Source organism: Apus apus, chromosome 2 (assembly GCF_020740795.1).
Source record: "Apus apus isolate bApuApu2 chromosome 2, bApuApu2.pri.cur, whole genome shotgun sequence".
Taxonomy (NCBI): Eukaryota; Metazoa; Chordata; class Aves; order Apodiformes; family Apodidae; genus Apus; species Apus apus.
The window spans coordinates 12,309,471-12,381,559 of NC_067283.1; the positions used below are offsets into that span (position 1 = coordinate 12,309,471).

The following is a 72,089-nucleotide window of genomic DNA, read 5'->3' on the forward strand; positions in this document are numbered from 1 at the left end:
TGGGTAGAAAGAAGGGATGGGTAGAAAGGTGTTTTCAGTTTTGTTTTTGTTTCTCTTTACCCAACTCTATTTTTAATTGGCAACAAATTAAATTAGTCTTCCTAAGTCAAGTAACTGTGTTTTGCCTGCCATGGTAATTGGTGAGTGATCTCCATCCTTATCTCGATCTTATTTTTTCTGCTGTCCTGCTGAGGAGAGGAAGTGAGTGAGGAGCTTGGTGGATGCCTGGTCACCAACCCAAGTCAATCCACCACACAGAGTTAAAAAAGAGGAACTTTTTTCCTATGAGGAATTTTTCAATCTCATCTCTTTCTTAAGAGCTGGAGACTGCTATGTAACATTTAGAAATAAAAGCTGATTTTCAGTGTAATCAGAAGAAACATAAGAGGGAGAAACAATCCTAGCTTTATTTTATTTCTTGAGAATGACCTGTCCATGGGAGAGATTCACTTAGAAGGCTTCCTAGCTCCTTAACAGGAAACAGGACCCAAACACTGGCATCAGAGGTTGGAATCATTAGCACTCCAGAGCTACTCAAACTGATCTCCCATTCAACAGCACTTTAAAAGTTTTAAAAGCTATCCTTCCAAATAGATAAAGAACTTTGCAGGTTTTTTTACCAAAGCAAGACAGTTCCTTTCCCCAGAGTATCTAACATCCTACTAGCTGGACAACTATTTCAAATACCAGTTATACGTATGCTGTTAAATGAAACAGAGATTCTCTTCTGACACTGAGACCAGATGTTACAGTACAGCTCACCTTCACACAAATAAACTCACATAATTCCCAAAACAGACTGACCATACCCTAACTGCCTATTGAGAATGACAAGTGGCATATGCTAAATCTGAGACCATCCTGCCAAGTGTGCAGGGGACTAATGGCTGGGTCAAAATAAAATCAGGTCAGGCACAAACAGCCACTAGTGAATTAGCAGTAGAGGCAATCACATGCCAGTGCCCAGGCTAGTTTACCACTAGCTGTAATCCAGGCAGGTAAGGCATAAATTGCTGTTGGCCTACTCTTTCAAATTTGAAGTCCTTACTTCTAATTTATCCTGTATAATTTTTTTAGGGGGAGGTAGGGAGGTATATCTTCATTTGTTGCATAAATACTAGAAACTGTGATGAGTACTTTAGTCCACATTTTTGGATGTCAAAATTTCCGCTTTTAGAGTGAGTCACTTCCTGAAACATTTCTGTAGCTCCGAATGGTAGCCAGCATCACCAACAGAACTTGGAACATTTACAAAACATCCCTTTCAGTCACAATTTTTAGACATTTCTAGCATACCAAGGAAGCACAGAGCCATAAATAATACATATTAGAGAGGACCTCTAGATGTCATCTAATCTAACCCCATGCTCAAAGCAGATCTAATCCAACTAGGTTGCTCATGTCCAATCAAGTCATGAACATTTTCATTAAAGGAAATTCTACAGCCTCTCTGGATAACCTCCAGTGTTTGGCCACCCTCACAGGGTATACATAAACTGGAAGGATTCCACTGAAAGGTCCCTTTGAAGAACATAACTGAGGCTTTATTTCAGACATTTGATAGGTGGAATCCATCTTATAAATGCCGTGCTACAAAGTACCACACCCTTTCCTTGAAAAGATTACTTGGTCACAGCTATGGGTGTCAAATCCAAATGGTGGGATCAGATTTTACTTAGAAGTAGCAATATTGATCAAATTACACAAAGCAGAAAAAATGGTATTCTTTTCTTTCTTACTGGTCTCAGATTTAATTTTCAAATTTTCTGTGGCAGGAACCACTTGAAGTCCTACAAGTAAGCCTTTGTCCACAAACCATGAAATACATTTGCACCATTACAGAAAAAAAAAAAAAAGTATATATATATACATCAGTATTGTAGTCCTTCAATTTCCCTTTTCCAATTTACTCAGTGTCTCTTCCTGTGAAACCTGAGATGATTTAAAGGTGAGCATTTTGTTAGCTGTGAGTAGGTCTGGGGAAGTAACCACACCTCGCTGCTCTTGATGCTCTTCAGAGGTTGTAATTGCCTGCCTGGGTGCTTAGACATTTGGAACAGAGAGTTCTACCCAGCACATTCTGAGTACTGAACAAGCTAAGTTGGTCTGACCCAAATTGCCACTCAGCAATCTATCTTTTTAGCACCTTCATAAGGGATCTCTAATCTCTGACAGGAGGTTGAATTAATTTGCTGAAATATGTGACCATACTTAACAACCTTTCTAACTCATGTGCTTTCTGGTTTGGAGCCAAGATTTACATAATTATTTCTATTTTTGAGCTGTCAGGACTGACACATTTCCCAAATGCCTACGTTTAGCCATTTTTAGCTTACACTTGCCCTAACTGAAGCATAGTCCTTCATCTCTACCTTTTTAAGTACTTGAAGGATTTTTGTTCTTCTGGGATTGTAAAATATAATTCTATCTAGATTGGCTAGCAGTCCACTGGGACTTTTAAACAACTCTGCTCTGATTATATCAAACACATCTAAGGATCTTTCATGCTCTTTCTGATTTAAGGCATTTTCAAGAATTACAACAAAGAATAGATAACATAATTTAGAACTATTTTTTTCTAACCAAAATTGCCGAATATTAAAAATCTTCACTGTTTGAAAACTAATAAGTGAATATTGGGAAGATTTGTTTTGCTGTCTTGCCTCTCTGTCTTTCAGTCGTTTGGGGTTTTTTTTTCGTGGTAGCTAAAAAGTGCAAGAAGGCAACTGCCTGTTGCCTTTCAGAACACACACATACACAAGCACACATATTATCTAAATGTTTCAAAATCACTTTATTCATATGCCGGCGGCGAGGGAAGCAAGCAGTCCAGAATCAATGTGATTGATAAAGCAAGCTTCGATTTATTGAATACACAGTGTTACTTTTATACCCTTTTCCAAACCTACATGTAGTGAATTCATTGGATAGTAACCACGCATAGTGAATTCATTGGATAGTAACTACTTGTAGTGATTTCACTGGACGGCAACTACTTGCAGTGATTTTACTGGATAGTAACACACATCTGAGTTCCAGGGTTCTTCCTTGTTTTCTATTATTCTACTTCTCTACCTTGTCCTTGAGTTAGTTTAAGCTAACAGAGATTGTTTATACTTGTGTTAGGCTAAAAAAAGTGATTGCTTGTACAGCTGCTATTTGTGCTACACTCTCAAGGCATCTCGAGGAGATAGCAGGGGCCCATGGCCCTGCTGTTCAAGCCATTCTGCAACATTCATAGTATAATTTAAATAAAGATAATATAATATCAAGGGGACACTTCTGACATGTAATTATGTATAAAAAATACCAGCAGACATAAGACAGTCCTTCTCAGCAGCCCATATCAAAGGATACAGAGAAAACTTGTGGCTGTCATTGTTTGGCATCTGTCACAGGTCATGAATTCACATTGAGCAATATCTATAGTCCTTAACATCCTGGTAGGTTATGGAAGATCACATGGATCCGATACAGTTCAAGAGCATCTAGGATTATGTATTTCCTAGTATAGTAATGTATTTGGCATTTTCAGCAGTTGTCTGCTATTGCTGCACATTTTTGTTGCTTTTTCTTTGGGGGCAATTTCTACCTAAAGGAGCTTCAGTGGTTTTAATCCACATCTAAGAACTTCCTTTCACTCATGGACTTTATTTCAGGAAGTAAAAAGACAGTAATAGCCAGTCTATAGGATGTCCTTCATCTTCTAATCCAGTTTTTCAAGAGATCCTATTCATGTTTTCTTTGTTTCCTGCAAGACTGAATCATAACAGTTATACACAAGAAATCTGAACTGAATTCTCACAGATAACTGCAGAACAAATTTCTGACACTTTCAGTTAAATTTTTTAATCAATACTTTTTTAATACACTCCACTCTATGAAATAATATTTTGTTTTTCTATTTATATATTTATATACAGCAATACATTTGGTCAGATAATATGTATAACATTTGTTTTCCTTTCATATTTCAAGAGTAGAAAATCTAATGAGACAAATTACTCTGCAAAGCTCCTTTGAATGAGGGAATAGAGCCAGATGCCAGAAAGCACTGGGGGGGAAATTAACATTATGATGCTATGAGAGCACTTTAAATTGCTATACTCTCCCAGGGATGAAAAAGAAATATAACACTTTTTCTTCTCACTTCTGTTCTTTCTCAGTCTGTGACTCTACCTGCGTACCTCTGTGGTAAATAGCACTGTGTGAAAGCAAAACAAAATTAATAAAACAACAAAAACCTCAAAATAATAACCCAGCAACAACAACCAAAACCCTCTGAACTGGGAGGTAAACATGGTCTTCAGTCTTGGTGCTGGCTCTGCCTCTGCCATTGGCGGGCAACACGTAGATCATGGGAAAGGCAAGTAATAGAGAAGTCCATAATACAAAACCAAACCATGTCATTATATAGGACATAGGCAGTACATGGTTACACAGAAAATCTGGCAGTGTTCTTCCAGTTAGAATAAACAATGAACCTTCATGGGCTATATTACTAAACAGATAAGTGCCTTCTAGCAACTTACTTATGCATCCAATTTGCCATCTGCAGTGTGATGTAGTTACTTTTCAGGGTTTGTTTTTGTTGGGGTTTTTTTGTGTTGGTTTTTTTTTGTGTGTTTTTTTGTTGTTTGTTTTGTTTTTGTTTGTGTGTGTTGGTTTGATTTTTTTATGAGGGTTTAAGTAGCTAACATTCATAGAACATGTTGAGGTCCTTGTCTGCTTCAAAACTTGAGATTTTACTAAATTACAAGCTAAAAAAAGACAGCATCCAATACCTACCCAGTAAATAAGTTCTAAATAAAATGGGGTATTTGTCACTGTTTCACATTTCTGACCTTACCACATAAACACACAGTCATGATCTAAAGTTTTAAAATAATGAAAACCTCGTTATTATGTTTAGTCCATCTCACTGCTGGTTCAAAGCCTATTATATACAATATGGAAATACGTCAGATTTATAGGGGATTTGGCTCCTTTGAGAAATATATGTATTTTGGCACTAGAGTAATTTTTTATTTAAATTGAATTTACTTTCTTCAAATGAGAAAGTCTCAGAAAGCTCCCTAAGTGTCATAATAAATGCTTTATTTGGTCTAAAGCATCTCTCCCACTCCTTTGAATTGATGCTAACATTCTTCAGAATCTCTCAGTGTCTGCAGAAAGATATTCATGCTGACTGCTGGCCTTGCTGTGACCTTACCACTGGCCAGAAGATATCCCTGCCTGAAACTAGAGTGCAGGGTATGTCACTGGTATGTCATTTTTGCACTGGACTGCAAACAGTTACCAGGCAAGATGGGAAAAGACATTTCTGTGAAGCTCTGGGACAGATACCGTAACTGTAAATGTGAACATGGATGTCTTGAAGTGTAGGTTTTTAAATGAGCTTATACTTTAATTGCAACAGTGGCCCTATTACAAGGTCCACATGGTGAACTTCAGGAGAATAAATGACTGCTCTTCCACTTGCTGTCACCCAGCCAGGCCCTGCAGACACCCCATCATCCATTATCATGTAAAGAACGCCCCTGATGCAGCTTGACAGCAGGAGCTGATGACTCCACAGTGTTGTAGAACATGCTCTGAGCCACATGGGATCCTAGGCTTGAAGAGCAACATTCTAGCCCACCAAACCCTTGAGGTCCCTAGGAGAAGTGGAGGCCTTCAGTTCCAGTAAATCACACTTGAGATTTGATTCCCAGTGTGACAGAGGTTAAGGCCTGTCTGGAAATCTCACCTGCTTCATTGTAATATCTGTCCTCCCCCCCTAAAGATTCATTCCTAAAATAAGTTTTAGTAAGGATTATAGAAAAATAAAGTCCACCATATTCTTGCTACCTGGTCAGAATCACCAACTCGTCTTCTACTGTAACATCCTTTTATATATATATATATATTTTTATATATATATGTATATATATATATGTCTTCTAGGATCTAGAAAATAGTGAAACAATTTCAAGTCTTACTCAGTAACAGAGAATATTTTTATGCCAAAGAGATGTGAATAGTAGATTTGAAAGAACTGTTTTTCTAAGTCCTTTTCAAAGAAATGAGGATGAGAATAGAGGATGGCAGAGATTTAATTGGAGAATAAAGTGCAAATGATATGTGCAGTGCTAACAAAACATGTAGTCATACATGCTACCAGTTTAATGGAATATACTACAAAGAGTTATGTAAGATTAACTGCAGAAATTATGTTTAGGACCTGTTCTGCCTGTATGATATCTACAGCATTGGAAAGATCAATTCCTTAATGCAGCTTTTTCACTGGTAGAACCAAAAGCAATCCTGAAACCCATTTGCTTGTCTTACCAGAACCTGATAAGCAATGGTTTGGCCCACCTAGAAGTTTCATCCTTCACTGTATGTGCAGACCACCTATCTAAACAATCAATCTGTTAGTGTCTATGAGAAAGTCAGCAACTACAACCCAGCAAAAGTGCCCACAGTTGAGACAGCATGAAAGGAAAAGGCAGATTGGGAGCATGGGAGTATAGCTACGGTGTCAATTAAGCTGCATAGAAGACGTGCTGAGAAGTGAGGGGGAAAAGATACATATGCTATTGTGGGACCAGACTGAGTTCATAAAGGAAGCTGAGGTTATTTCAGGGAAGAGAAAAAAAACTTCAGCAATTATTAAATGTCTTGGGAGAGTATAAAACTGAAAATCATAAAAAACTGAATAATTTAATCTGGGCATATACTTCATATTGCCTTGTACAGAATTTTTTTCTGTGGCAGGGAAGATGTTAAAGGCTACTAAGACACCTTCTGAATCTTCACTGGCACATTGGCCAATGGTAAAAGAACTGCTTAGACCAGCCCAACCATGCATTTCTTTCAGTTATCTCACTTTATTGTGTACATCCTACAACACTGGGTTTCAAAACCCCACTGTGGCTTTGCTGGGTACTTTGGATGGCTCCTTGTGTACCTTCCCCTTCATTTTCACTTTTCTGTCTCCTGCAGCCTTTCTTCAAAATCAGCAGGAGGTATGTTGTCCTGGCTTGTATGGAAGTTAGACTTCAGTTCCCAGAAATTCTGTTTGCCTTCTATTAAACCCACAAGACAAGAAATGATGCCAAGGTTTTATTTCCTAATGAGGAGAAGACACTTTATTTTAGTGGCACATCTCCTATTGAAATACAGGGGTAGCTCACCTTTTTATATTCCTAGGGATAGATTATTGTAATGACAATTTCCTAACTTTAAATGTAGCCAGAAAATTTACTAAAATAAGCTTTTTTATTATTATTATTTAATTTTAACAAAACTCTTTTTTTTTTTTTTTTCTGTGAAGAGAAAATGAGAAAGATCTCACAGCCCATTAAACAAGCAGTTCAAATCTTAAAGTGCTGCACTGAAGCACTCAGTCTAGAGGAGCAGTGGGTTTAATTTGCACTGATATGCTAACAAAACCAAGGGTCTGGTGAAGCTTTTATTTAGGATTCTTTGTGAAATCTCAGCTAGGCAGCACATGACACACGGGTTGTTGTTGTGGGAGCTTTTTAGATACTTGTGAAATAACTTCAGTGAGTGTAGTGCTGACTGTTGTGCTCTTTTTGAAGCAATGTTGGCTTTGTTAACCTGTAGTCAATCTGGGAATTAGCCTATTGCAAACTCTGCAACTCATATGCAAGCTGTTTGAGCTGTAAACTGCTCTTACCGTAAACAAGATACAGACGCAGATCACTGCTTTGGTCTTACCTCCTGGTTTAGATCTCAGCCGCTGCAAAGAGTGGACCACTGAACTCAGTATGACAAAACTAACTTACGGTAACTAAGGACTTATTTCAGGATTTTACAGTTATATATTTTCAATTAGTTCATATGGATTTAAAAATTTGCTGATAGTCTTCTCTGAACCAACGAAGAATGGCATTTCATTTACACAGCTACATACATGCTGGTTTTGGCTGGAACTGTCCAAAAGATTTCAAAAGGTTTTCCCCTGGCATTTATGTCCTCAGTTAATCCACTATGATGGCTCTAGTTCTTAGAATATCTGGAGAGACTAACCAGCTGGAGACATGACCAGAATCTTTTTAGACAAATGTTTATCAGCTGTAATACATCAAAAGCTTTCAGGAAAAGCATTTATTCCAGGAAGGTGAGGCAGTGGAAAAAACAGCCCCAAAATTATTCTCCTTTTATTTATTAGTTTTACAGCCAACATTCAGACATATAAGGAAGTTCAAAGAGAGCTAGCGTTTGAAAGCCTAAATAGTAATGACCTCACTGTGCTGGGCAATTTGTGCAGAAATCGGGAGAGAAATCTGCTGTCAGCTGGCTGTCTTCTGTGCAGTTGTAGATAGAATGATTAGATCTTAGCTATTATCAAACAGAATTAAGACCTTCTTGCACTGAATATATATGTCCCCATATCTTGAGCTCAAGTGGCAATATCCAAGCTCTTTAATTTAGACACCTGAAAATATATGCTATCCTTTAGCCAATGGTTAATGCAGGCAGCTGGGGAGGAATTAAAAACAAACATAAGTATTTACTGTAAGCTGAGCTGGCACATTAAATAGGCTTAATTGACAGCAGTAACTTCTTTGACTATAATACCTTAGACATCTAGTTCAAAGTCTGACAGTTATATTTGGGCATCTTTACCTTGAATCTGAATCTTAATTTTGAATTCAAACAACCAGTGGCAGGAAATGGACAAAACTAAAGAAAGCAGCAACTGCACTACAGCTGAAAATAAACTAGAAAACCAAGGCTATAGGGAAAGGAAATTAACTACCTCAAAATTCTGCTGTTTAATGAAAATAAAATGAAAAATACAACAACCATCTCTCCATCCCCAAAGCTGAGTGTTTCCATATCCACAGGCCACAGTTCAGTCACTGTGTAGAAAAAGCTGCAATTATGCATTCAGTAAAAAATATTAGGTGCATTCTGGATGGTAGAGAAAAAATGTCTTAATCATGACCCAAAGAAATTATAAAGTTGTAATAAGCCTACAGCAACTAGAAAATGAAAAATCCACTATGTGGAAACCTGAAAACTGAGGATCCCAGTGATAAACTCACATGATTAATTGGGCTACTTCTGAATACAGAAAATCAGGGTACTACAGGAGTTTCCCACAATGAATATGAGCTGTTACAGAATTCTGATAATCACTTTAGATTTCCAACACTGCTTTTGTTCTCTATGTTGAAAAAAATCACATGCATCACATAACCCCCATTTACTGACTATATAACTATAGATATGCACAGTCTAGTGATCCACACCATTTCTTTACAGGAGTTTGTAGCTTTTGCAAGGGAACTCATGGAGGTTACACATGAACACTGGTCAAAAGGTAGCTGACTTCAATCTATATTAAATTTGGCATGAAGACATTGGTTCTGACCAATGAACTGAGAACTTGAGAGGACAAGAGGTAATGGTTTTAAGCTGAAAGAAGAGAGATTTAGGTTAGAGATCAGGCATACGTTCTTCAGTGTAAGGGTGGTGAGACTCTGGAACAGGCTGCCCAGAGATGTTGTGGGGGCTCCATCCCTGGAAGTGTTCAAGGGCAGGCTGGATGGGGCTCTGAGCAGCCTGTTCTAGTGGAAGGTATCCCTGCCCATGCAGGGGAGTTGGAACTCCATGATCTTTAAGTCACTTCCAACTCCAAAAATTCTGTGGTTCTGTGATTCTAACTCCGCAAGTGCGGGCATCGGTCTTTTTTAAGATGGACCCAAGGGTGTCCCACCACAGAGAGGTTGTTCAAGGCTTCATATGCACTAGCAATGAGCTCCAATGGTCTGATCTTCACCTGGGAGAAAGAGGTACTGAAGTAAATAGTGTTGTGTTGATTTAGACATATGTAGATTTCTTCCCGTCAGTTACATAAAAGGCAACATAATGATAACCAAAAGCTGTAAGGCTGCTATTAAATGTGTTTTAAAAATATTTTATACAGGCTTATAGATGGAAAAAGATAAGGACAAAAATTATAAATTACTATTTTTTTGCAGGTTTTGAGGGGTTTTTTTGTGGTTTGGAGTGCTTTTTTTTCTGCATAGCATGGCATGCTGCTGAGATGTTGTCTGTATTCAGGATAATTTTAACTTGGCTATGTGACAATTTCAGTACACAATATGCTCATGCTTTGCACAAATGACTATATAATGTTTCATTAAGGACTGTAAATACCCATCAACCTAATCACAGAAATGCTGTTTCAGTTATTTTAGGGCCATTTCATCTGGGCTATGAGGACAGGGATGAATAGCTTTATTTTATTAACAGTTGCCACCATAATTACACTGAGAAAAATATTTTTGTGGAAAAATTAAGCAGCCTTTCCTTTTGCCCTGATATGTTTAACCAATATAAGTATCCTTCTATAAGTAGTTCTTGCAACTATTACAGGAGTGCTTTCTTTCAGCAAGCTTTCTGTACCAGCTTTCCAACCTGCTCAAGGAAACAAGATCAGCTCCAAACATGTCATGTTTTTCAGCTCTTTTTTCATCTCTGATTGTCTTTTTTGAGATTACCAAAGTGCCTTCCCAAGATTACTCTTTGTTATGGGGTTGTTTCATTCTGGCATTACTAGTCAAATAAAAGCTTGGCTAGTTCTTAATCATCTCTGAAGAATGGACAAATTGAAGCTGCAGATAGGTTAATTATTTTGACACCTGAGTTGTCTTATATCCATTAGAAATGTTGCCCTTTCAATCAGCTCTGCTACCCATAGTAAATCTTTGATCATCATAAAAATACATTGAAGAAGGAAAAACAAAATTTTCCTTTTGGAAAAAAAATATCAGATGAGAAATAGCTTCAAGCCACAACAGCCATCACATATGAGTACAGGTATATGAACAACAGAAAGGTGAGTGCAGGAGAGTGCATTGTCAAATGTGGTGAGGCATCCTTGGACAACCTTGGTTATGCTCTATGCACACATCATCCTGACTTTGGCTTTTAAGGAGCTTTTTATCATTTCCAAAGGATTATATATTTAGTTCTGAATTTCAGTCCCATAACAACTCTAGCCAAAAAACATGTTTTGAGAAGTTTAGTTTGAAAATTAGGAGAGAAGAATCATCAGGGTACAGTCGCACTGGAACAGAGAGGTGTGAAATTTCTGTCCTTGGAAAGTGTCACAACTTGCTGAGACAAACCTATGACTGACCAGCCTGGTGTTGGCACTAGCCCTGCTTCAAGTGACAAGCTGCATTAGATGATATCTGGAAGTTCCTTGGAACCTCCATTTCTATGATTCCATCTCTAAAGTCTTTTCTTCAAAATATGTATACATATTTAGTAGCACAAATTCAAGTCCAGTTCAAAAATGTAATTTAGCATCTGATGTAGCTCTTCTGTTTTAACTGAACTGTGACACTGAACTTTTTAAAAAAGTATAGGGTTTTAAATAATTTCAAAAACAATCGTAGTTATTAAGAGATAGAGGTGGCAGAAACCTTTTGAAACCATCCAACTATCAGTTGTCCATCCACTAAGGATGCTAAATAGCTATAACACTCATGACATACTTTTTTTCCTAGACTGATCTCCTTTAAATCTCCTATAATCTCAAGTTCTTCAAAAGGAAAAGAGTTTGTTGTTTTGTATGGTCTCTTTGCAAAAGAGGAAATAAGCTTCCTAAGGAAGGGTTTAGGTCCAATTAATAGCACCATGTAGAAAAAGCTTCTTCAGTATCATTTAAAAAATAAATATCTCCTTGATCTGATATTCACTGAATTCATAGGGAGATTTTTGTGTTGATGATGGATGCGGTTATGAATGTCTTAAACATATGGTATCAGATATATGTTTGTTTGGAAAGTCAATGTGCTTTTAAAATAATTACTTCATAAAATAGAGTAATTATTATACTATAGAGATAGGAAGATTTCAATGTTCACTTGAAATGCTAACAGCAAACTGGACAGAGGCTAAGAATGTGGCTTTTGAAAATACAGTATGACCTAAGAATATGATATTGGGACTTTATCCTTTAAATAAGTCAAGTTTAAAGATTTGTGACCACAAGTGGTACTACTGATGACTTTGGTTGCATTTTTAATAAAGATAAATCTGTATATGGCACCATAATCAAAGCAAAGGGATACAGCATATCGATCTTACTTTAGAAGAGCTAATGGAGACAAGTAATGCCTAGACTGAAAATGTCCCAAGAAGTAGTGGGGCAACTCTGCATCATATAATAAGAAAACCCATCCACAGTCACACATCTTGGGTGCATCACGGAAATGTTCGTACGCATTGAATGACATCTCTTGGGAGGGTAATAAATCCTAAACAACACATTATATACTAACAGTTCTTAGAGGGACTGAAATAAATCCTCACAATCACTTAGTGGGTAATCTCCAGATCAGATTCCTGTTCTCCTTTAGAGGAAAATAATATATTGCTTCTTTTACTCCCTGCCAGCCAAATGCTATATATCAAAGATATGAATGTAGTTGAAATATTGATCCTCAGCCAAAGTGAAACTAAAGGAAAATTCAATACATTTCCCTCTTAATAAAAAACAAACTACCAAAAAAACCAACAAACCCCAAACAAAAAAACCACAAAAACAAAACAAACAAAAACCCCCACAGAAACACAAACAAACAAACAAAAGCAGAAATAAAAGTGAAAACAAAAAAAACCCTTCTGATCCAAGGAAATCTTGATGACAGTGGAAACTGAAACAAGCAACAGGATATAACCCTTGTAATTTAATTTTATTCCTTCAAAATGAAGAATGAAATCTTAGAGCTTGAATTTTCTATGTAAATAGCAACAACAAGAACTAAAGGATGCAGGAAAAGTTGTTGCAGAGATGAAAAGAGATGAAATATTGAATGTTGTATACCAGTGTGTTTAACAAAGAAAAGCAGGATAGAAGACTCCCATTAACTGGCTGCAATATAAGCTGGTAAACATAATAACTGGAGAGAAGGGGAGTGTTGTCTTTGAAAGCAAGCTCAGAAAGTGAAAAGGTATATGCAAGAATGATTTTCAGCTATATAAAGCTTGTTAGCTCATTCACAGGGAAAGGTTTCCCATTCAGAGGTATTGCAGCAGCCATCAAAAAAAATGGGATGTTCTAATGAAAACCTTCTGCTGTGCTGTACACATCACACACCCATGAAGTACAAGTTCTATACAAGACTTGACTAACTGAGTAGTTTGGCATACTGGCTTAGAGATTTCAGTCAGGTTCTTGCCAGCGTCTTTCCCTGGATAGGGTCAAACGTAGTGGTAAGATATGTCCACCCTCTCCATGCAGGTCAGCTCTTGATTTATTACAAGTTTTATCTTGTGATTTCCCTAATGGCCTGCAAGCTACTGTGGTGATGGTGGAAGGAAGGAAGGAAGGAAGGAAGGAAGGAAGGAAGGAAGGAAGGAAGGAAGGAAGGAAGGAAGGAAGGAAGGAAGGAAGGAAGGAAGGAAGGAAGGAAGGAAGGAAGGAAGGAAGGAAGGAAGGAAGGAAGGAAGGAAGGAAGGAAGGAAGGAAGGAAGGAAGGAAGGAAGGAAGGAAGGAAGGAAGGAAGGAAGGAAGGAAGGAAGGAAGGAAGGAAGGAAGGAAGGAAGGAAGGAAGGAAGGAAGGAAGGAAGGAAGGAAGGAAAGAAAGAAATAGAGAGAGTGTAAAACGCTGTCATTCAGAAAATTCTGAATGAAAATACTGCTAAAATTCGGCATATTTTAGGCTCTCCAGGCAGGTCCTGGGCAGAGTTACACAGTTTGTAAACTTCTGTCTATTAATAGGATTTAGGCTTTGGATGTAATATGACCAACAGAATCAGCAGCTACAGAGCGAAGTGGGGCAAATAAGCTTTAGAGCAAACAAGAAATTATCCCCAGCTTCTGTGAAAAATTTAGCTCCAGAAGCTTGTTATCACCCAATTGATCTTGCATGCTTTTCTGGAAGGTGGTTCAAGTTCATAAATGAGGAGAAGGAAAGTTTTCTGGAAATGTTATGAGGCTAAATATTATCATTATTTTTATCACTGAAGAATTTTTAAGAAAATATAGAAAGAAAAAAAATAACAATGGAAAGAATGTTACACAGTAGAAAGCCTGTTTCTATAATGTGGAAATAAATAATTGAGTCACCAGCATCCTTTAGAGGGCCAGGAGCTTCAGGGGGAATAAAATTTCCAAATTTGGCTGTATGCATAATAGAAATAATAAATCCTGCTTTAGATCCTTCATTGAGGTACAGGCTTCATCTAGGTCATTTCAGCCCAACAGACATGATTCCTGACTTCAAGTTAACAAAAAGATCCCAGGGATGTTGGTGCTGCCAGATGTTTATTCAGCAAGCTAAGAATACCTGTTGTATCAGCTGTCAGACGTTGCTTTAACCCCACTCCATCTAAAAACAGCTTTCTGCAGTTGTAAAGACACAGTTGTCATCATAGTGACTCTCAGAAGTCCAGTAAAAGACTTAATTATTCCTCTTTCTAATCTCTGCAGCTACTGTTTCCAATGGACAGAAAAAAAGTAGCAGGTTAATCTATTTAAGTCCCTTCCTCTGCCCTTCTAATGCTACTGGCCTTTGGTAGAACAAATGTAAAAATGAATCAGAAATAGTTTTCATTTGGATAATTTAGGATAGGCATGTGTGTTGTAATTTCTATAATGTATTCATTTTTTACTGTCTAGCTTTTTCAAAAGTTTATTCACATCAACCTTCAAGCCAGCTTTATAGACAAATATTGCAGGATTATCTCAGTTGAGAGAACTTAAAGTACTCCTCTGTGGGTCTTAACTCTGAAGACCTGCAGTTCTTAGAGATTATGATTTAGAAATTCAAATTATCCTTTTTTTATTATTATTATTTTTCCTTAGATTGTCATAATATAAAAATAAGAATAATAGCACCAATTTTCTTTTCTGCTCATCCAGGTAAAATTTAAGATTCAGAATTATTCACTTACTGGGCATATGTAGTCATAAACCCCATCTGTACTTATTATGGAGTTTTCTGTTACACTTAAAAATGTTTTAGAGTAATTCCTGGCCTTTTAGACCAAGGAATTGGGGGGTGGGAGTGAGGATTATTGGATGTAAGTGGGTTTTTGCATATAAGGGGGGCAGTTTGCACATCTGGTTTGTATGTCATCTACACATGCAGGCAACAGAATTGTACTGCTGTTCACTTGTAAGTCATTATTATCCATCCTTCTCCCACCTCTTTAATTTCTGTTCCTAACATTTACTAATGAATCATTTTCATAAGTCCTTCAATGTCTCACCCAGCCATTCTCCCTAATCAGAAAGAGATAAATGACAGATGATCTGAATGCACATTAACCCTTTGCCATTGTTTAACCTTGGCCAGCACCACTCTGCTGCTCACTCACTCCCCCCAAAGCAGGATGGAGGAGAGAATCAGAAAAGTGAGAAAACTTGTAGGTTGAGATAAGGACAGTTTAATAAGTAAAGCAAAAGCTGTGTGTGCTAGGAAAGCTAAACAAGGAATTCATTCACTACTTCCATCACCAAGCAAGTGTTCAGCCTTGTCCAGGAGAACAGAACTCTATCATGCATTAATAGTGACTTGGAAGACAAATGCCATGCCTCCAAACCTGCCCACCTCCTTCTTCCCACAGCTTTTTTTTTGCTGAGGATGATGTCGTATGGTATGGAATATTCCTTTGGTCAGTTGGGATCAACTGTCCCAGCTGTGTCCCCTCCCGACTTCTTGTGCACTGCCAGCCTCCTCGCTGGTGGGGTGGGGTGGAGTGAGAAGCAGAGAAGGTCTTGATGCTGTGTAAGCCCTGCTCAGCAATAGCTAAAACACCCCTCCCTGTGTTATCAGCTCTGTTTTGGTCACAAATCCAAAACCTAGCCCCATAAAAGCTATTGTGAAGAATTTTAACCCCTTCCCTACCAAAACCAGTACACCCTTCCAAAGAGCTCCCTGGTGCAACAGAGTCCAGTTGTCATGAGAGTACTGCAATGAAAATAAAAATGTTATGCTTTTAAATACATGGGGCTCCCATAGCAAAAGCAAAATCCTGGAGATGCAAACTCCACTGTTAGAATTAGATGAGAGTAGCAAAAAAATGCTAAAAAAATTGTCCTTGCTAGTTTTTGCATTACTGCTGTGACTGATTTACTTCAAAGTAAAGCTGAAAATAAGTCTCTTAAAATTTCTAATTGGCAAAAATAACACTGGTGAGACTACATGACTATCAGCAACAATTTGTTATGGTCTGCCCTCTACAGGCTACAAGCCTGAAATGGGCAGTAGGCAGTGAAATAACAACAAGTTATTAATGTTGGGGAATTAAAGATGTAGCAGTATCCTTTGTGCTTTTCACTTCAAGTACCCAACTGCAGCAGTCATGAGATAACTTGGCTCCAAAGAGAGAAAAAATGCTGATATAAGACCAGACAACTTGTAACCTAAAGCAATGGGTTACTGACCATGGCAGTTGAAAGCACTTTGTTATGAAATGTAATGTACTTGCATAAGCTTGGCTCCAAAATACCATTGTTCCCTGGAAATTTTTGCCTGGGCATGTTCCCTGTGTTTTTTTTGCCTTTTTGCAAACCGTATGTTCTTTGATCCAGTCCTAGATTTAACTAGTCTAGTCGAGTGAGCAAAATCCTTTTAAGGTGTCTGAGTGCATCTGACTGCAGTCTGAAGGACCTCTTGGCAGACACGGGGCTGTTCTTAGTTGTGAAAGAAGCTGAAAGAGCCTCAGGCTGCCCCAAAACTTGAATGTGTGCATAAAAAGCTGTCACATCATCACCTTTTGCCCTCCTCAACTCATCCCCTGAAGAAAGAATGTTTAACCACAAAGAGAACCTAGCTTAATGCATGGTCCTTTTTGATGTATCTTATAAACCTAGAGGGAATGATAGAAGGAAAGCTTATGGTACCCTTGTCAGAGAATAGCATGTAAAAAAACACCTCTTGCCATGAGCTAACTGCTTTACATTATTCTTTCTTAGTTTAGGAAACAAAAGATAGAAAATGGTCATCCAGATGCACATCCCTAAACTGATACAGTCTCTGTAAGTGGTCTTATAAGAATAAATAGTGAAAGTCTGTAGAAGCTCAAAAATCTCCCCCCTTCACCCAGAAAAACAACCCACAAAACAAACCAAAACAAAACATTAGGAAACGCAAGGGAGTAAGTAAGATTTTTGTGTGTGACCAGAAAAGACAAGGAGAACAAGCCTTAGCAGACTGAGGAACCAGACTTCTCTGCTTACTGCCAAGGCAACCATGATATGGACAGAAGGTGGGGCAGTTTTCATTCCAAACTGAGAGGATTCAGAAGATTTGAACTACTACTACATTGCAGACAATGCACAGACTAAACAAATTTTATCTGAAGATCTAAAAGAAAAGAAGGGATGACTGTATTTTGCTTATGCATTTCCAGGAGCCTTAGTTACAATGAAAATATTTTAGTTAGGTGTTTTCTTTTTATTTCTATTAGTATTTTTTGAAATTATATAACAAACTGACCTGTATGTCATTTTGCACCATGCATACTGGCACAGGATACTGCAAAAAAATTAATTTAGAAGAAGTCAGCTTAAGGCAACTCATGGATTTTCCATCTTGCCTATTTTTTATTTATTTATTTATTTTTGTAGCAAGTACTGTGGTGAATTACAAGCACTGGACATTTCTAAGGTCAGGAAAACTTCAAGATAAGTAGAGGGGTGTGAGTGACAGGAGTAAATGATACATTGCAGAAAATTAATAAATTCAGGCTACACTTTTTACATTTATTTAGGCTTAAATTGTGCATTTTTGGTTATGAAAATTAAGTGCTTTGTATTTTTAATGCATATATTTTCCTCTGAAAATGACAGTGAAAAATCACCTCCATTCACATGTTGGCGGAAAGGATCTAGACATTTGCTTCTAACTGTGAACCCTTTTATTCCCGGTCAACCATTTGGGAGAACATTATTCAGAAATCTTAGTGCCCACGTAGGAAGTAGATAGATATATAACCCAGCAAGAATCTCACTGCTACTGGCAGCTGTTGTCTTTGTATTGGCAGTGGAAGGGGTCTCACTTCTACAGGAGTTGCGCCTTTAGGGAAAAACTTCTGTGCTGAAGACACCAGAATAGCTACGATATCAGGCAGGCCTAAACTGGATTGTATGTCCCAGAAAAACATACTTGTCTCAGTTCATTATCTAGAAAAGAGAGATAAAATTAAAGATATATTAGGCCAGCACATTATATGGATAAATGAATATTGATTGTGACATTTATATGCAAGCCAGCATTAAAGCCAAAATGGACTCCTGTGACTGTAGTCTGAGCTTCTGTTTTACACAGGCCATTGGTCTTTTATGATTTAATTTCTCCTTTCAGCTCAATAATTCTGTTTGAATCAGAGTAAACACTTCAGAAAAATGTTCAGATTTTATTTTAATGTCCTCAGTGAGCCTCTCCCACCATCCACAACGAGTCGCTGCCACCAATATCTAATTAACCTTTTGGCAGAAGTTTGCAACTTATTTCTTGCTCTGGTTCAATGTACTTGCAAATGCTTATCCTTCAAATTCTCTACCATTTACTGATCAAAGCAGACTGCTTCAGGACCTTGCTGTAAGGCAAGTTTTCTGTTCCTCTGACCATTCCGAATGCTCTTCTTTGCAGTAGAATTCATATCAGAAGAAAATAGTTTTCTGCTTCTTCTCTGGGTTCCTCTTCTAAGAACCATCCCAATGACATCTTCTCTGTTATTTGCCACTTAACCTCCTTTTGATGTTTTTTTTACATTTCACAGGTTAAAAAAAATGCTTAATAACAAGAAGGAGCAGGATCAAAACCCAGTTAGTCTACAGACTGCAAAAACACACCAGTATGATAACCCCCTATGTGTGGCTGGTTAGTAATTAATCTGCATGTTCTACAAATAGCCTATGTTGATTTAGTACTGTTCTGGTTTCCTTGTGCAGCACAACAACCAACATCTTGCAGAAGCCTGACATGTTCTATCAGCCAAACTTGAATCTTTCCAATAACTTACTTGAAGCCCATTTGGTGAGATCTGCTTTCCAGAGATAAATGGTGGTTGGCACTGACTGCAAAGGGCTATTAAAAATTCTCTATTTGAGGTTGCTGGTTGATGATGAGAGATCACATCACCTGATGGTGTTGGTATTGGTATTCCCCTATTGGCATATGTAAGCAAACATTATAGTGTGGTTTCTTTTCATGATCCTTCATGAAGCTGTGAAATTAACTTTCCTCATATCAGCACAGGTACATTGTAAAGCTGGGAAGTAATGATGAGTAAGACATAAACATAGCCAAAATAAAATCATTAGAATGTAAACAAAGCATCTGAAACACTTGCATCTGCAATGCAAGGCCTGACAAGGCTAGACAAGCTCTCTGCAAAACTGCTGTCACTTCACATTCCCAATTGCAAAGTGAAATGCTGAACCAGATTTTCAGATGCTGAAATTTGATGCTACTCCACTGAAGCCATCCAATCTAGGAAAGAAGAAGAGCTAACTCAAAGGCAATACAGAACTTCTTCCAGTTGTAATGCAGACTCTACAATTGTCATAATCAGATCTGAAAATATAAAGCTGGGAGTTAGAAAGAACAGAAACCTTCCTCCTAAATAACAGAAAATATTGCCCTCATGTTCTCTAGTAAAGAATACAGAAGAATTAAGATAAATTCTTATTTCAGATTAACTAGGATGGTTAGTTATTATTTTGGATGGAAAATAGGATAAAAAATTGAAGAGGTTAGATGTAGAAAACCCGTCAGCCAAAATTTTTATTCATATTAAAGGAAAGTAACAATAAATTTCAAATAAAGGAACAAGTTCTCCAAATACATAAAACTGTGGTCTCCTTTCTCTTGGTTCAACAAAAACTCCAGTTCTTCAGCATGAGGCAGGGTGCTGTAACACCTGAACTGAAGAGATGTGTCCTCCTTGCTTTTTTGTTTACCTCTGGCCCTTGGTGATCGATCTTAATAAGAGAGTTTGAGTGTATTGTTCCCTTTGCTACTTTTCCTTCCTTCTCCAAAATCACATTATAACCTGGTGGTGAGGGTATTTTTTATAAAGTAGAAAACAGAATTCTGATCCTCCTCGGACTGACGAGAAAATTGAGCTGAGGTCTAAGATAGCCTGGTCAAGTAAAAAGCTATTAAGCCAGAGATAGGCAGCCAAAATACTTGTTTGTTTGTTGTTTGCTTGTTTTTTAAATAGAATGAGTCTCCACCTCATAGGCTACCTAACTTAGACTAGGAATGTGAAGAAGTGCTAGTCAAGTAGCTCTGTTTTAAAGACAGGCTGAAGCTTGGCACGTCACACATTCCCCCTTGATAGCATTGAGAAACTTCTGCTCACCGTTTAGGCTTTCCAGATTGTTTTAGATTGCACTAGTCCCTTTCCACTGACACTGAAAGGATGGGGAAGTATCTCATATCTGAGTCAACCTGCTGGGACTGAATTTTTGGGTGCTGAGAATTGTAAATTCAAAGTAACAAAGTACAAATTATGATTATTTTTCTTTGGGCTGAAAAAACACCTGCATTTGGCATTTAGGTATTTAAAACTTTTGAACTTATATTTATTAACTAAAATGATGGGGTACACTATTTTAAAAATACCTATGAGTAAGTTTCCTTTGGAACTTATTGTCTTCTAAAATACTTTTTAGATTATGGAGTTTAAAGTTGTTAGAGCAGCAAAATAAGCAAGATTTCCCTATTGCATGAGATTTGGTTCACTGGCCCAGCAGCTAGCAGGCCTGATGAAATCAACTCTGCTACGTGCTATTGCTTAGAGTGTTTATCAATACAGAATAAAGGAAATAATTTATAACGAGTCTCAAATGCTCTTAAGCTATTTATTCTATATTTAATATAATTATTTTTTTTTTTTAAGTCTTTGGTGACATCATGCATGTAAGGAAAAGTGATTACAATTGAGAGACAGTCCTTCAGAAAAATATCAAGGAGCATTTCTTCCAATGTAATGCATTGCTTAATATGTCAGCTACTCAAATTTCATTAAAGCTGATTCTATCTCCTGCCAAGGTTTATACAGAACTATGGCATGGCCAATGGTTACAAGAAAAGCAGCTGACAAAACTATTTAACTACAATAGACTGTGCAGCTACTGGAACTGCCATTAAATGTTCACAATATTTCTTTGTCAACATCACTGCTCTTTTTTTCCTTGTGAATTTTTTCCTGCCTGATGATCTTTCTGAACTAAGGAACTTCCAAATTTTCTTATATGTTTAAAATGGCCAACCTGGATTTTCTGACAATAAATATTCTTTAGTACAGAGATTTTTCTGGAAGGTTGAATTTTCTTTTTTTTTTTTTGTTTGCATATTTTTGTATTACTACAAAAGCAACAGTCACCAAATGCATGTATATATAGTACATAGGGGCAAAGAACAGAGTTAGCTTTTTTTAATTGTTATTGTCTCTTTCTTTCTAGTAGAATTGTAGACCCTTGGAAAACAAAACAAAACAAACCCATCAAAATTTCAATAGGGTTAACCCGATCTCCTTCTATGACCTGATGACCCAACTATTGGACAAGGGAAAGGCTGTGGATATTGTCTGTCTGGACCTCCAAAAAGCATTTGACACTGTTCCCCATGAAACTCGCACAAAAAAACCTGGCTGTTCATGGCCTGGATGAGCATACGATCTGTTGGATCAAGCACTGGCTGGACAGTCAGGCCCAAAGAGTGGTGGTCAATGGAGTCAAGTCCAGCTGGCAGCCAATCACAAGTGGTGTTCCTCAGGGCTCAGTGTTGGGACCATTTCTATTTGACATCTTTATTGATGTTCTTGATAAGGACACAGAGTGTATTATCAGTAAGTTTGCAGATGGCACGAAGCTAGGTGGGAGTGTTGATCTGCATGAGGATAGGGAGGCTCCACAGAGAGACTTGGATAGATTGGATTGTTGGGCTAATGTTAATGGTCTGGGCTTCAACAAGGCCAAGTGCCGGGTCCTGCACTTGGACCGCAACAACCCCAGGCAACACTCCAGGCTGGGGGAAGTGTGGCTGGAAAGTGTCTGGCAGAAAAGGACCTGGGGGTTCTAACTGACAAGCGGCGGAATATGAGCCAGCAGTGTGCCCAGGTGGCCAAGAAAGCCAGTAGCATCCTGGCTTGTATTAGAAATAGTGTGACCAGCAGAAGTAGAGAGGTGATTGTTTCCCTGTACTCAGCACTGGTGAGGCCACACCTGGAGTATTCTGTCCAGTTCTGGGCACCTCAATTCAAGAGACATATCGAGGTGCTGGAGCGAGTACAGAGGAGGGCAACAAAGCTGGTGAAGGGCCTAGAGAATAAATCCTATGAAGAACATTTGAAGGAGATGGGAATGTTGAGTTTGAGGAAGAGGAAGCTGAGGGGAGACCTCATCAGTTTCTACAACTACCTGAAAGGTCATTGTAGAGAAGTTGGTGCTGGTCTCTTCTCACAGGTAATTAGCAATACAACAAGTGGGAATGGCTTCAAGCTGCAACAGGACAGGTTTAGACTGGACATTAGGAAAAAAATTTTCACAGAAGAGTGGCTAAACCCTGGAATAGGCTGCCCAGGGAGATGGGGGAGTCACCATCCCTGGATGTGTTTAAGGGTCGTTTGGATGTGGTGCTGGTGGATTTGGTTTAGGGTAGAACTTTGTAGAGCAGGGATGATGGTTGGACTCGGTGATCCCAAGGGTCTTTTCCAACCTGAATAGAACCTTTGGGCTGCTGCTAATAACCATAGAAAATTTACACCTGGAAAAATAAAAAAAATAAGATACAATAAAATAAAATAAAAATCTCCTTCATTTATCAATGAGGAGCAAAAAAAGTGAGAATTCTAGCCTTTCGTTCAACTGTAGCCTATCTGCATTTTATCTGGTGACTTCAGAAATCCTTAGAAGCCTAAATAGTGTTGGACTTTTGGATAAGGGAAGACTTGAGAAGTTTCTCAGGGAAACTTGAGGAGGAGATAAAAGAATAGTGTACAAATAAGGAAAGTGTCTAAGACAAGTATGTTAGCCAACAATCCCTTCTATTGCTGCAAAGGATTCTATCCTGAAAAGATATGTAAAGAACAAGAATAGAGCTGAACATAAACTTGTGGACCTCTCTATCAATTCCTTATCCTCAAATCTTAGTAAGACACTGGTCCTTCTGGGAAATTTGTCAGATATTTTAAGGACAGATAACCAAATTGTAGAATCTCACAGTTCATGTGAAACTGATGCTACTTTACCCAAAAGAGTAGAAAGATTATGGGAATTATTTCTAATAAAATGGGAAAGGAATTAAATGGACAATAGTGAAACTATCTGGACAAGGAGGGTGTTGTTATTTATTTTCTATATACTTTCAATGTTTTTTTTGTTTGTTTTTTTTTAATTAAAAAGATTTTGAAATAATTATAGAGTACTTCAGAGTTTGGGGATTTCTGCAAATGCATGGATGCTTGATTCTCCAGTGGTTGTGGACTAGAACTAGCTAAACACTAGCTAAATTGCAGAGATCTTGCAATGAGCATCAGGTTGATAATGACCTTAACATATGCATGGTCTATGCTTGCAAAAAAAGCAAATTTTTTACTCCCTTGGGATTTTTATACAATATCTTACAGGAATTTTACAGAAAAGTGCAATTAAGGTTTGAAATTAAAACATATATTTTGTGTATTCTTTGTTGAGGTAGTATTACATATGAATCCAAGGCCGTTTCTTTTCACACTGCAAAACACAATTTCTCCTCTTTCTTGATCCCAAGTTTTTAAAAATTTAGTCTGGAATGGAGTGAAGACCTTCCTTGACCTAAAGCAACCTTTCCTTTCCTAATTTAATACCATTACTTCATCAACTGTTTGCCTTCACAATTTAGGACATTTTAATAAAATAATGTGTGGCAATATTGAGAACAGGGCTCCATTTCGAATCTAATTAATGCATTAGCATATAGCATGAACATATTGCAGTACTGAAGCCATAGAAGCCTGAAGACAAGCAAAAGACAGAACATTTCCCTATTGCATTCCCAAAAAGATGACAATGAAAAAAAAAATAATTTCAGAAATAAAGCTTTAAGAATGAGAGAAATATTTTAGGAAACACACATCATTTTATTTTTTTCTAAACACAATAATGACTGTCTTCAGTTCTCTTTAATCTCTGAGGTTTTTTGGCTCTCATTATTGGTCATGGCTCTTACCTAGGTTTGCAGCTGGGCCCTTGGCATTTTTTACTGAACATCATTCACTACACTATAGTAATTAACTAACTTGAACTCCTTGAACTCTATATATTGCTGCCACAAGGTAGCTGTGTAAGAAACCATGAATGAGCTGCTGAAGAAGATGGACTTGAAGTCAAGATCCTGGGGACTTGGCTGTTACCACAGTGTCACATGGAGCAAGATTTTATCATTCAGTAGACTCCTCTCTTACTTTGGAGTATTCCCAAGGTCTATCACAAGGCTGCTTCTCCCCAGGTTTCATCAATAACCTCTACTGAATATAACAGACAACTAGTCTTAAAAGTGAGTCTCAGAGGATATCACTACTCTCAACCAGAATCAGAAATACTACTTTTTGACTGTCAATCACAATGATAAATCATATCTCCCCAGTCTCTCCTCTCTACTCCATTTTTATATCACTTCTTTTTCCATGTAATTCATAAATCCTTACTTTCTGGTAAGTCTTTTATGTGACACTTTATCAAGTGCCATTTTATGCTTCTGATAATATAACCTGTATGTTTGACTCCCTTAGATTAGGTATTTCTGTGAAAGTAAAAGATTAATTTTTTATTTATTTACTTATTTTCAAAAATAAGGTAAGCTGGTTGGAAAACAACTGGAAAAGGAGAAAGGGAAGGATAACAAAGGGACAGATTCCAACAGTGGGAAACCCAAGGATCTGAACATAGCACTGACATGTATTTCTTGTACATTCAAAGTTTTCCATCAACCACAACCCTCAGGTCCCTCTCCACTGTGATGCTCTCCAGCCACTCGTTGCCTAGTCTATACTTACCACCAGGGTTGCCCAGTCCCAGGTGTAGAATCTGGCACTTGTCCTTGTTAAACTTCATGTGTTTGGTGACTGCTCATCTCTCTAACTTGTCAAGGTCTCTCTGCAGACCCTGCCTGCCCTCAAGGGAGTCGACACCTCCTCCCAGTTTTGTATCATCAGCAGATGGTGATACAAGTCCAGCATCCAAGTCATTGATGAAGATGACTTCATAAAAGTAACCCTTCTAAAACCCATCCTGCTCATTTTATGACATTCAGAAATAGCTGAAGGGACTTTTTACAAGGGCATGTACTGACAGGACAAAGGGGGCTGGCTTTAAACTGGAAGAGTGTATATTTAAGGTTAGACATTAGGATGAAATTTTTGAGGAATTGTAACAGAGACAAGGCCCTCTACCACCTGCCTGGAAGAAAAGGTTGTGTCAGGGAGCAGCAGCCCACATCCTCAGCACCTACTCGAGGTCATGGGTCCTGGCATCCAAACATACTCAGTTGTTCCTGCATGTGCCTGACCCAAGACACATGTATATCAGTCTCTTCAGACAAGGACCTGCCCTGTAGCTGTCAAGACAAAAAGACTCTGAAGATTATGGGTGAGGGCTTTCTAACCCTGTGTCTGTGTAACTCTGTTGATGGCAGTGTTGAGAAAAAATATGAGTATTGTCATTTGCAAACAAAACAAGTTTGATTTTAAATTTTTTTAGCATAATTGTGCCACACTTAAAAAAAAAATTTTCATATATTGTAAAGTAATTTGTTAATAACAGATTAAGCTTTACATAACAGGCAATCAAGAATCACAAGGCTATTTTTAGAATCAACACCCATTTTGCTTTAATCAACTTGCTGAATTGCTGGTTTGCAATATTTATTTATTTTTTGTAATGTCTTAAATTATTTTTAAAACTGAACCTTGATATATAATGCAATCACAAGATCAATGTGAAAGGACAGAAAATGTTCTGTAATACCGAGTTTGAATAATATTCCCAAACCAGGCAGTGGAGCACAGTACAAGTACCAAGACAGACCAGGCAGACAAAGAAAGAAAGAGAGCGAAAGTATCATGAAACCTATAAAGGCAGACAGGAGAAGGAGTGGTGCTTTTTTTTTTTTTAGTTAGGGTGGGGTTTTTTAAGATCTGCCTGTCTTTCCTCAGACACAGCACACGCTTTACAAGAAACTCTGCTCCTTCCCCTCTGCAAAGAAAAGGCCCGATATTAAATGCTACTAGATAATGTGACAAGCAGTATACAAAATCCTCAGTTAAAAAAAAATCACAAAGCAAACTTTAAATATGCAGGAAAAACTACAGCACAACAAATCCATCTTTTCTAATTTTCAGTTATTTCTAGAACAATCTGTTACAGTCCCCTTTCTCATGTATTACTGTACCAAGAATGACAAATCATTTCAATGGAATGACCATTACAACGTGGCACTCTACAGAGTGAGTCAGTACAGAACAAGTAGGTACTAACTAGTTTGCAACCAACATCAAGGAAATGCCATAGGCATAGCAACTGCAAACTCATTCTGAAAGCTCTGCTAGAGCGTGGCCTCAAATGTGACAGAAGCTTCTTCTCAAGACATTTCATCAGAAGGAAAGAATAAAAGCACCCTTGGGTGAGGGTTCATCTAGTAGCAGCACCAGAAGAAAAGTTAACTTACTTGAAAAAAAAACTCACCTTGAATATCAGATTTTGAGGCAGAAGATTTTAATTTTTCTTCTTGTTAAAAGACTGAGCAATTAATAATAATGATAATGATAATGATAATGATAATGATAATAATAATAATAATAATAATAATAATAATAAAAGTAGGAAAGGAGTGTAAGCAACTCAAAAAATATGCAAAAATAGTCAAGTGGATGAGCTTCCAGGCTTGCATATGTACCCTCAACTAAGAACAACTTTACAGCCAGACTACAAAGACCCTGACAATAGGGCTTAACAATAACGCATGCATAACCCTACCCTGGCAGTTTGACTGGCATTTCAGCATTACTTTATGTAACTGAGAGCCTTCCAATCAGCCAGAACAGTGGGATCCACTGAGGAATCATGATCAAGTAGCTATTAGGCCAAACGGTATTGTCAGAATTCCTCAATTTATGCAGCTTCTTTCAGAGAACTGAGTCTTGAAGCTTCCAAATATCAAAAGGGTTCAATATCGAATAGAACATGTATTTAAGGAAAATTGGCCCCCAAATTACTATGCTATTGTCATTTGTTCTTTTCCAGTTCACTTAGAGGGTAAAGTGGAGGCTATTTTTAAAATTCAATATGAAAAAAATGTACAACTGAAGTTTCTTTAGAAAAAAAGTTCATTTAACCAGCTGCATCTCTCTTTTGTGCTCTGCTCAGATGTTAACGTGAATTATAGCTTCCATTTCTCTCATGTTTTTTTGTTGTCTGTCATTTACGTTTTGGAAACCTTAGCACAATTTTAGGTTTGAACTGATTCGTACTCTTTTTGGCCAAGCCTGAGGCCCTCCAAACTCTTCTGGAAAAGTACCACACTCACAATCAACCTGGCAAAGGTCTGCCTGGATTCCTTTCAAGTAACACAAAAGCTGTGCAGCATGCCATTTAATGCCTTATCCTTTTCTCATTGAAGTCTGCTGCAGAGCTCCAATTGACTTTGCTGGGAGCAAAAAAGAACCTCAAATGCCAAACTGATTTGGCTACTGCTTTAATAAGGGGATTTTGCAGTAGGCAGGATAATCTATTTTTGTACAAGCTCAGCACTGGGATGACCGTGTATGCTGATGGTCTGCTTGTCTCCTGTCCAGCTGACCCATGCTCGCTGCATCCAGGAAGCCAACACTCAGTTTCTGTCTGCAGCACTGAGGCAGAAAAGGTTCTTGGATTTGAGAAAGACAACAACGTTTAACATGAGGGTAAATTAACATCCCACACACAAAGTTTGCATTTCACCTGGGCACTCCTCATGTAGAAGCTTGTCACGATCTGCTCTTTGAATATTAAGGGAACAGATCTGAGCAGTTTTTACCACACAAATTACCAGTTATATTGTACAGACTGGAGCTTTATGTGGCAAAGAAAAGTTATAAACTGTTCATGATACAATCTATGTTTTGCCTCATAAAGTAACTATTTATCTCCAGGAATAGTAAGGTAAAAGGACCACATTTAGGGAAGGTACATGTTACATTTCTCACCTGTATATAGCTTGCCTGGGAAATCACTTATCCCACCAGGAAATAGGTCCACTGACAGGTAGAAGCAGTTCCGTTCTTGCATGGATCCATTTATATCAGTATGAATGTGAGTACTAAGTTAAGGTAGAAAGACAGAGAGTCAAGCAAAATGTACAAATTTTACATTAACTCAGCATGGTAATGAATAACTATATTTATGAAGTACTATTCTAAAACGAATGGTGTTTAGGGTTCTGTAAGGAACATTTCTGAAACAGATTTTAAAATTAGCCAGATTGATTCTGCAAGAGATCAGTGGAAGATTTCCCTCTTCCCACTCCAGGGAACATTCCAATCACAGTTCACACACTGGAGCTGATAATGTTTCCACTTTTGGGAAAAAAAAATAAAATAAAAAAATAATGTATACAAGAAGACAAAATGAAGCTTGTTGCATCCTTTCACAAAATAAAAGAGTCCAGAGAGGAATTTTGATTAAAAAACAATTCTACGTGGAATAATCAGCACTTTTTTTAATTATTATTATTCCATTATTTATACAGATATGTACAAAATAGTTTAATATAAAGTCTCCCAAAACCTTCACAAAAGAGGTAAGTATCACTTGCAGTGGTGAGTAAGTGCATTTCAGTATTGTGGTCATGAAGGTTATGCCACCAGTTACAAAAACCTTGTCTGTAGTGGGTATTACATCAATTGTCATATTTTCTTTATTAGCCTCATGCAAACATGAAATCAGAGTCTGTTGATCCAGAGCTAAAAGTCCCATCACTTTCCCAAATGTGCAATGCAACCTATTTTAATTAATTTTATTGTCTGTCTCCTAGAGACAGGATGAAAGGGTTAGAAAAACGTTGGCACCTCCAGTTAAAGAGGCACTTGCATGTATACAGGGAGCAATGCAACCCACTAACTGCTGCCTCAGTGAGCTTGAATCAGCCATAAATGGCGCTGTGCTTGCTCATAATGCTGAAAGCTGTATTAGCTAATGTCAGAGGAGAAGAGTGACAGCCACGGGTAGTGCTGACTGGGTAGGAGCAAAAGCAGACTAGATTTGGGATCCACTTACAAATCTTAAGGTAATTATTCTTCAGTGAAGACATCATCTTCAAAATTATCTGCCCTTTATTGGGATTCACTTTGTCTCCCCTCCAATGAAGATAGCAGCGGGTGGTAACAGTTTTGGGAAGTGTTTTGGTCTATTAACAAACAGAATGAAAAGGCAATATCACAAATGAGAAAGCAGTACAGCTAGCAGCAAAAGCAAAAAGCAGCCGCTAACAAGCACTAGGCCCTAATATACAAGCAAGCCCCGTGGTAAGTCAGGAGCTTCTCAATTAATAGCTAAACAGGAATAACAGCTATAAATTTGACCGAGCACATTCCAATCAAACCTCATTATCTCAAACCCTTTAAGGCTCATGTTAGGCACCAAAAAAGACTGTCGTGGTTTAACCCCAGCCAGCAACTAATCCCATGCAGCTTCTCTCTCACTTTCCCCAAGTTGGCTGGGGAAGAGAATTGGAAGGGCAAAACTGAGAAAGCCCATGGGTTAAGAAAGACTGTTTAACTGGTAAAGCAAAAGCTGCACTAGAGCAGACCAAACTAAGGAATTCATTCACTGCTTTCCATTGTCTGGCAGGTGTTCAGCCATTCCCAGGAAAGCAGGGCTTCATCACAGGTAACAAGTGCCATTACTCCGAACATTCCCCCCTTCCTTCTTCTTCCCCAGCTGCTATTGCTCAGCATGAGATCATATGGTATGGTCAGTTGGGGTCAGCTGTCCCAGTTGTCCCCTCCCACCTCTTGGTGGGGTGGGGTGAGAAGCAGAAAAGTTCTTGACTCTGTGTAAGCACTGCTCAGCAACAGCTAAAACATCCGTTTTTTATCAGCTCTGTTTTCAGCACAAATCCAAAACATATCTCCATACTAGATACCAGGAAGAAAATTAACTATCCCAGCCAAAATCAGAACAACAAAGTACCCTTTTCATTAACAAATGTGAATGTTTCCTGAATTCAGTGGCAGAAGTTCCATTGTATCTGTCTTTCCAAAATGAGAAAATAATTATCAAAAGAATAAATAACTTTGTTTTTGAAAGGAGATTACAGTAAGTTTTCTTTTACTCTTGTAGCTGTGAAGTTTCAGTCTCCTCTTACAACTTTGTCTGTCTTGATCTCCAAGCAGAAGAGCAGGATGTGTAACTATGGTGATAATACTAGCTTGCAGAGAACCAAAGCTAAATTTTTATAGAATCATAGAATAGTTTGGGTTGAAATGGACCTTTAAAGGTCACCTAGTTCAACCCTGCCTGCAATAAGCAAGGGCATCTTCAACTAGACCAGGATGCTCAGACCCTCATCCAGCCTGACCGTGAATGTTTCCAGGCTGAGGCATCTACCACCTCTCTGGGCAACCTGTTTCAGTGTTCACCACCCTCATTGTAAAAAACTTCTTCCTTATATCTAGTTTTTATGTCCTCTCTTTTAGTTTAGTACCATTAACCCTCATCCAATCACTACATATCCTTGTAAAAAGTCCCTCCCCAGCTTTCCTGTAGGCCCCCTACAGGTACTGGAAGGCCACTATTAGGGCTCCCTGGAGACTCTTCTCTAGGATGAAGAACTCCAACTCTCTCAGCCTGTGCTCGTAGGAGAGGTGCTCCAGCCCTCTGATCATCTTCATGGTCCTCCTCTGGACTCAGTCCAAGCCTGTATTGCTACCGGCGTTGCCTTGACCCAGGTGCAGGTTTTTATCTGGCTTATTTCTTAGATAAATTCAAATAAAGACACATTCTATGAATAGAGGAAAAGGAGAAGTAAAGATTAGTAGTAACAGTAGTTTGGTTTAGTCATGTGGTTTAAAAGTTACACTCTTCCAATAATGCCATTAATTACCAGCTTAAAAGAAAGTGTAGGCATACAAAGAAGCAAAAAAAGTGATTAGGCCTATTGATTTTCATGCTGAACAACAGTGGACAAAAAGAGCTGTTAAATTTCCTTTTTCCAAGTTTTCTTGAATGGAAGACATTTATTTATTTTAAAAAAAATGAAGGTAAAATAACAGATACTCAGATAGTGTTAGATGTCAACTTCAAGAGAACTTACAGCTAAGGATCTGGGTGAAAAGGTCCTGCTTTGTCTCCGTTTTAATGAACAAGAGTCGATCAAATATTTTTTTTGCCTTTGAATGGTAATGGTCCTTTCCAAAAATACTGGTTACTTCTAAATAAAGCTATCACACATCTAAAACATTAGAGAATATGAAGATTAAAGTAGGATACCCAAACAAGGGTCATAACAACATCATTGTGTGCTGTGCCATGCAGCAATTTCTGCTGTTATATTGATCCACCCTTATCCTTGTGACTTATTCCAGTAATTTCACTGGAAATATATATGTGAAGCAAGAAACAAGTCTGAATATCTGTAAGAATTGCAAAGTATGTCATGCAGTGATTAGAGACAATCTTTTCTATCTCCAATTAGCCAGATACAATATTTTAGCATATTCTGAACAGGACTGTATTTGGCAATGTGCATAGTCTGTTTGAAATGTCTCAACAAGTCTCCAGTACAGAGCCTGAGAGATGATAAAAATCTCCCACAAAATTATTTATCTCTACTGCACAGATGGAAAAAAAGCTTTGTCCTTTTTATTTGGGACAGTTTAATCAGATGTCTTTGAATATACTGGATGGAACAAAGTAAGCTTAATAAACACGCACTGGCTGAAAACTTCTTTGTAATAGTTCTATATTTGTTTCCTTTTCTTTTCTTAATGCCTTTGAAATAAACCATTTGAAGCTCTGTGGTGTCTGAACTTCTCCTGCACTGAAGTGCATATAGAGATGAGAAGAAAAGCCAAGCTGACTATTGTGATCATGCTTTTCTTTTTGGCTTGAGAGATAAGGCTCCACAGAAATCTGCCATGTGGTACTGAATTTAAGAAGATGAGCACAGCAATGGCATGAAGCTTCAGGCTTTCAATAATGCTGCTATATTTATATGAAGATACAATATAGTAAAGGAAAAAGCCTTTGCCCCAATAAAAAACAGAGGGACTAATCCTGTACCACTGAGTACAATGAGCACATTCTTATTTACCTCAGCAGAATCAGAATGTAGCACAGAGAATTCTATGCTATGCTAAGTTGGTACACTCAGATATGAAGGTTAAAATAGACACTCAGTGCCAATGCCTCTGATGTTCACTTATTGAGACCCAGTAGGTTTTTATAGCACTTTTTTCCTTGATCTCTACAGCTTAAAATTTTCAACTAAGTAAAAATAGTCAGGCCTTGTTTGGTTTTTTGTTCCAAATGAACCAGATTCTGGTTTTGTTTACATTCAGTAAGTAATTCCCAAGCATGACTTAACTAAAGTAAATAGTTTTACCTACATTTAAAAACATGCCTAACGAATGTATGCACATATATATGTATATGTGTAAACACATATAGCTTTATTTGTGTATATATAGTTATATGCAAATGTGTAAAATACATATTGAAAATGAAATTGTTTTATACATGTTGCCAGCCTTCTAAGTTTTTTAACCTGTGATACAGTTACAAGAAGTATTTGAGAAATATATATATGTTCTAGCTGTAGAAAGATGTTAGTTTTCAGATCTTTCTAGCAATTAAAAAATATGTAAGCAGTCAAGGAGTCAGCAGCAATTCCTTTTCCACATTGTCTGAATGATGTTGGTTTAATCCAGGGATGGAAATTATATTAGAAAGAGCCACACTACAACATGGAAGAATTTGAACTCCAAGTGTTTTTCAGTTCTGTCTATGTGGTTTTCTTAAAAATACAATATATAAAATCAACAATCAAAATGTTACTAAACAATAGATAATTTAAAATTATTTTTATAAGCATTTTATCAGCTTTCAGTCACCACTCATTTTTTGTTTAATGCAAATTGATACTGTAAAACACACACTGGTTTTAATGTTTCTTCACAAAATTATGATAGAAGATTAATAACATGGCAATAGAGAGGGGCAGTTTTATTCTTTCAGTTAGTAAACCACTCTAGTATTGTTTATCTGCTCCATAAGATTTCTAGCTGTAGATGTATTTCCTGAAATATAGGAAATTACATAAAAACACAAGAAAAAACTTCTTTACTGTAAGAGTTATTGAGTTCCAAATCATAGCCTTTGAAAATCTAGATAAACCAGATCTTTGAATAGCCAAGGGAAAGGGAAAAGAAAAGAAAAATAAAACAAGAAACAACAACAACAAAACAAGTGAAAACAAATAAAAATAGGTCACAAATATGAAATTTGGGTATCTGTTATCTGTTTATTCTATATCACTGCTACTACTAGTGTATTAGTGTGTAGAGGACATGTTTGTAGGGTTGGAAGTAGGAAGATTATTTTAATTATTTGATTTCATCATCTCTACTTCAGGATAATATTAATAACTGACACCATTTTACATGTTCATGCATACAGTCCACAACTCACAACCTACCGAGTTATGAAATTAGCAGTCAAATTACCCAAGTTTCTGAGGATGCGAATTTCATGCAGGAAGACAGCTGGTGGGCTTTGAAGAAATATGTGCATTAAATTTCAGAAAATCAAGGAGGGATGCTTTGTTGAGAAAGAAGCGCAAAATTGGCTGGTGGAAGCAGGCTCTCCTCTATTTCAGCAGTCAGGTCTAAAGGAAGTGGGAAGTATCCAGAGGATATAAGGTTAAGCTTATTTTAGAGCCCCTCTCCTGAACTTGTGGTGACTGTATATGCAGAAAAATGGGTTCTAAAATAGACTTCCTCTTATATCACCTGCATAAACTGTGTATAATAAGCTTAATTTGCTTAATTTGCAATTACAAGGTTGTTGGGCTGGTTGTCCATAAACCACCTGTAGTGTATATGAGACCAATGCAAATAAGAACAGAATATATGATTCTAAAATGTGAACAAAATGAGACTGAATCATTACTTCCTGCTAATAAATTTCTTATCTGATTGAATTTGTTTTCCATCACTTATCCAAGAAGTTTTACATTTTTCACGAGCCATGCAGAGAGTTTGATTTTTTATTTGCCAGTTACAATATCCATAGGCCAAATAACATCTTGCCCTGTAAATGACCCCTCTGCAATGGATTCTTAGCAAAGCACAATGTTATAAGGATATCTGTGTTATAATCTGAAGGCCTGACATATAGCCAATGATCTTTAATCCTAGGTTTATTTGATGCAGAATCACATACAGGTGCAGATTTCATCTTAGTCACGAGTGGGCAGAAGACTGTTTCTGTTAAATTAGGCAGACCACAAAAAAACAGAGTTTATGCTCATTTTATGTTCATTCTGGAACAACAAATAGTACTTGGTTTGCCGCAAAATTATAATAGTATGGATAGACTATTACACTTAATCTCATCCAGGTCTTGAGCTGTATCTACAATGACCATCTCAAATACACTTTCTCAAACTACCATCCTATTTGTCTTAGCCCTTTCTGTACCAGAAACTAGGAATTTATTTGCTATTGATTGTCAGGGCTGAGGTCACCGATGGGTCCCCATGTCTCTCTCCAGCCCACTGGGGCCTCCTCCTTCATCCCCATGGCCCAGGACACCTTTCAGCCCCCCAGGGCTGTCTGCAGGAGCTGCTGGTGTCCAGCTCCCCACAGTGCTGCTGCCCTGCCCAGCCACGGGCGCTGCCAAGCTGAGCACACCTGTGGGCCAAAGTCTCAGCCCAGGCTGGCCCAGTCCTGCCCAAAGGTGATACCTAATGCCCAGGGCTGGGGCTGACCTCACTGCCCACAGGCTGCCCCACTCCTGGTTGGGCCTAGGACAGGTCCTGTCTGTCAGGACCTGTGAACACACTTCTTCCAATGCATAGGATCAGAAAATCATAGCATGGTTTGGGTTGGAAAGGACCTTTAAAAGTCACCTAGACCAACACCCCTACAGTGAGCAGGGGCATCTTCAACTAGATCAGGTTGCTCAGATCACTGTCCAACCTGACCTTGAAGGCCTCCAGGGATTGGGCATCTACCACTTCTCTGGGCAACCTGTTTGGTGTTTCAACACCCATACTGTAAAAAATGTCTTCCTTATATCTAGCCTAAACTTGCATTGTCCATGAACTGTTCACTTCTTGTTACTTCTCATGTGTGGTGATCAAGGATCATAATTTCTCCTTTGTGCCTGGATGACAAACTGTAAACAGAACAGTTTGTCATTGCAAAAAGAGAGGAAATGAATATTAAATATGTCCTTATTGGACACAAATAATGCTTTTACTGCACAGTCATTCACTGTCCACACAGAGAGTCACCTGACCTCAAGTAGTCACATGAATAAAAATCCATTGGGAAAATAATGTGAAAACAAGTATAAAGAGGAGCAACCCAGACAGCTGAACTTGAACAGCTCTTTGAAGTGTGTCAGAGCACCTGCTCTGTGGGGGAGCGTGCTGCCAGTGCAGGAGCAGCACCCACGTACCAAAGAGCATCTGCCCCAAGGGCAGCCAGTCACTGGCAGGTGTCTGCTGCTTTTGTCTAAAACATGTTAGTACAAGATGCATTGAGCATATCACTTCAGGTTCTCAAGCTCTCTCTCTACTGACAGAATTGTTTTCTGTATCTACAGAGAAAAAAAGTATATTTTGACTGCCAGAATGTGTAAGGTGTTCTATACATGAGGAACATTTTTTACCTCCATCAACTCTCACATTTTACACACAGAAGTTTCTGAATAAGACTCCTTTTTAAAAGAGAATATCCAGTGAATATTAACAAGGAAAAGATAATGTTTGTTAAACTTGTTTTCAAATGTTTTTAATGAGGCTACATGTTTTCAGCAAGGCAAATGTATCTGATGGTACACAGAATTTATAAACACTGAAAATGATCAGGAAATTCCAAACTGAAAAGAACATCCATATCTTTGCAGGTGAAGGCAAAAAAGTAAGTTTTTAGCATGTTTATAGTACCCTCTCATGGAAATAGGAAGCACTACAAGTTCCTCCTGACATTTATTTCATTAAAGATAGTAAAGATGTATTTTGATACTTTTGTAATTTCATACACAGCTGAATGAAAAATAGTTTTAAAAAAGCTTGGAAGCTTTGTACACACACACAAAAATGTTAACAAATAGAATGACCTGTTATGTAGGACCGGCTTGCTCAAGAACACAAAACACAATATGAGTTCTTTCCAGGTAATTAAGAAGTAACCTTCCCAAAAACGCAGTTTTGGTCTTCTTATTTTATATTGATCCTTTCTTTATTTTTGTTTCATAAGAACTAGAAAAACAAGCTATTTTTTAATATGCTATTTATTAGATTACCTATCAGTATTCATCGTACTTGTTTGTTCAGATGAATCATTAACATCCCTCAGAAACACAGGTCAAAATTGCAGAATGTCAAGAGATTTTCATGAAAATGTAAAAGAAAATTAGCTTTAACAATCAGTATTACTTTCAATGTTTAAAATACCACAGAAAATGTGCCATAATTTCTTTTTCCTTCTCACTGACTCACAAAACACTTCAAAATTTACTTTCATCACTAATTGACAGGTTATTGAGATACCATTTTACATACTAACATTAGAAGGGTGAATATTTTTGAACTCTGACTAAAACTCCATTTAGAAAAGCTATTTATAAAAGAAAAGTCAGTGCATTACTTTACTTTGTTGTGGTAGATAGGCCCTGCTCTATAAAGCATTCAAGCTGTTGCCTAAATCTTTTTTCTAGGAAAATGTCATAAACAGATAACTAAGTATCACTAAACCACCAACAGTTACAAGCAAACAGAAACTTCGAATATATTGCTAATTGTTGAACTAGGAACAAATTGTATTTATGACAAAAAATAAATACCCAAAATTTTTTAAATCCCGTTCAAGACTAGTCAGAGAGAAGGAAATTGCTTGCTTTTGATTTGAGCTCATATTCCTTGCAAAAAGCGCTTTTATAGTTATTAGATTGGGAAATGTACATCTACTTACCCACAAGACACTGAAAAAAAAAAATAAAAGAAGAACAAAACATGTATTTTACTCACATTCACACCTTTCAGATTCATAGTGGCCCATCATTTGAATTGAGATGACATTTATACCATTAGATGTCAGCCTTTAAAGTGAAACTTCAAATAAACTGAAGAGAGCAGTTTTAGTGTTGTGGTCACAACTATATCCTGTTGGCCAGGATATCCCTCCTGCTCTTGCCTGAGAATTAATGAAGAAAATCTATGTCAGGATTATCTAAAGGTATTAATTACATATAGTAATATAATCATAGAATGTTGTGGGTTGGAAGGGACCTAAAAGATATCATCTAGTTCCAACCCCCCTGGATGCACAAGGACACCTCCCACTGGATCAGGTTGCTCAGAGATCCATCCAACCTGGCCTTGAACACTTCCAGGGAGAGGGCATCCACAACTTCTCTGGGCAACATGTTCAAGTGCCTCATCACCCTCACAGTAAAGATTTTTTTCTTAATTGCTAAACTAAGATAATCTAATAGCTCACTACTGTTTAGTACAGTAATCTGGCTGATCTTTGAGTAAGTAAATAGAACAAAATGGCTATTTTTAAATTGCCACGTGTTAGTTTTTTGCTGGCTTAGAGTTGACTCTGCTTCTCCAGGAAGCTGACAAAAAACAGAAATGGTGCATGGGAAGAAGTTTGTACCTAAGTGTAGGGAAGAGGGCAGCAGCCAGGCACTAGCACAAGAGTGAGCTGTTAGATCAGCGAACACATGTTGTTAAATTCACCCTGACAGAGAATTGCCCATCAGCATACATTCACCTCCCTGTTTATATTGCAAAGATTACACTGCAAGATCTATGAGAGGAAAGATCAATCAAAATATACATCCTACACGCTCACCTAATCCATTTGCAGGTCAGCAGAAAAAAAGGAAAGGCAATGAAGATTTACTTTATGCTACTAAGCACAGTTCCATGAAAAATACTGTGACAGAAAATAAAGAAGTAGCCAAGTGATCAAGTCATTCAGGAAGTGGTCAGCAAAGCTGTATTAACAGGAACAGGAATATTAGAATTAATGAAAACTGATTATGCAGAAACCCTGGGAGCTCTGGAGTTCCTAGAAAAGATAGAACTGTAACTTTATTCAATAAGCTCAAGTCATTTAATCTTGGTTATGAGTTCATCACCATAGAATGTACATGCCTGGAAAATTAAATGAAGGAAGTACATCATCTGTGGAAGGGGTTGTAAGGAACTTAGCAGAGCTAACCCACTGAAATCTATGAGTGCCAATATTTGGAGAGACTCATAATATTCAGTTATGCCATATGCATGTAAGAAAAGAGCTTTCTATATTGAAATGACATCTAGGCTAGAGAACAGGCCTGATGCTTCTCTTATACATTTCAGTTATGAATGTGTGTGGAAGCCACAATTACCAGTGAAGCTCCATTTCTCTAGGTCCTTAAAGAGCTCAATAGGATTTAGATCAGTCTGCTGAAAAGCCCAGAAGTAAAAACATACTGTCTAAATTTCACAGATTGTTAAAGAACAGTTTCATTGTCATGTATTTAAAGTGCAATGGATAAGGGCACAAGTAGTTTCAAATCTGCTTGTTAAAAGAAAACTTCTCATATGCTTTTACAGTGAAGAAATATATATTTTTTAATTGATTAACAGGTGTGCTGCTTCTAAAATAAGTGCAACATTTTACAATATTTTTACAATATATCCCTTAAAATTTTCTTGTACTTTACAGTGCATAAAATCAAAATTAATATATAGAATTATAGTGTATTGCCCAGGGTCCTGGTGTTGGTATGCTCCCATAACTGGCATCCTCCAGTTCTTACCATGAAAGCCAGTTAAAACTATCTTGGTGAAATAGCCAAATAACACTTTTATAGCTCATAAATCAAAACACGTTTACTTACTTACCTGAAGAAAATCAGTTTTAGCTATGCAACTAAGATCTCAGCAAATTCTAGGTCAAGGCTTTTAGACTGAATGCTCACGAGTCACATCACATAATGAAACATCGAGAGAGTCATTTGTTGCAGCAAGGGCATGCAAGGGAAAATTATTTAAAAGGACTTATTTTTGAAACATAGTTGTCTACAATTTGAGAGTGATGTTAACCTCCAATACAGGTGCTTTCTTTTTACTGTCCACATTCAAAAATTTAATCCAAACTGTAACACACAGTTACCTGTCTGTTAACAAAAACTACATGCAAACCAAAAGAAGTTTTGGAAAAGTAAATAAGATGCTGTTGCAGCCATTGAAAAGGGAACGGGAAGGAAATTATTATTGTACAAATGTTACACTGAGAACCAAAGGAATTCTAGAAGATTGAGTATGTGTGTGTTCTTACAGTGAAGACAAGACTACTCAGCAAATAAAAATACCAGCTGTTGCATTCTGACTGAAATACAAAGGAGGTGCCTGAGACTCTCACTTTACATAAGAGTATATGAGTAAGCTGATGAAATAACATAAAAACAAAGGAAAGTTTAAAGGTTTGGAACATAATCAGATTATCATGGTATGAAAAATTGGGAAAATATACTTTTTTTAATTTTACATTCTTCAGTCATTTATATGTTTTTTTTAAGAAGAATAATGAGGTGATTGCTTGTAGAGATATGCTTGGATTTTTAGGAAATCCAATGATTGTTTAAGAAGAAGATGTCAGAAGTCAGGTCCCCACATCAGAGAAGAATATTAAGGAAATCAGATCTTCAGCAGCATTCCCCCTTATAGACATCTAAATGTAATTAGGATCATATTTGGATTGCAAAGTTCTAGAGATAGCTGGACATAGATGACATGGATGTTGACACCACAAAATGATCAAATCCTGCTGCTGAAGGTAATGGAATACACCATTTTCTGGATCAGATTTATAAAATATTTCTTCCTTGCCTGTGAAGAACTAGTAGAAGAAAACCTGCTGTTGGTAGCCTTCAATTTCTTATATTGGTACAAAACCTTCACTAAAAAGTAGTTAGGTTACATTTTCTTAAGGTGAGTGTTAAAGGCAATATAGGAAAAGGTATCATTTTATGTTTGGTTTTACTATGTGCAGAACAGAACCACTGCCAGTACATCCCTTACCTTTGTCTTAGAGGGTATATTCACCCCTTTCCCTGCTGTATAAAAGGCTCTGAGTGCGAGGTCTGACTTGGATCTCTCCCTTAGGAAGAAATCATCATAAGGCAAGGAAAGCAAAATTTGTAATCTTGAGCTACACCAGCTAACTGAACAAAACCAGAAAACAAATAAATGCACAGACAGATCATCAGTAGTTTTAAACTGCTAACATGTGTCCTGGCTTGGTTTTGACCTGCACTGACTGGTGCTCTGCAAGGCAATGTGTGGATGCCAGTCAGGAAAGAGGGATCACAGGCAGGTAACTCTGTACCATGATGATTTATTGAGATTCATCAATACACAGATTATTCTGACTCATTAATATTTTTTTTGTCACTTTTGTTTTTGTTTTTGTTTTTGTTTTGTTTTGTTTTGTTTTGTTTTTCTCCTTTTGATCTGATGTAATATATAGAAATAGTGATTTAACAGTAATCAGAAATATATGCTGTGGTTGGAGAAAATTATTGACTCTATTTCTGAGCTTATTTCTGGTCTGCCAAATTAGAAATTTAGACTGGCCTAAGCATTTTGAGAAAAAAAAAAAAAAAAAAGATAGGCACCATAAGCACAGAGTTCCATGTAGCTGCTTGCATTACTTGTGTTCAAGATTTTGCTTTCCATTTACAGCATGTGGAGTGCTAGTCAGATCTCAGATTTTCTCTTTTCTTCCCAACACTAGAAATGGGATCAAGTGTCTCACTGACCTCTTGAAATATATGTGAAATGTAACTCCAACAAACTGTGCATGTCATGTACAATAAGGTTCTCAGCTTGGAGTCGGGCTGCGAGAAGAGAAATTGAATGAAGTTTCTCATACTATATCAAATTTAACAGAATCCACCTGATCGTAGAAGAACCTGCACAGATTAACAAAAGAATAACAAAGAAAAGAAGCTCATAAAGTAGAGTAACACATAATCCAGTAAGAATCAGCTAAGAATACTTCTTTGTTTCACATATTTAACAGCTTTGGTGTTCTTTGTAATGTTGGGAGCGCACATTAGATTAGCCTGCTGGGTATGTTTGTCTTGAGTGACCTGGCACATAGAAAACAACTAATCCAAGCTATATTGTTATTCCTCCATAAGAATGCTGATAAACTCTCCATTAGGACTGTGAGCCCCTCTAGGCTCTTTCTGTTTCATTGTTATTTAATCCTAAATGAAGTATGTCTTATCAACTCATTCCATGCCGTGACCTTGGTCAAGGTTAGATGAGGGTCTCACTACAAAAGAGCAGGAGGCAGAAAAAAGCATTATTTTTCCTTGACAGACCAAGAAAGTAGTGATGTACATGGAGGCAAAAATTCTTCACTGCAAATACTTTTCCCTATGTATGTTCCATTTATTCACAAAGATAGTATTTTTATTCTGCAGTATTTAAAAATACTGGAACATCATCTAGGGTTTTTCTTTCCTATACTTTTAAAAAATGATATTAAAGCAAGAATATTTTTTTTTTTTTAGTAAATCCTGTTTATGTTAAATCTATTTAAATTAATGCCACTCTTTTTTCAAATGTCTTTTAGAGTCAAAGAAGAAAGCGAATCACATATCAAAATTACCCTGCATGCTATTATCAGCAGAGATGAGCCAGCCCTCCTACTGCTTTTTGATGCATCTGTCTAGTGAAGAGGAAAAAAAAGAAAAAAACCCTACACTGAGAAACTTAGCAGATCCCAACAGTTTGTAAAAACCAAGAATTAGATAAAAATTACTATTGGGAAGTGTGTAACAGGACTGCAGCCCCACTATATGCTTTCCCTTATGGCAATGAAAGTCTAAGCAAATCTCTATTTGTATGTTGTGTTTTCAGATTAATCAGCTATGGGACGGAAAAAATACACCCACTATACTGGGGATAACCTGGTTCACTACAGTGAAACAAAATAAGGGCAGTAAACTGCTAAACTGTTGCAGTTTTTAAGAATACTGTCACTTTTTGCTAAAGGGAAAAGCTACAACACATTTTATTTCATAGACTTGAAGGCTAATTGCAACTTGAAAGCTGTGGGATTATGATCAAAGGCATCACCAGGGGTATCTTATTTGTGTTAAACTACCTTGAGCAACCTTGCTGACTTGTGCAACCAAAAATAAATCACAATAAAAGCTGTTTGGTTCAAGTGATTTCTAGCATTACTAGAATCAAGACTGCCAGTTTTGAAGTCTCTGTAATTTAGGATTAGTTTATTCTGTCCTTATTAAAAATGAGGTATGCTTGAGAAGTGGACTTCAGTACTTTTCCTACCTAGTATATTCTTCAATTTGTTGGTTGGATATTGTCCAACAATTTTAATTTATTCCATGCTCATAAGTGACAAAGCTCTGTCAACAAGATAAATGAAGAGAACTAAAAGAGAGAGGTCATGCTAGGAAAAATATCTGAAATTATTATTTTGCCAAAGTACTTAATCAGGTTGAACAACTACATCATTTAGAATCTTTATCTTAGCTGTCCCAGCAATGTCTCACTGTCATGAATGGGTGGAAGATGATCTCAGAATCAGAGCTCTGGGAATCAACCACTCTTGCAAGTAAAGCAAAGCTTTTCTACAGTCTGATATTCGAATAACAAATCATTCATAAAATTATCTGCTCTGAAACAAACAAACAAACAAAAAGTAATAAAGTTTGAAGAAAATATCTAAAAGCACCAGGGGGTCATGGTAACTGATTCACTAGGTCTTTGAGAAACCTCTACTTGAATTGGACCTGCAACTGGCAGAGGACCATGATGCTCCTGTTAGCAACAGTGGATCAAATTGCAGCTTCTTGTCCTCTGTTGTCCTTCCCTTTTCAGCCTTTATTTATCTAGCCAACCAGATTTTGCCTCCAGACTCACTCTTTGATCACCTACTTCATAAAGAGGGCAATGAAGACCTACTTAATTATGTTGTAAGAACCCTATCTGTGCAGTCCTAATACTAGGTCCTTTGTGACTCATTATTATGAAAGCCCAGCTGCCCAATAATTTTGGGCTCCTGAATGATATTTGCCAAGGAAGTATCTGTGTCATGGAATGAGGCAGTGGAGAGATGTGGACTGTTAGACCACATGGCAGAACACAGCATTGGGTAGGCTCAACCAGTTAAAGTCAGGAAAACCCACACGTAAGCATATAAATACTCTATCTGTATACTGAGTTCTTGCAGAAGATTTCTCCATGCATGAATCAGAAGTGGTCAGTTTAAGAGAGGTTCAGGACTGGGTGAGTCAGAGGGCTTGCAGAGTGGGAATTGATATTATATAAAAATCTAAGTTATTTCATGCAAATGGACATCTATCTGAGTGAAATAAAAAAGTGTGACTATAAACAATACTTGATTCAGGTATAATACACCAAACAGCTGTCTCTAAGGACAAAGATTTTGATTTACTAGAAACAGAAAACTGACACTGCTTCTTTGTCTTTTAAACATACAGCATTACACAAGGGATGAATTAACACTGTTTGCATAGCTCTGTGTGTATGTGTATAATTAATATTTAATAATGTGGAAGATGAACTCTGGTGATGCTTGTTGCAACAGTTTAAGAAATTAGGCCCCCGTCTGTTCCAAAACTATTCTGGAAGACACTTCCCTAATTGCAGAGTCATCAGAAGAAAAGAAGTGCCTGAGCTGCAGGAACTCTAGCACAAAGTTTGATGCCTTCAATCTCACCTTTATCAATGGTCTATGCTACAATGCTAAAGTGGAAAGGTCCTGAGGCACATGTACATACGCCGTCCCGCCAGCTCTCTGATGGAGACATAACCTGTGGCAGATGTGTGAGTACAGCCAGCTGAGTTTAAAGACAGAAAACAGATCCTACAAGCCCTTGTAACAAGTTCCTCGCCAGCTTTCCTCTAGTCCCCCCAGGTATTGGAAGGTAACTATAAGGTCTCCCTAGAGTCTTCACCAGGATGAACAAGCCCGGCTCTCTCAGCCTGTCTTCATAGGACAGGTGCTCCAGCCCTCGGATCATCTTCGTGGCTCTCCTCCAGATTTGGGCCAACAGCTCCATGTCTTTCTTGCATTGGTGGCCCCAGAACTGGACACAGTGCTCTAGGTGGGGTCTCATGAGAGCATTTCATATTACTAAAACATTAAAAAGATGGTAAAACAATTTCCTTCATCCCATCTGGAGGCAAATATGAAAAAATATTCTTTACCTATATGTTTATTTTTTGTCTTTCTGGAGGTTTGTTTATTGTTTGGTTTTTTTATCCTTAAGAAAAAAAAAATGTGCTATTTTCTGTTTTCAGAATTACAGCTCATTTCTGGAAAGGGTAGACTAATCTGGGGGAAGTGTTTTAACACTGGCAACAAAATAACCTGAACATTTAAATATTCCAAACTTAAGATGCAGAACACAGAAACTTCATATGAATCTCAGCCTTTTTGTAGGGTTTGCTTCATCTCAGCTGGGTGCAGCTGTTAAGAAATGCATTTCTATTGAGCTATTTTATACTAACAAGGCTCTGCCATGAGTTTAGACAATTACTAAATTTGCCTGAAGCAAGCACTAATTAGAATTTCCTTCATATTTAATTCATTTCCTTAATTTCTCTCATTTTTCCTTTCTCTGTTTGTTTCTTCTTTATGTTTTTTTTTTTTTCTTTGGGTTTTACCTGCTTTCATATTGCAGTACTTTCTTCAGCTGTTTCCATTGACAACTCTCTTATGTGAAAATAATAGCAAATACTGTGTTTTAAAAGCATATAGTGAAGACCATCAGCAAAATGCAGTGTTAATCACAAGCATATTTTAATGAATTACCATATTATCATATTGTAACCAAAATTAATATAGTTAAATACATCCAACTACTATACTGCCCAGCTCTAAAGTAGAATGAAAAAGGGAAATGCAAGATACAGCTGTTACATGGTACTTCTTCCATGACATTGTGGTTAAGTTTGTTAAGGTCTATCAGCAACGAAACAAAAAATGGAAATGAGACTCTGCAGCCAATGACAGCACAAGGAATTTGCAAGCCACCAATGCATTAATTGTTGATGTATTTTTAAATGTCCACCTAAACCTCCAAGTGATGTAAATAGGTCAAGAAAGTGCTCTGTACAGAAAAGAGTAAACCAGTTAAATAATCTAAAATTCTAAAATATATATCAGAGAATTAACTGTAGGAGGCACTAATTCAGGTTCATTGAAATACATTTTATTAATCTTCTGTTGTAACTTAACAGCAAGTGTGGGCTGCTCCAAAGGGCAGCTTAGCCAGAAGCCAAAGGTGATAGCAAATCAGGCAGGAGCAGTGTCCCCCAAGACCCAAACAAGAAAAGCAGCATGTCTGATGGTAATCAGCATCATCAGCCAGCCCAGTGATCTCTGGACAAGTCCTTAGGGATGAGGCAAGCCTGCAGTCAAGTCCAAGCAAGGCAAGGTAAGGATCAGAAAGGTGCAAGGTCAGGATCAGAAAGGTGCAAGGCCAGGTGCAGGCATACCTGCAGCATAGCCCAGGAAGGAACCAAGCCTGGGCTTAGATGCAGCTCCTGAACCAAGGGCAGGTGTTGCATGGGTGATGATCCCAGATAAGATTTCTGACAGATCTTTCTTACACATCTAAGTTTACACAGTGGCACCATATCTGAAATGGTCTTAAAGACTGTCAGCTAAACTGCGGAGTAGGAAGAGGTTGTAGGATCTGCTGGTGCCCTCAGTGCCATGGCACAAGTTATGAAATTCTGCTGCTGGGCATCATACTCTTAAGTTCAACAAGTGTCACTATCTAAGACACACTTGGTTCCTAAAGTGTTATTTGGAGACAACTGCAAGTGACTCCCCAGGCTGTCCTCCTGTGCCACCAGATGACGCTCTTCAAAGTGCTCTACTGGCTTTACCAACATTAGACCTTCTAGGATTAGAGGCAAAGTTTGGTGAAAGTATCCTATTGAGTCATGCCAAAATTCTGAAGACATTATTCTGCTACACAGACCCTCAATGGAATACAACATTTCTAAATACAATTTTTTAAATGTATATCTCTAAATTCTTCCTGAAAGAATATTAAGAAAAGTTTATCTTTTGGTAGTGCTATATATCTAGACATAGACCCTTCCAAAATGATATTCTAACACTGAATCAACAGAGAAAGATGAAAAAGCAAATCACAGGTGGTTAGAGATGGGAAAGTAATAATTAATTTTGTATGTTCAGATCTGAAGAATGATTCTCTAATCTCAATATCCACCTGTAGATTTGTTTTGATCAAGAAATAAATTGCAGGTGCAGAAAGAATCTAGTTAGTGCTAAGTATAATTGGACATGTCTATTGCTTGGTGAGTAGAAGAGCAAATCAACATCTGCAGCCCTAGTTGGAAACAACCTGAGCACAGCCAAGGTTCCCGTGTTCATTCAGGAGCAACAAAGGAAGGCTGGCACACAGCCCTCAACATTGTTACCATCGACTTATGTTTCTATCATAATGAATGTCAAACTCATTTAGAAAAAAAAAAATAATAATTCATCTGTTAAAATTGAATGGCCAGATGAATGTTTTCTTGTAAGTGACCTTCAGGGATTGATTTTGTCCATTTAAATGTTACCAGTGAAATATGTGCATATGTTAAATAGATTGAGTGATCTCTTCTAAGTTACCTGTTACCTTAAACAACTGAGTCAACAATTTTCCCTAAGATAGACAAGATGATTTGACCTTTCTTTATCAGTTTACTCGCCTTATAGCACATTAACCTCTTTTATGAATGAAGAATTTCAAAGTGATCTTACATAAAGATGTGTTTTGTACACCATGATTTGAGAGGCTTTCTTTTGTGTTGGGTCTGTGAGGCAGGGCTTTGGTAGCGGGGGTGGGCCCACAAGGGTGGCTCCTGTGAGAAGCTGGGAGAATCTCCCCTGGCACCTTTGGCCAAGGACGAGCCCATCAGCAATAGTGATAATGCCAGTGTAATTAGCCTGTTTTAAGAGGGGAAAAGGAAACTGCAAGAAGACCTGCAGAGTAGAGGAGGGAGAGGTGAGAGCAATACCTGAGCAGAGATACCAAGGTCAGTGAGAAAGGATTAGGAGGAGGTGTCTAAGAAGAGGTTCTCCTGCAGCCCTTGGTGAGATAGCAGGCTGTCCCCCTGCAGCCCATGGAGGACCATGGTGGAGTAGATGTGGACCTGCAGCTGTGGAGGATCCCACACCAGGGGAGGTGACTGTTCCCAAAGTAGACCATGACTCTGTGGGAAGGCCACATGGGAGCAATCTGCTCCTGAGGGACTGCACCTTGTGGGAGGGACTCATGTTGGAAGGATTTCTGAAGGAATCCCTCCTGTGGGATGGACCCTGCATTGGACCAGGGGAAGAGTGTGAGAAGGAGCAGCTGAAAACAACATGTGATGAACCTCATTATAGTTTTACAATGCCCTCCATATTTACAGCAGCTGAACACAGTTTCCAGCAGTGTTAGTGAAAACAGCAAGTGCCTATTGTACTTCAGGAAGCCTCCAGAACATCTTTCATAGGGTCATAACTCTGCTTGCGAAACACAGCTTTTGTGCTATAGCATGTGTTTGAATAGGAAAATGGGATTTCCAACTACAGAATATAAATTTTCATTTAAGCTTAATCTGCTCTCCTGCTTTCAGTGGGTTTTGGTTCCAGTTCTCTTTGATCCTGTGGAAAAATTAGTTAATTAAAAGAACTCTGAGCATAAAAACGTTCAAAGTATTCTATCAGAAGTCAATGACTACAGCTTATGGCTGATTCTCAATCATCTGCATTTCCTGCTTAATGAAATACGACACAGCATGAATTCCAAAATAGCCAGTCTAATTTTTTACAGTTCTGAAAATGAATGTTTTCAATTATTGACCAAAGACATAACAATTTACATATTTCTGATTTTTTATTTTGATATACATGTCTCAAAGGATTTTTCATCTAGATAAGTTATTCACAAATGAAAAATGAGTGCCACTCAGTCATACTCAGTTCTTTGAAAGAGAGTTTAGTCATGCACATTAGCATCTATGTATTCCTTTGTCACTCACAGGCATTAAAGACAAATCCACTTCTAATTGGAATTCAAGGCTGGAAAACCCCTGCCTGTCCAGTCACTGCACAATTTCCAGTGAGTAACCATTATGTGGAGTTACACTTTTCCTCCACGTCTCATCCTTTATATACACACATACATAGGTCACTCAATGCTTTGGTCAGAGATCTAGAGTGATACTTGCAGTCTTTCCAAGGTCCCCATGTAAAAAGTCTAATTTTCAATATCTACAATAAATTACATGGTGATGAAGGCTATGGTTAGGAGTCAGTTTTCCTGAAAACCTGTGTTTAGAAGAGTCATCTCATTTAGATGCTTGTTCATCTTAGAAATTACCCCCCGAAAAAGCCAGTTTTTTTGATTGATCTCCAAAAACAAACCCGTATTCACTTGCTAGGATAAAAGAATAAAAAATTGTCATCTGTCTTCAGTAGGATACCTAAGCCTGAAACAGTAAAAACACAAGTCTTATACCATTTCTGCCCGAAAGGTCATCTACATGCAGGATGTTAACATGTAATCAGCACTCAGTGGCATTTAAAAGAAGTAGCATAAAAGGCCTCATTGTTGCACTCTTCATAATGAAATCATGGAAAGGCACAAGTCCTAAAATGATTACAACTAAGCTTTGCTGAACCACTATAGGCACAGGGTTCAGCGTGTGGAGAGATTAAAGCCTTGTGCAATCACTGCCTAGAGACCACATGTCATTTCAGATCAATTGGCATGATGAATCTTTTACATAATGTGAATCACAGTCTAATTGTGAGTTTGATTGCATCTACTGTTGTTCCGATCACACAACCTCAGCACATAGAGGCGAATAGGGAACTAAGCTATTGTATAGAGTTGAAGGAAGAAAGAGAAGCTGTGTAGCATGAAATGAAAGTGCCATCTCACAGGATATATATTACTAAAAGTTGCTGAGCAATTTAACAGCTACATGTAATATATATATTGACATCATCAAAAAATGCAATTAGAGGAGCATCTCTTCCACCAATAGAAATATATCATTTCTGAAATCAGCAGTCTGCTACCAGGAAACTCAGACTGAAAGTCTTGTTGTCAGGGAAGATGCATTTAAGACAATAAACTCTCCATTACTTGCAATACTGGCAGAATGTAACTAACCCAAGATTCTCACAAGAGCTGGCAAAAAAATTATGGTACAATATGCTTCAAAGATATTTCTAAAGATCACGTTCATTCATGGATTTTTTATATATCATATTGCAAAACAAAGCAGAAATTGATCCTCTATGGAAATTACATTGCTTCTATTACAATAGTAGCTGAGACATATAAAATCTATAATGCATTTATTCCCCAATACCATTACAACTACTGTTTTCACCTTATAAATATAAAGCAGGATACCAATTAAGTAAGGAATTTGTCCTAGACACTCCAGGAAATCTACAGAATAGCAAGTGGTGCTATCCAGGCAGTCAAGTAGCAATGTAGCACTATAGTTACTGGGTAGGTGTCAGACTCAAACCCCTGCTTGACTGTCAGTGAACCAGCTGGATGTGGGGGCACAGGGCATTATTATATTAATTACAGAATTATTCTGTTTCTCAGTCTTGAAGGAAAAAGACCTACCCAGACATTGTAGAGGTACCATCAACCTGCATAAGGTGAGCAAGAGGCATGCCTTGAAGACACGTGACCATAAAACTGTATTCTCTTGAGAGAAATTAACAAGATTGCAAAATGGTATCAAAATCAATTTTCAAGGTGACTTGGTTCAACTTTACTATCAATTATAACATCCAAGTAGGAATTCTCAGTCTCACAGCAGCACTACATTTGGCCATCACCCTCTCCTCTCTTAAATACATTTTATGTTTAAGGCTACAGAACTTTTTCTTATCTGTTAGAGGTTTTCTACATGGCAACCTACCTTTTCCTCTTAAAGTCATTAAAGCTAAAGACCATGGAGTCATTTCAAGCTTTGATTATGTGTAGGTGGTTGGCTATGGTTTTATTTAGCTTCAGATTATAGATGAATGTGCAAAATATTTGAGATGTTTCTAAAACAAATGGATATCAATAGAAATAAATACAGGTCAAGGGCTGGCAGATCAGTTGACATAAATAATAATACCAGTGATGGAACTATGCCAATTTACCTCTGCTAGACAATTGTTCTGAGGATCCAGGAAATAAACTTGCACTCAGATAAAAAGTTTGTTGTGCCAGCAAATTCTTCTCTTATGAAGTTGTAGCTTAGCTACAGAAGCTCTAAATGTTTATGGTGCCAATAAAGGTATTTGCACTAAATTTACATTAAGAAAGAAAAAAGAAAAGAAAAAAAAAAGAAAAGAAAAGTAAGAAAGTAAAAAGAAACTCTGATCTAGGATCTTTCTGATAGATGCCTCTGCTAAGGACTTTCTTAACCTCTACTTGAATGTTTTTGATGTGCTGACAGTCAACCCAACTACTTTGCTGTCAACATTTTCTGACCCACTACACAGTATAACTCAGTGTAACTAAGATATGTAGATCTGAGTATGGAATTACCATTGCTCCTTGGGGATTTGGAGTCTATTTGTTAACAGGAAACGAACACTAGAGCATCTCAGTAGTCACTAAAGTGTACATTGATGTTTACTTGGGAAGTACTTGGGGGCGGGGGGGGAAAAAAAGTAGTGAACTGTATTTCACTGTTTAGAATCCAAATATTTACCAGATGACTCACACGAAATCTTGCAGGTAACTAGTTTCAGAACTCTTTTTTTTTTTTTTTTTTTTTTTTTTTTCCCCTGAGGTACTTCAACAGAAGTCAGAAATAAAGCTGATTACACTGAGGTCCTCCTTCTTACTTAGCCTACTGCGAGGACTTAAAATCCAGGAAAATGCATATAACAGAAAAAATAACAGGATTGGGTGGAAGTGAAAAGCAGAATTTGGTCATGTAGACAGAGGTTAGGAAAAAATCTGGAACTGGGTGATAAGAATGCCATATGAATATCCTCTTACTTGATATCACAGGTATCAAGCACTAACTAGAGTCATGTGGTTTAGAGATATTAAAGGAATATGGTTAAGGTAAAAATCTCTGCTGGTAATGTGGATTTCATCAGTCCGAAAGCATTTTTCCTCAATAATTTAATTGCCTCTGTCTTGCAAAGATTCAGTATCGTGATGAGAACTGAAAGCACAGTCTTTTATCAGGAACAGAACACAGAATAGGCTAATAGGAAGCATAAAACTATAGGCCTGCCAAAAGTAATGACCTGAACTCCTGGATTCTAAGAGAGCTCAGATTTCCCTGAGGCAGTCTTCACCGTCCTCATGTTAGTGAAAAACTTCACTACAAAAGGCTCAGCAAATCATACAGGTATACCATCCAAAGCCCTATCATGCAGAAAGATCATTTCTACAAAATATATTATTACTCATAAATGCCATTGGACTTTTTAGATATTGAAGGAAGATTCATACTTCCAGCTGTAAAGAAAGGGAACTCAATTAGTTTCCCAACACAAAAATACAAGGAAACACAAACACAACTCAGTGGCTCCTGCCAGACGCCCAGGTAACAAATTATAGAACAGGATACATCTTGAACCATTATTGCTGGCATAAAAGCCATGGAGCTCCTGAGAGATAGCCAGTCAACCCAGACAGACTCATTACAGCAAGCAGCATTAAATTAAATAGTGGCATGAAAAGTCACACAGTATCTCAGACTCTAATACATTGATAAGCTGATTACTTAAGCAAAATACTGCAGAGGGCTGTGTGTGCTAGTGTGCATGCATTTAAAGTACTACACATGCACAGGTCACTCAGATACTACATTAAATTCAATAAATTAAACATGAATCACTGGGCACATTAAATGAATTGCAACTCATAATCATCTAAGTAGCAACAAGGCATTCATTTAAACTGACCCAGATAGATTGTATAAAGAGTTATTAAATATAATAGGAATACAAATTGCAAGTTAGAAACCCTGGAATTCTTTTCTGGTTGAAGGAATTTTTATATGAAGTCAATAACTGAAACTATGCATATGGCTGATATTATGGGACCTTCTTTACTTGACACTGGATTATTGAGGTAGTTTTTATGCAAACAAGATAATGTGTGACTCGACAAAATGCACCTGTATGATGGTCCACTCTGAAATCTTGTGCCTTGCCTGGAATAATAAGGTGGTAGAATGCAGAACAGTATTAATGGTGAGTACACAAAACACTCAGTTGAGTCAGATATCTCCAGAATTTCAAATCAGACATATTTAGCATAACTAAGTGAAGAGGAAAAGGTTTATTTGAACTTATTCTGGAATGCACAGCAGTTACTTAGATTTGCTTTATCTTCTTATTCAGAATGATTTCATGGTCCAGAGAGAAAAGCACTATTCCTTTAGTCAAACGATTTAGGGTGGAATTCATCCAACTAAATGCAGAGGTCTGCTCTTTATCTGAGTCATCCCAGTCTCATGTATAATCAGTAGAAATCTAGTCGCTATAGACTATGAAGACTAAGACAGAATTTCTCTAACTCTAAAATAGACACTTTAAATACATGAGATGGATTGAATCCTAAAAAGGTCTATATCTCTACAATGAATATAAAGGGAGGTGAAGAAATAGCTGTCTATGTTACATATGTCTAAGGAAGATGAGGTGAATCTTATTCCTAGAATCTGCTTTTGGCCTTCCTGTTAACCTGCTGGCTCTGGAAGTCTAAATGTTTTGTTTTTTTTAAATCAAGAACAGTATTTTAGACTTCTTTACTCTATTGATGAAATATATTAAGCAATATCTGTAACTTCCAGACATTCATATTTACTCCTGGAGACTCACACCTTTCCCCTTTCTGTGTCTATATTCTGTCTCCCATTCTATCTGTTTTGTCTATTTACTGTGTAGTCTTTCAACAAGAACTGTCACTTTTGGATACAGGATGTGTGTTCCTCTTGGCATAACACCATACATGCATTTAATAATTAATTTTAACTGTCTTTAGCATCATCTGAGGTTAGAAATTTCTTCTTACCAGCTAATATGAACAGGCCATGGGATTAAATATATATATATATTATTCACAGTGGTATAAAAGAAAAATTCACTGCCTCAAAAGTAAATCCCTGCCTGTACTAGGGAAATGACAGTTAATATTAACTTCATGGGCAGGTTACTTAAGGACAACAGGAAAAGGAATATTATAAAAACCCTGCCTAGACTTGCACTTGGAAAAGCATATGCTGAAGAGGATTGCTAGATTTATTTTTAAAAAAACCCAAAGCCCAGAGAAAAAAAGCAGAGGTTATTTTAGACTGAATCATAATCTTTTTTAATAGAAGCTTAATCTGGTCACTAATTACTATTTGGTCACTAGTAATACTCTATGAAAATCTGAAAATTCAAGAGCCAGCATACTACTCTAGGGTGCAACTGATGGTCTCAGATGATAGCTCAGAGCTAGCCTGATTTGTGCACACTCTTCCATTCTAAGATTGTTCAAAGCCTCATCCTTCCTGACTTTGATCACTTCCAGGGAGGGGGCATCCACAACTTCCATGGGCAACCTGTGCCAGTGTCTCACCACCCTAACAGTAAAGAAATTCTTCCGTGTATCTAGTTTAAGTTTACCCTCTTTTTGTTTGAAACCATTACCCCTTGTCCTATCATGACAGGCCCTGATAAAAAGTCTCTCTCCTTCCTTTGTATAAGCCCCCTTGAAGTACTGAAAGGCTGCAATGATGCCTCCTCAGAGCCTTCTCTTAGTACTATATATGATTATAAGGAAAAGTTACTCAGAAAGGTATTCAAAAAGGTTACCAAAAGCAGGTATGGTGGCAGAAGAAATGTGGCAGTAAGTGTAATGTTACATGTTTAAGGCAAGAATAACTTTGACTATTTTAATGCACCATAAGTTATGATTTAACAGAAGGCAGCCAAGGTAATAAGCTATGTGTCAGTGCATGACCTCAGTCAAGTTCAATGTCCATGCAAGCAAATGAAGCAATATTACTCAATAAAAATGAAATAAAGATTATTATAATGTCATTATAGTATGTCACTCTTTCATCAAAGTAGCCACAATTTCACCAGCTGAGTTCGTTCTATAACCCCAGCACTAATGCACACAGAATAAATATTTTTTTGCATCACGGATGCATAGCACAGCTTGGCAAACAGCTTGGTTACCAAATAACATCACATTTAAGTCAATGCTAAAACTTCTATTACCCAAAGTAAATTACTGCAGGTCTCCAAAATAGCCTATACTTTAGTCACCCTTCATGGCAGGATATTATTCTGAGCTAAATTCTATGTTGTTGTGGAATTAGATTGGACTTACCCAAGCTGGAGTTTAAAGCTATCTTGGGTGTCTTTTTATTACAATATAGTCATAGTGAGTGGTACAGCTCACAGATTTAGACATCTAAATTTAGATGTTTACATGTAAGCTAAGCTCCCATTACAATCAATAGGGATCTAATCAGATAAATGTAGTGAAACCTAGAGATCTATTCAGTCAACCCTGAAATAGACAGTTACTTTTTGATAATTATTTTAGTCTATCCATAGAATTTTCCTCAGCGTAATATGAGTGCGGTATTACCTGTGCAATGCATCTCAGAACTCTTCATGATCCCAAATTTAATTCCAGTACTATCACTCTGTTATCTAGGCTTGGAAATTTCAGTCTTAATGGATTGAAATGCTGCTCTCTTTATTCTCTTGTTTAGACTGCCATACAGAGCACTAGAAACAATCACCTACACAATGTTTATTCATTTTCATCTGAGCTTGAAACCTCAAACCTGAAACTATGTGCAGCATATCAAGAGAAAGACAAACAAAAAGTGGGGAAACATAACACTCTTACCTGACTAAAGGTTAGTTTCCTCTAAGTGTGACATAATTTCCTGATGAGACACTGTAACAGGTTGGTGAGACAACAGAACATGTTGCCCAGAGAGGTTGTAGACACCCATCCCTGGAAGTGCTCAAGGAGAGATAGGACTTTAAGCAACCTGGTTTAGTAGCAGTTGTTTCTGCCCATGCAGGGGGGGTGGAACTACATGATCTTTGAGGTTCCTTCTAACTGAAACCATTCTATGGTTCCATGACAATGTTTGGTGCATAAACCAAAGCCTGACATTCAAGATAGGCCTTTACCCTCTTGGCTGTAGAAAACACTGTAAATTCCTTCACAACAGACCAGGCTGCCCAGGAGTTACTGTCAGGTTACCAGACTGGTCACAACAAACAGTAATACAGCTGCACGTGTTTGGTTGACTAAGTTCTTATTGTACAGAAGGAAACTAAGAGATGGAAGAACAGTAAAATAGAATTAGAAGTTAAAATCATAGGAAAGGAAATGGAGCCATAACCGAAAATAGAGATTTCAGAACTTGCTGAGAACCCATAAATTGGCCCCTTCACACCTTTTCTTTTGGCCCAGGAAAATGATGCAGAGGTAACAGAAGTCATGGTCACAGTCATAATGTTACTGAGGTGTCCTGCCATATAAACGATTTATGTAGATCCTGGAGACTAAATTAGATCTACTAAAATCAACCACCAGTGTGCATACATGCACACTGCCTTCTGTATTCAACATGACTAGATGTTGTTCTAACGATGCTTTACCATCCTCTGGAATCATTAGACTTTCCAATAGACTTTCCTATTTATTGGAAACTTCTAACTCTTTCTACCTTCTCTGACACCTCTCCAGCTCTCAGTACAGCAGCACACATACAGCATACCATGGGTAAATTCTCTGTACAAACCTGTCTCTGGAAGACTGTGCAGACTGTAGATCTGTAGCATCATCTATTGCACAATACAAAATTTCAGTAGCTGGCAAGGCTACATCAAGCTCAGATTAAAGTTACCTGGTAGCTTTAAACAGTTTCTATAATGTGGCTATGGTGTGTAATTCTTTTGATCTGCTTACTAATTTTAAACAACTGACAGCATCAAATGCATGTTACAATGAAACTGGTGACATAGAACTTTGTAGACATTGATAGGTGAATTAACTTCTTTATTAATTAAGTTCTTAATTTTATCTGTCTGGAAAGTTCGCAATTACTATCTGGTAGTCAGGGAGATTATGCAATGATAAAAACTTGAGTCATAATAGTAATTAAAATATTTTAATAGTCATTAAAACTTGAGTTGGGAGAAAAGACTCTACTAACCTATAGCAAGAGTTTTAAAATTTATCCCAAAAAGAGGTATAAATATTTTTGTTTGTTTATTTGAATGCCATGCAAATCACATATGACATTTGAGAAAGAATAATTAGCTATTTGCTATTAAAATTTATTATTTTCTAATATTGCATCTATATGTTACATTTTTAAATTATCTGCATTTTTCATATATATGTATAACTATAGTTTCTTGGTGACAATTTATTTCCGATAGCACATTTCACGGAATTACAGTATAGTTGCAGCTGGTAGGGTCCTCTCATTAGTGTGTGGTACAATCCTCCTATGCATCAGAGGGTCAGCCAGAGCAGATTGCTCAGGACCGTGACCAGAGAGCTTGAGAAATGTCCAAGGATGAAGACTCCACGACCTCCCTGGGGAACCTACCTATGCCAGTGCTTAGTCATCCTTGCAGTGAAAAAGTGTTTCCTGAGGTTCGGGGGAACATTCTGTGGTTCTGTTGGTGTCCATTACCTCTGGTCCTGTCACTGGGCCTGGCTCCATCTTCTTTACATCCTCCCTTCAGGTATTTATGTCCATCAGTAAGAACTTCCTGAGCCCTTTTTACTGAATGAAATTCTACTTAATATTAGCATCTAAAAGTTAAACTTCCAGTCTAAGTAAGCCATATAGCCTCTGAGTACTTAGGCCTACTTTTTCTTGTTAATATAGTTCCTGAGCAGTGCAAAAATTAAAAAGCTGAAATGAGAAACTAAACTAGAAATAGTGGTTGACAACTTTATACAGGCTTGCAGCATTGAAAATGGTAGGTACCTGTCAATATTAATTTTGGAAGAAAATAATTTCTTTCCTATATATAAATGAGTCCAGTTTAAAAGAAAAACAATTTTGATAGCAGGTTTGAAGGCTACTGGAATGAACAGACCAAATTCTGTTTTCAACAGTCATGGGAAAAACAACCCTTACTTCATCAGAATTTCTTTCTACAAATTACAAGAAAATGAGTTAGAGAAGTGACAAGTTATCGAGTGATTATAAGTTAGCAGGCGATTTGACTTACCCAGCTAAGTTAAATGCACATTTCTCTGATCGCATTGGAAGCAGCATATTGCGCATATGATTGCCTGCCAATGATTCCACTGGCAGAAGGATCAAGTCCTAATTTGCTTCCAAGGGCTGCCAACAGGATGACAATCTAGCCTTGTGTTTTATCACTGACTAGAAGATTAGCCTGCCACTAGAGAAAGGTATTTGACTAGCTATGAACAAATCATTTACAATGCATTTTTAAGGCATGTTTATATATAAGTTATATATTTTATCTCCTTGATTCATTTCTCCAATTTCTCCTTGTCGGAAATCATGGCAGCATTTTGCCTCCATCAGAGAGAGCAGGTGAACAGCTTTAGCCATTCTATGCACCTGCATTAATGCTAAATCAGCTCTCATGAATCGTGCATGAGATCCAATATGTTACAGTCATTAACTCTGGCACAAAGCAAAAAAGCTTCTTGAGACAAGACTTTACCATGTCAAGCCAGAAATAGAAACTCCAGAAGGTAGTGAATCAAACCCTAAAGATTTTTTCTGTTTACTTGTACCAAAGAAGGAATATGTTTAAATTAGGAAACATCGATTGCAGGAGAAAGGAAGAAAGGATGAAAACGTGACATATAAGCATCACCTGTGATTAATTTAATATACCATTTGTTCGGCTGTCCATGATCCTGAACAGTAACTCAAGTTTTAGAGTACCTTTATATCCATTACAGGAAGAATAAGCCTCATAACCTATATTCATTTCCTTAGTCCACTAAATGTGTTTTCTTCCTGAAAAATTTTAATGTTGCTGTTAAATGCGAGAGAGACCATCGGTACAGCTGCTGTTCTAGTTTTCTCTTCAGAGCCATAAACAGTGAAGTGCTTCCCTCTAGTGTCCATACACATCGTATGCAGAGAATCTTCAAAAACCGCGTATGAAATTCAGTGGCGGCTACATACTTATTTTACTCAATATCTCAGACTGAGATTCCGGCTGAAGATAACATAGAATCAGTTCCATGAATTAAATTCTGCACCCACCAAATTGTAATGTAACATTTTTCCCTTCTCATATCTCAATTATTACGTAAAACCATAACCACTATTCACCGCTTTTCTTTGGTTTTTAATCATTTTGCTTCCCTTATTTTTTTTCACTACATTTTATTTTGGTGATCCCAGCCAGACAAGTGACTTCTTCTCCCTTAATCCTTTTAAACTGAGTTTGCAGAGATCATTTAGTTGCAGTTATACATAAAATTAACATCATAGATAATGCCCCATCTAGCACAGTTAGGTGATCAGATTAATTAACAGCCCTACTAACCAAAGGAGTGGACTGATTCATTTTGCAACCCTTTTCTCAAATCAATGCATAATTAAATGCATTGGCTCAGTCCAACAAGATGAAAAATATCCTGAATCAGATCAACAAAGTCAAAGCAAATTATTATATTTACACTTTCCCTTTAGAAAATACAAAAACTGTCTGGGAATTAGTATTATTTATTTTTTAACAGAAAAAATTAACTGTGTATAATTATCATTTTCTGTTGCAAAATTTGCTTTGACAAAATACACTTCTGCACTCAGTAGCCATACATATTATCACTCTTTGTATGCTACTGATTATTTGGTCTTCCAGGAGTTTTCAGCCAGCATACTGAGGCTCTAGATCATAGTGCTCCTTGATATCAATACACAAGTCTATAGACACCAACTTTTTGATGAATGTGAGCATGTGAGGATCTGTGGATGAGAAAGAGAGACAGAGAGAGCAAGAATGTCTTTGAAGATCTGACTTGCCTTTAGGTAACATATTTCTGTCTTATTGGCCTTTCCTGTTTCTTTGTGTACTAGTCTGGGAATTTTATGAAGGCAGTATTTTCTGGTACTTGCTGAAATAGTGAAGTTTCAGAGCTTCATAAAACATGAATGCCATTGCAACTGAAAAATTGTAAAAATGAGTATAAGGGGCAAGGAGTTCCAAGTCCCAATTCAAGTACCTAAGATTTATCTGTTCAAGGGTATGATGATGTGAGGAATGGAGGGAAAAAGGAGAAAATGGAAACTTCAGGAAAGATTTTGCTTCTTAATGATTCAACAGAGTTTTAGAAACATCATTGCAGCCAGAAGAGGATTCAGAACAGAATTTCTGCAGGATTAGTTTCAGTTATCTTTATAAACATCATTTCTCTATGTACAGCACACTGCCTGTTGTGGTAGATATAGAGCTATAAAAAAATGCTCTTCTTTTCCTATGGTGTTTGTTTTGGAGGTTTTGGGGTTGCTTTTGTGTTTTGTTTTGTTTGGGATTTTGGGGTTTGTGTTTTTGTTTGTTTGTTTGTTTATTTTTGAAACATAACTTGTTTCTTCCTCATTTCAGATAATGAGGTTTATGTGATTGTACCATGTGCTAGTCCATTTGTCCATGTGGCAGTCCTCTGACAATAATTTCAAGCTAATTGCAAACACATTGGGTGGGGAGGAGAGGCCTAAAAGATATGAAAAGCTTGCAAGCTTTATAAAAAAAAATCAGTTGCTTGGAAAGGAAGAGAGACAATTTTAATATCCCTGCAGAAGGAAATACTTGTATGCACAAAATCATGAGCTAAAAAATATATCAGCAAACAATCCACATGTGCAACCCAGAGCTAAAAACAGCATGTATGCCAGACATTGCCTAGACAGTAGCTGTAGGATATGTGGGCAACTAGAGGTACAGCAGAAGCAGGAGTTACTACATAACATGGCCAAGAAGGTGTCATGGAACTCTCATGAAAAAACTCAGAGTAAGTATAAGAAAGAAAATGCAAAAATCAGTAAAAGAACATGTTTCCTTACGTGTGCTGCTCATGGAACAACTCATTAGCAATCTGCTAATATCAGAGGAAGGCTCAATTCAGCTTCTAGTGTCATCCATACTGCTTTCTTCACTGAACAAAATGAGGTTTTTCCATAGTCCTGAGGAAAAAAAAAAAAAATAGGACTGTACCATACCAAGTCTCAGCAAGTCCATTATTCGATAATAGATTCAACAGTCATTACTTGTATTATCGTTCGTATGGTGCTGTGAAATTTCCTTCCCCTTAGCAGTGCCTGTGCAATCCAGGGCATAAGAAAGGACAAGAAACACAGTTTCCCTGAAAGTGAAAAGAATGCAAGGATTGAGATCTGTGGGGTTTACTCTTATTGTGGGATGTAGAACCTGGGTTCAGTTTCCACATGACTTTGGAGAAGTCAAAAGTCTCTAGATATCTACTTCCTTTAGAATGGCAGCTAGTTACACTCCTACCAGCATCTGTGAGGAGCCATGATTAAGATACTCATCCCTAAAATTAGAATTCTAGCATTTCTCTCTATCACAGGAATGTTTTTTTTTTTTAAAGTATGTTGATGATGATGAAGCAATCAGATACTGCCCTAATCAGTACCTTAAATTATATTTGGGATGGCTGATGTAGCCACTTCAAAGGCAAGAAACAAAGAGCTGTGAAAGAAGTTCTTCTGTAAGAAAAATATATTTTAAAGGTACTGTTGGGTCTTCTCAAGCAGGAGCTAGTCTGAGTCTCAGTTTCACACTATACATGCTTGCAAAGAAAGCCTTTACAGCCCAGTTTCCTGTTGATAGGTGTCTGATTTGCTATGTCCCCTTCTCGTTGCAGTAGCTGAAGTAACCAAACTCCCAAGAGGTACCAACATTTACACGAAGCACCAGCTTTCTTCTGTGCCCTTCTGGCTTCTACACTCCCAGAGGCTGGGTCACAGCTGAACACACGTTGAATGCCTGGAAAGGGTGTGAGGGCTGGGTGGTCGCCTGGCAGGCTAAGGAGGACACAATATTTTGTACGTCATATACAGTCTGTTTCTCACTGGGTATTATTCTCGTGACGTTTCTGAATTTCTAACCTTCAAGTTGAAATTGAAAAGCTAGTAAGGGAAGGTCCTTGTAGCCCAGCAGCACCATGAATATACCATTGACATTTCTAGTAAAAGGTTACAGGGCTTGAACTGGCTTTTCAAGGTCCCCGGACTGAAGCATAGCAGACTTTGTTTGAACTTGGCCTGCCTGGAATTTTGTTTTAGTTTGTTTAGATATAACAGTATTCTTCTCCTTGAACAGGTTGCTACTTTTAATTAGTTTTATTTTTGCTTATATTTTGATGGTACAACCATAGCTTTTCTATAGATAGAGTAATAAGTAATTTATCTGTGTAGAGTGAAATATTTACCACTCCAGCATAATAATGTAGTGGCAGAGCAGCACAGGGATGGTATGATAGCAGTGGTGAACACAGGATGCAATGTAGAAGAGTACAGGCATGGGGGTGGTAAGAAAGAGGCCACAGGATAGTGCTGGAGACCTCAGGGATGTAGTCAGTTCATCAGTGGTCAGTTAAAGATTTATTGATCCAGGACTCAGAACAGCAGTGGATAGGTGTGCACAACAAGTATACTATTACTACTGAGACCTATGTGAAGTAACATTATTTTCTTTATTTTCTTCCCTTTTTTTCTGCATTAGTTAGATACAACTATTGTTTTGATTATTCTGTGGAGATTTCAATTATATCAACAATAAATTCTTGACTTTATTTGTAAGGTGTGTTTCTTTTTGCATAACAAAATTTTTAGTTTAGCAGAGTGACAGACAAATAAAGACAATGATGATCCAATTGCAACAACAGAGACGAATCCACTCTTTTTTTTTTTTTTTTTTGGTCTTGATACAACTCTCTGCTACTTAGGTCTTTTGTCAAAAACTAAAAAGAGCTAAGCCTTCCTTTCACAGAATCAGTGTGGATACTTTCACATCAACAATCTAAGTAGCAGCAATAATTCAGCAATAGAATAAAAGGCTGGTGGGTTATTATAATTTATTTAGAAGTGAATTAAGGGAGATTGATTTCAGAATCTAAGAGAACCTTTCTAAACAAATGAATAGTTTAGATTGGAATAGATTAGATGTGAAGGTTGCAGAAAAGTTTTGTAATTCGAGCTTTTTAATTACAGTTAATTTGGCTAATATAAATTAATAGTTCAAATGGATTCAAGATGCATTGGGGCAGCAAGATGAAACAGACAGCCTCTTCAGTCCTCTTCCTGCTCTCCTTCCTCAGCTAATTCTACACATAATGCATTAACAATTATTTCCTAGTTCACACTTTCCCCTTTGTTGTTGTGTCTTGGACTAAGGCTCAGAGGTTTTTCCTTTTGTGGCATAGAATGCAAAGGAACATGCAAAACCACAGTGCCAGATAGAGAAACTATCTCACTGAGTGAAAAGCAGCAGCTAATGCTTCTGCTAAATCAACTTCATTTCAGTTCATAGAACCTGATGGACTGCAGATTTTTTATTATTTCCTAGAGACTGAGCATCCCACTTGAAACAAAGACACAGAGAAAGAATTGTCAGGGAGTTCTTCTGCAGTGCATGCATGGCTGAAATGCACAATGTAGGATTATCTGGATTGTAAGGGTATCTGGTTCAGAAAGGTATTTAGTTAATGTCTATTCAGCATAAGAGACAAAGCCATGGAACTGAACAAGTAATAAATGGAAGACAGAGGTACTTAAACCCTAACCAGCAGCTGATAACTGAAACAATATCGAAGACCAGAACTCTCACTGCCTGATAGGCACCGTGGTAGTCAAAATGCAGTATGCAAAGAAGCTCATGGACAGTTAAATCAATAGGAAGATGTTATAAACTTCAGGCTTAAGGCAGTATCTTTGGTGTCTCCACAGACTCTACTTTGATCTCATTAAAAAAGGTTTGAAATAGTATAAGAAAATACTTAAAATATGGGCAGTAAAGCTGTAGGAATATGTTGTTTCCTAGACAACTTGACTCACCTGCAGTGCTAAAAGCAAACGTTGACTCTATCACAGCTGGGAGAGGTGTGACCGATACACATTCTCAAAGCCTTCTTTAAAATCTGACACTTTAAAAGTACGTTGTAGATTTTAAGCCTGCATCTGACCAAGGAGTAGGTAAAAAAGTAGGGTTTATGCTTTATTTATGGGACTGACAGCTTTTCTTTGAGAATTTTTTAATGCTGTAAATTATATTTCCCTCATACGCCACCTTTGTTTTCCATTATTTTCAATTTGCCCCAGGACAAGGAAAACCCCTAAACAATTTTTTCCAAGTTATATGCTATTTTGAAGTCCACTACATTACATTTCATTTTTTATGCAGGCTGAAAAGCAAAAAATGTATGCAAGAACAAAATACTCATGCAGGAACAAAAGACTCATACTAACACAAAACATGCATTATAAGGTATGAGGGGTCCCTCTGCTGGAATTTTATATTATTCCAGCCCTGAGCTAAAGTGCACATAACAGTTTACACTGTGGAGTTCAAACTATTTCTGAAGCATGGAGCAAAGTAATATTTCTGCAGTCTGATTAGAGTCAGATTGTTGCAATGTACATCAATGTGGAAGACAAAAAATGTATCACGGCCATTTCTGAGGAAAGTGTGTGAGGCACTTTCATGTGCATTTAAGCTGCTTTAGATGCCTATACATTTCAACTTCAGGAACAGTTACACAAGTTGCATAACAAGGAGAGTTATCATAACTAGAACACAGTTATGTAAGAACTTGCAATCTTCAGAAAAATATAAAATCAAACAGAGTAAGGCAATTTGGGTAAAGCCACTCTGTGTCAAAATTATTTTCTGAGCAGAATTGTAGAAGATTCTTCTGGCATAGTGCTACACACATGACTGAAAATAGAGAGATAGCCTGCCCATAATACTATAAAATAGAGAAATTCTGCTGGGAATTGTATTAATGACTGGAAGTGTCTCCTCCCACTTGTTGGGTTTTGATAGAGGTCAGTCCTTTCTATACTCCAAAAGTTCGTGGTGAAAAAACAAGCCACAGCAAATGGCCCAGAGGAACCACAACAAATGCTTTATTAAGACTTCACTGTTTGTTAATAGTGGGAAACTGTTAAGTCCTTGACTCACAATGACTACTCCTGTACCCAGTGAATGAATCAAACTAGGGAAAAGCTAGAATTTTGCAACTCGTAGAAGAAAAGAAGAGATGAAGGAAAGATGGAAGGAGCCATAAGAAGATAGGACAGATATATCACCATCCTTCGTTCAAGTGAGGTTTTTTCAGCTTGTTGCCCGGTATGATGCCTGGGGGAAGCATCATACAGTTGAGCTTCTGCACTTGTGCAGTTCATCATTCTGGAAGATTCTGGAGTCTGCAGCTGTGCAGTCATTCCAGAGAGCTCTGGAAGGGGGGAGGGGATTCTTCAAAAGCGAGCCCTGGTGGTCCATACATGTGCAGAGCAACTGCTGAAAATTTACCTAGACAAGCCTAGGAGGAGGGTAGCCTGCCATCCCACCTGCACTGGTCATGCTTGCTTAACACAGGACTCCATCCTGAGTTGTCTGAGAGACAAGGGATGTTCACTGAGCAGTCTCTGACAGGAGGGAAGAAGGTATAATAGAAAACATAAACAAAAGCAGTCAAGTAAATAAGAACATTTATTTCAGAAGAAAAATAATTTATGGAATTAGCCAAACTATGTATTTTCTAGTTTCTGGTAAAGGTCAGGAATGCTTCTAGTTTCTAGTAAAGGTTCAGGAACACATCTGAAATCTTCCAGATAGTGATAATTCCTGAAGTGCTTCTCTACAAAAACCTCCTGATCTAGCATAGGTCATGTGTTCCTGATGAACTTTCACTGTAGTAGGAATGTCAGAATTTACCTGAATGTTTTGGCATACTAGGTTGAGGTTTTCCCTTTGTACATAAGGTTGAGTTTGTACAAACAGCTTGAGTTTATGCAGTCATGTCAGGGATAACTAGTTCTCTTTCAGAAATGATTTGTGGTTTTCTATGTACCATAACAAGCATGATGAAATGTCTTAGAAGGTCTCATTTCCTGTTGAATGTTGCATGTTTTATTCATTTCAGCTTGCACAGCTTATACATGAGAGGCAAACAAGAAAGAAGGGATGAACAAAAAACCTGCTGGATGCAAAAGAAAAGTCTTCAAGATCTGGACTGAACACCATCATTCAGTACTACTTTGATGTCTTTTTAAAGAGTTAACATCACATCAACCTGTAACCAACAGCGGGTTTTTTCAAGGTGTTATGGTGCACGTGAGGAGTAGCTCTATTCTGCCACTGATGGCACAATGGTAGAGAAAAAGCCATTTAAGTACTGCTTATTGTTAAAAAACAAAAACAAAACACCAAAACCCCAAACAAAATCCACAAACAATTTTACCTCATTCCTAGAATATCCTCTCTTTCCCCTTTTCAGTCTAGGGCAGCTAGAGAAAATATTTTTATTCAAGTTGGATTTTTTGTAGAAAAAAAATTGCTTGGAGAAGTCTTCAGGTCAGTACATACTATTTCTAGGGTGTGCAATACAGGACCATTCTGAAGCACAAGAAACCTCACTACCTGGAGCATTTCACAAAATGTGAAAAGGTACATACTGCAGAAACAGTCTTTGCTGTTTGATGGGCAGCTCTTATTTGGACTATTATAATCATACTTGCTGAGATTTACTGTGAGTTATTTCTTTCCCCATATATATATAATCAGTTTTACAATATTCAGAAAGACTGTTTCACACTATGGTCTGCTCCAGCTTATTAGATAAAATATATTCTTTACTAGACTCAGTCAGAAGTATTTCTTAAACAAAAACCAAAACAAACAAAAAAATCACAAAAGCAAACAAACCAACCAATAAACCCAAAAAACAAAAACAAACAAAACCAACCAACAAAGACAACAACAAACAAATAAACAAACAAACCTTTAAAAGATAGGGAAAACAAAGTTTTAGGGAAAAATATAATTGATCTTTCTTACAGGTTAGTGGTTATATATATGAATTTACAGCTATGTAGGACAGGGTTGGTTTGTCTTCCTAGACAGCGAAGGAAAATTTTCAGATCTTGTCCTTCCAGTGTTTGTGTCAAGTAAGAGCAGGAGACATGCTCTGCCACAATAAACCATCACTCACGTGGGGCCTGCTGATGTCACTGCAACAATAGGGCAAATTAATGTCGTTTTGAGGCATGCTGGATCCTCAGCTGGCCTTTAATACTGTTTTGGCTTCTGTGAATGTATTTTCAACAAATGGGGACAAGAGCACAGAAACAGGAAAGGAAATGGTGTTGCCTCATCCCAGCACAGATTCCCTTCTTGTTCCAACATGGTTAGGGCACGCACTAAGAGATAATAGCAAATAATTGCTCTGAGCTGTCTGAACACAGCCTAAGAGAAACAAAAGTAAAAATTCCATGGAAAATTTATCCACTTGAATTATGGAATAGTCCTTGTAAATAGTAAATATTTTGCTTGTAAATCCAGTCTTGTACTCCTAGTTAATCTGAGGACATTTAATGAAACACATTGGGACATTACTAAGTTTTAAATTAATTCAATATGTGAATAAGAATATCACAGCACAGTGAGATTCAAGCCCTAATTCACTAAATCCAAATATAAAAGAAAATTATTTCCTGATGGAAATAATTGGCTGGAATGCATATTCCACCTCTAGCATACTCAGATTAAGGAAAATAGCTGTTATACAAACAAAACAGTACAACACACTCAGAGTAAATAGCAGGAGCTGCAAGATGAGACAAGTATGGAGATGAATCATTGGGAATGTTTTGCTGAGCCTTTGCAGCTGTATTCCCATTTATCTAGAGCACTCATATGGCAAAAAGCACAATGACCATGAGATAGTTTCAGACTCTGGCTAACTGCATTCAAAGTTATACATTTGAGCTCAGGTTCTTTAGCCCTCTGGTTACACTGTTGGTCTTTCAGAGACCCAAACCTTTGACTAAAAACTGTTTCTCCATGCTTTTTTAACTTTTTCAACTAATTTTAAGATGGTATCAAAGCTCTTGACATGATCTCCCTAAATATCCTAATAGTCAAATTAGTGAAAGCCAGTTTAAGTACATGGGCTGTAAGATGAGTGGAAAATTGGCTGGGCAGGTTCAAAGGGTTCCAGTCAACAGCATAAAGGCCAACTGATCATAAGTTCCCTACAGCATTCCTCAGGAATCTATACTGGAACCAGTACTTCTATCATCTTTTTTAATGACCTAAACAATGGAAGTGAATATACTCTGAGCAAGTTTGTAGAGAATATCAAACTGGGAGGAAGGGACCAGTACACTAGAGGGTAGAGGAATTTTAATCAGAGGAATTTCAATAGACTAGAGAAATGAGCAGATCTTTTCAAGTTCAACAAAGGTAAATGGAAAGTCCTGTATTTTGGATAAAACAATCCCACTCAACTGCACATGCTGAGAGCTATTGGCTAGAGGCTATTGGCAAAAAGGACCCATCATCCTGGTGGGCATGAAAATGAGACAACACTGCAGCCCTGCAATGCAGAAGATGTACTGACCTCTATTAGCAAAAGTTGGTAAGCAGGTCCAAGGAAATTATTATTCTCTACCAATCAGCACTGGTGAGAACCCACCAGGAGTACTCTGTCCAGTTTTGAGCTTCCCAGCACAAAACAAGATATTGCAAAAGGTCAGCAAGATTATTAGTGTGCTGGACCACAAGATATGTGAGTAGACATTGAGAGAACTGTGTTTGTAAACCTGAAAGTAAAAAATCTAAAGGGAGATTTACAATTGCTTAAAGAGAAGGTATAGAGAAGGTAGAGTCAAGTCACATTCCTCTTAGAGGTGCATAGTGACAGGACAACTGGTGATGAACATCTATTGCACTAAAGGAAATTCTGACTAGTAAGAAAAAAAAACATTCAAAATGAGGGTAATTAGAAATTGAAAAAAAGATGCCCAGAGGTTTTGTCTCTTCCTACTGGAGATATTCAAAACTCAACTGAACATAACAGTGAAACCTACCCTAAGATTGGCCCTACTTTAAGCGAGGAGTTTGACCAGATGACCTCCAGAGGTCCTTTCTCATCTATTTTATTATATTAAGAAGATGGAGTCCTCTATAGGCAAATTTATTCAATCTGTTCTGGGATTGATTTGTTCTAAAACATTTCCCTCTACATTGCCTAGAGAAGCATCATCAAAACCTGCTTATAACTGCTACCTTGTAGATGGTAATTATTACACAAAATAAATTTATCCTGTAGTATTCTTCATCCAGGAAATTGCTTATAAAAAACCCCTATACTACTAGCTTCTTAGTTATTTAATGCCCAGAACAATCTGTTAGCAGAAAAAAGAAATCCTGGAGAAAAAACAAAAGAATCCCTAAATGAGAAATATGAAGATTAAGAAAATGAGCAGCAGTAATTCTATAAACATATACTTTGTTGTATACAAAATTAATTTTAGATTTACAAAATCACAGGCTACACTCCTTAGTCTACATGCCAGAAATTATAAATGTGTTATAGGACCACTCAAGAATTACTTCTTCAGGCATTTAAGCTTTTGAGTTGATCCTTTAGGAGACAGTTTTGGCTGCAAATCTCTAACACTTGATGTCTGCTATTGATCAAAGAAAATTGTGAAAAATTGAGAATAATAGATTTATTCTAACTTTTAAGGTAATCTTTTTTTTTTTTCCCCCACAACTAAATAAGGTACTTTAAGCAGATTTATATTATTTATACATTAGTGAAGTTAGATCCTAGCCCAAAGCTACAATTTTAGCTGTTAAGACATTTAAGCCTGAGCTACTAATTGTAGATTTCTTTTATATTGATAAACAAATAAATATTTCAATACCTCAATCCTAAGAGATTGTCTAAGTGGCAATAAACCACATTCTGGAGTTGCCTATTTACCTTTATTGGTTATTAAAGAAACCTCAGGTGACTAACTCAGAGGAAGGGCTTAGTATTTTGGGTCAGGATCAAGTTTCTAAAACAAATCTCCTGATCGTAAGAAAGGACAGTGCTTTCATCTGCATCAGAGAGTCATCTTGCAGCATGTTAAATTAAAACCTTTATGAAGAAAGCAAACCAGAAGATTTTGTGATTTGGAGTTTGTCTTCATTTATTGACTTGAAATATTTACATAACTTTTATTTGTAATTATTACTGGATGTACCGAGGCCTTCTACTGACATTTGGAATGTCCTCATGAATGTTATATTAATGTGAGCTTTAAGAAACTGTTGCTTCCCAGAGGAATTTCACAGCTATCCCACACTGCATGACTCTACTTTGAGATAAAGTCAAACACATTTACTTTCCTTCCCTTACAGTTTTTTTCTTTTTCTTAAGAGTTCTTAGTTGTCCTGACTCTCACTTTGCTTTACAGAGAATTTGAAAACAAAATATGACAGAAAACACTGGAGACTATGATCTTCCTCCCTGACGTGAAGCTTAATCACTAGGCCTCCTCTAGGGAGGACCACTCAATCACGTCTAAAAGACTTGAAATGGAAGTTCAAAAGCCTCCTGGTATACAAATCAGAAAAAGGGAATGATAAAATAAATGACTGAATCAAAATAATTTTACCCACTGGCAATCCCACTGGTTGATCACCAGGAATTAGATGGAGGCAGAACTCATGGGTGATGGATTCAATAATTAATTTCCATATGACTTTATCGTATGTTTATATTTAAATTATTGCTTACATTTTTGTTACAGTTTGCTTCATTTTTTCAAGCTTAATTTAAGTTCTGGTGTTCCTTTTACCTTCACTGTATCATAAATTTATATAATACAAAAAAAAAAAAATAACACCACTTAATAAAGATGTACATAGTTTTGTCAGGTGACATTATCATTTTAACCTGGCATAACATAATTTAAATAAATATTTTTTGCTACTTTTATTATCCAGTGGAAAGTGTACACAACAGTGATACTAGACATGATAAGAATTTTTTCTCTTAAATTATGTCAGCCTGTGAGAAGGCTTTGCAAAATCCTGTGCCTTAGTAAAGTAAAACCTAAGTGACTTATATTTTCAACTGTTATATATCATTAATATAAAGAATAGCCATCAATTGAAAGGTCTCCCCAGATCAACAAGTGACATCAGTCCTACATAAAATGATAGAATCATACAATGTCTTGGGTTGGAAGGGACCTCTAAAGGACATCTAGTCCACCCCTCTACAATAAGCAGGAATACCTCCAACCAGAACAGAATTGCTCAGAGCCCCATCAAGCCTGACCTTGAATGTCTCCAGCCATGGGGCCTCTAGGGTTCTCTAGGGAACCTGTTCCAGTGATCCACCACCCTCATAGTGAAGAACTTTTTCTTAATGTCCAACCTAAATCTACCCTTCTCTAGCTTGAAACCATTAGCCCTTGTCCTATTGTTACATGCCCTTGTAGACAGGTTTTCCCCAGCCTTCTTATAGGCCCTTTTCAGGTATTGGAATGTTGCTATAAGGTCCCCATGGAGTCTTCTCTACTTCAGGCTGAACAACCTCAACTTCCTCAGCCTGTCTTCATAGGAGAGGTGCTCCATCCTCTGATCATTTTTGTTGCATAAAATATGGCATTTTGGAATGCATCCTTGAAACCAAATTTGAGATGATTGATAGAAATTATAAGAGTAACTTGTAATGCCCCATCTTGCCACTACTCAAAATATATTCTCTGGGGTCTTGAATTCCCTACAGACCAAATCAGGCAGCTGGCTTAAGGGTTACAGGGTTTTTGTCCAGGCTAAAAAGCCCAGTCCTACCTACTGAACTTAGCATATAGCAAGGAAATGGCCAGGCCTATACTGGCAAGAAAGAAAAGTAAATGTATCAGATTTATCTCAATACAGAGTCATGAAGTGTGGGGTAGCTGTGAAATTTGCCAAGTCTCACTGTTAAGCCATGGTCAGAGAAGTTCCACTTACTGTCAGGAAACCCCGTAATGGAATTCAGTGAATTAAAAAAATAAATAAAAAATCAAGCCAATCTGGATGGAACTGGTAAGAATGCAGTGTACAAACAAGGATCCATTTCATGAAATGGAACTATAAAACAAAACAGAATTGAGTTGTGCATTAAAAAGCTTCTTCAAGTTATTGTAAAGTGAGGTATCTAATTTGTAGGAAGGGTGGAGTGTATTTTCCAGCCACTGGTTAGAGTAAAGTGAAACCATTCCATTTTACTCTGAACAAGAAAAATGAAAGTGAGGAACTTAATATGAAGATTTTGGCACAGTGAAAGTAAGTCCTTTAACCAACTGGAACAATTATATATTCACCATTTAAAATATCTTCCTGAATCCTTATAACAGCAAGAGTGAAAACAAATATATCTCATTTCATGATCAATTAAATCTGCTACATTATGCTGCTTTGAAAGATTCTGGAATTTGCAGAAAATTGTATTTGTAGTAAACTATGAAAATCATAAAGCTTTAAAAATACCTAATAATTAAATGCAATTTCAAATACCTGTTCTAAAAAACATGAACATCTAAAATCGTTCATGTTCATTGTGCTAAAAATTTAAGATCATTGAAAGTATACTTGTTACATATTCTTAGAAATAAAAGTGTCATAGTTTTAAGTTTCTAGGTTGTATAAAGTCAGGTATAGATTTCTAAGGCTGGACTTCATAAAAT

The 72,089-nt window shown here is 37.3% G+C and overlaps 1 long non-coding RNA gene across 1 annotated transcript; it reads right to left on the reverse strand.

Moving 5' to 3' along the window:
- Window positions 1-17,734: 17,734 nt before the first annotated feature.
- LOC127381350 (uncharacterized) lies at window positions 17,735-29,445 on the reverse strand. The gene is made up of 3 exons (XR_007888702.1): window positions 29,282-29,445; window positions 28,213-28,325; window positions 17,735-18,163 (listed from the first exon to the last, which is right to left on the reverse strand). It is a non-coding gene; the product is annotated as an uncharacterized LOC127381350 (long non-coding RNA).
- Window positions 29,446-72,089: the final 42,644 nt, after the last annotated feature.